This window comes from Passer montanus, unplaced genomic scaffold, assembly GCF_014805655.1.
Source record: "Passer montanus isolate IOZ18808 unplaced genomic scaffold, ASM1480565v1 scaffold15, whole genome shotgun sequence".
Taxonomy (NCBI): Eukaryota; Metazoa; Chordata; class Aves; order Passeriformes; family Passeridae; genus Passer; species Passer montanus.
Window position 1 is genome coordinate 12,204,740 of NW_024362051.1, and position 71,398 is coordinate 12,276,137.

The window sequence follows — 71,398 nt, forward strand, 5'->3', positions numbered from 1 at the left end:
AATACCAGCTCTTATGAAATGAGGAAATACCAGGCCTAAAGGGACAACTTATGATTAGAATAAATGTCCAAAGTTAAGGTGAATTTTAATAGGACCAGGCAATTCTTGTCAGGATCCTAATCACAATGGGGCCAAAGCTGGCAGTGAGTGCAGTCACTCCCCAGTCCTTGTTGGAGTGTAACTTGGAGAGAAATCTAATTATCCTCCTGCTTACCTTATCCCTCCTCCATCAGATCTGCTACAAGCTCCAGTAGCAGCTTAGGAGCTGAAATGGGTGTTGAGCATTTGTTTCCCAAATTGCAGCCATGGAACTGGAATGTCCACAGCCCCCACCAGCTGTGGACTATGAACAGAACACAGCACCCCGAGCTGGGGATTGTTGTTGTTGTTTGGATTTTTTCAAGCCAGTCTTTGATTTTTGCACCACCACTGGATCCCCAGATTGCAAAACCCCGGGAGCAATTAATTGCAGAGACAAACTCTGCCCCTGCTGCTGCTGCCTAATTCCTTAATAGCATTCTTGAATCAAAGAGATGTCTAAACTTTATCACGGGCACCTATGATTAACAGCTCCCACAATCAATTACAGATGCAAACAGGCAGGAGCAGGCTTGGCCCAGGGATGGCAGGGATCATTCCTGGAACCAAGTGTTCAGTCTATTTATCACCTGCTGCTGGCATTTCATGGAGCCAAAGCTCTCAGAGTTCATCCAGAATGGAGCAGACTATGGAACAGCTTTAAAGGGAATAAACATGATCTACAGGTGATGGCAAAAATCCTGTTAATAACATTACATCCCTCCAGCTGAGGTGTGGCTGATACTCTACCTGATGTTTTAACTGGCATGAGGGCTCATGGTAATCATGGTTTACTGGAACCAAAGGAAGCCTTTTGATTTCCAGTCTATTTGTTCCTTCATTACTCCTCACGTGATTTTTTTCCATCCAGTAGTGACTGCTGGGACTTTTGATGGACTGTGGTGAAGAACAAAGTGACAAAAACCCACTGAGGCTACAAAAGATGCAGTAATTAGAGCTAAGTTGGCACTTGGAAAGCAAAATTGGGCAAAGCAGTTTAATTCTCAATGAGCAAGGAGTAACTGGGAGCTGTCTTTTATTTCTCTTCTTCCTTCCTCACCTGTGCTGTCCTTGTGGTGAACCTTCAGTGTTGTTGAGATCAAAGCTCACCAAAACCATCAGCCAGTCTCTGCAGATCACAGTGAACCTGTCAACTAACTCAGGCTTACTTAAAACTCACAACTAAACCCCAACTCCAGTTGAGTTTCCCATGACTAAATGCTCAGGTAAAGAAGTTTCTCACAACCTCAGTTACTATGAAATCTCCTCTCTCTCCTCAGTGTCCTGCCCAAATTGTTGGCCAAACTGTGGCAGGAAAGTGTCACTGAGGAACAAGACTTTGCTGTCTCTCTCTCCCTTGCCCCAGACACCCTGACCTCCCAAGATCTGCTCTTGCATCACCCAATTGTTCTCCCAAACTGCTTCATCATTTTCAGAGCTGCAGATGAACCAGAGGGGTTTTCCCTGCCATGAACCCTGTGGGTTCCTACGTGCCTCCCTAATCCTGGGTCCTGCACTGCTGATCCTATTTTCTGCAGGGCAAATGATTCCCATAAATGTCAGCTGTGGGCTCTGCCCTGCTCTCCACTGCTGCTGTCTGAGCAGAGCTGGACTCGTGGGGGATTGTGGCCAGACTAAATGCAACCCAAATGTGATGTAGCATCTTTCCTCTAGATCTGCACCTCCTTAAACGTTCAAAACTCAGGCAGAAAAAGTGAGATGGATACAGACAATGTCTGCACAGGGAATAATTCATTCCTGGTAGGAAAATCCACACAGAACTGGTGTCTGTGGAGGTTCTCTAGGTTGTTCTGCAGACAGCATTAATAATTGAACAGCAGAAATTAAGGGCTTTCTTCTCAGCAAGTTTTCTTTTCACTGATTCACTGCTATTAAAAAAAATAAGTGAATCAGAGACTCAGTGTGGACCTTCACCTTGTGTGAGACACCTGAGACAGACCTGTCTCCCCCACCCTGCAGCCTCCCAGGAACCCTGGGCTGTGCAGAGCCTGGGCTCTTGTTTTGGAAGCTGCACAAAACACAGGGCAGCTGTGAGCCCACGCCAAAGTCTGCCTGATGAAAACCTCATTCAGAGCAGTCTGCAGCGTTTTGGGCTGGAGCCATCTCTACCCAGAGCTGGCACCCAACGCCTCTTAAAGGTTCCATAAGAATTTGGTTGATTTTTTAATTTTTGTTTTGGTTGTCTCTTGCTGACTTCCCATATTTATTCTGTCTCTGCATATTCTGTCTTGCACAAGAAGTAGGAAATGCTGCAGTGTCCTCAGAAAGGTGTTGTTTTGCTTTGATTCTTAGGGTATTTCAAGGTCAAGGAACAAAAATACTGAAAATTTTAGAAGGAAGCTTATGAGGCAAGACAAACCCCACTTCTTTCTCAGAGGTATCCTTCAAATGAATATTATATGGTTTGAAATTAGTCAGGTTTAACTCCTAACACCATGGAAAACTGGGGGTTTCCAAAATAATAAATAATCTATAAAATGCCCAGGTTTGATTGAAGCTCTGAGCAAAAGCTCAAGCCTATGGGTTCTGGCATGGAATAAACCCACAGTTATCACAGGCAAATCAATATTTGCACCTCCCAGAATGTGACACCCCCTGTGCCTTGGGAAGGAGAAGGGAATGGACTGGACTACCCACAGAAACACAGATAACTGCTGTTAATGAAAGAAATAGTGAAGAAAATGTGGAGTTTCTCTTTTGGGATCCTTCCTGGCCTCTGCTTGGAGCCCACACACTCATTTTTCTCCACCTGCACAGGCACAATCCCAGTCCTGTGCTGGGGTATCCACAGCATTACTGCACCTCTCACTCAGGGGATTTTGCCATAAAATCAAGATTCTACCACGGGGCTGTGAATCCCACATCCTGAAGGGCCTGAGCAGTGTGTGCAAAGCACAGAACCTGGCTCCTCCTGTGGGACAAATTGGTCTTTGCTGTCATGAAGGACAAGATTTCAAGTTGGAATAACTTGAAAAATGTTTCCTTTCCCTCACAGCATCTCCCCAGACAGGTTACATCACCTCTGAGGACACTGACACTTGCTGGATTTTGTAAAGCAAGAGGAAGCATCTCCTTGGCATGGAGAACCTGACTGATTTGCCCCAAAAGTCCTGTCAGGAAGCTGAGCATCCCATTCAGGGCAAGACAAGGAGATTTTCCATGAGTATGAAAATGGGACTAAACCCAAAAAACGACTGCAGAATTCTGCATGTGTGAATTCCCCCTGGCACTTGCAGAGTGTGAAGAAGCTGTGGTGAGTTCTGGCTCTCTGTGTGCTCACACTTGGGTGTTTGGCCCTGACTTTAACCCTTCCTAGAAAGTTTGTAATTCTGCTACAGCACAATAACATCCCTGCAGGAGCTTTGTTCCCTCTGAAAGGGAGCTTGTGTTGTAAACACGGATCAAAAGGAACAGCAAGCAAGAGGAGCTGTGTGGAAAACACTCGCAGTGATCTCGGGGTGTTCACTTCCCCAAGCACCTCCTGCTCTGCTCTCGTGGTTGGCCTGTAATTTTCAGCCACTTCTGTAAATGATGATGAATCACAAGGACAAAAACCCCAAACACTGGGAGCCTACAGTAGCATTTCCTGGTTAAATACACGTTCCAGCACCACATGAAGTGCTGGGTTTAATGAACAGCTGCGCTTTACTTATCTTTGGAATGGATCACTTAAAATGCTGTTGGAAAGTACCTTTCACCAAACTGCCCATTAGAAGTGAACTACAAAGTTAAGGGGTTGTGTATGGGAAGCATTTCTTATCTCTGCGAAGGCAGCTCATCGCCTGCAGAGACTTTTTTCCTTTCTTTTTTTTCTTTTCTTTTAAGTAGAGGACATTTAATGACACCTTTTAAAATCCTGATAAAATTAACGTGTTTTATTTTGACTAACAATTCAAACAAGGGTCATCTGATGGCTACAGGCACAGATGTACAAATTAGATGCTTAAAGTAATGGGTGAGATTCCCAATTAGGTATCTCATCCTGCTCCACTGTTTGACTATAAGATAATTAATGCTCTGTAATGTGGGACAACTGGAATAGAGTGTGTTTGCTTATCCTTGGCATGGCAGATCAGTCCCTGGAACTTTCAGGGGAATTCACTGAGTATTTCAAGATTTGGTGGGTCTGGATCATATTTAAGCAGGTTTTCTCTCGCTGAGCACAGCCCAGGCAGTCAGTATTTAGTTAGGAGTGGATTCTGACAGTCCATTTTTTATTGGTATTTCACCATCATGATATATTCCAAAGTGTTTCCCCTTTGGCTGTGATGTCACCATGGGAGCTGCTGAAGGGGCTGAGCTGCCTTTGGGGGCTGCAGAGTTCATCCCCACTGCCCAGAGATCCCACAGCTCCCACCCTGCTGGGAGCTGGTTTGATGTAAGGCCTGGCTCAGGAGGGGATTTCTGCTCCAAAGCCTGAAGCACAGAGAATTCGTGGCCAAAGAGGCTGCAAAAATAACCCCCGGGTTTTTACTGGTCAGTAATGAGCACCCACCCAGCTCAGAGCTGCTCCCAAGGTCCTTTCTGAGCAGGGCAGGGGTGTTATCAAAGCTGCTGCACCTCTCTCATCACAGCACCGAGTGAAACAAGCCAGGTTTGTTGTTGTGCCTTCCATTGGAGCCATTCATTTCAGACTTCCCAGCTGCCACAAAGATGTGTCTGCATTTGCCACTTCGGCCACCACAAATCAAACAGATTTTTAAAAAATCAGAGTATTTACTCTGATTTCCCCAATTGCCTCTACAGGGCTGCTGCCATTAAAAGATCAGAGTGCAGCATTAGCCTGGCATTGTCTGTGCAATGGCACCAAAAGCAGACGCAGGGGCAGACAAGAACATCCTTTCCCCCCTGCACATTCTTTTCAGGCAATAACTGCAATCCCAGTGACTCATGGACACTTCAACCCCCATCACCAGCTCAAGGAACACAGCAACAATATCTGTTGTTGGACTTGGCAGGATCCATTAAGCCCAAAGTGATGTGTCCTATTTAGTGATGACAGCCAAATTCAATTAAGTTCCATTTGACATCTCTTTGGACGCTTTTCCAAACTTTATATGACCCTCTTGGCACTGTAAATCTCACAGAGCTGTGAGATCTTCATGATTCGTTTTCTTCATGAGATTTTTGTTATAATTTTAGTTCTGGATGGGACTGGCTGTGAGAGTGAGCACAACCTTCCACTCCATGCACTGGCACTGCTGCCTCAAGGAGCTTTAAAGCGAGCAAGGGGAGGAAAACCATGGGACAGCTTTGAGAAAGGGCAGGAAAACACACATTTTTCTTCATGTTTTGGGCAAAAGATCATTTGGGGGGCAAAGGGAATGGCTGTCTTATTTTATCTGAGCTGACTTCTCATCTGCTACTTGAGCCTCTCTCGTTTTCCTCCTCACTAGGAAACAGCTTGGCTATGGCCATTGCCTGCCTGGTGAAGTCAGGGTCAATTTTTTCCATCTGGACTGCATTAGGACTCTTCCATTTGCTCATCTCCCTCCCCCCAAAGCACTCCTGCTCCTCCCCAGCCTCCCCCCTGCTGCTGATGTGCTGCCAGGCGTGTTCTGTTTCACCCACAGCCAACAGGCAGCTCCAGTAGGATCTCATTAATTCACACTAATGATGGGGAATTTGGCAAATTAGTGAACTGACTTGATCCTGCCATTATTAATAGCTTTGCTGTTGACTTCAGGCAGAACCAGATTGAGCCCCTGAATTGATAGCTCTCCTCAGACACCAGAGAGGGATTATCTTTTATGCCATAGACAGATTTTTGTTTGTTTTATTAGGGTTTGGTGTTATGCTGATGCATATTACAGCAAAAGCAATGAGCTCTAATTAATATGAGGACTCACAACAGCTTTTCAGCTGTTAAATGTCTGCAGAAAGTACATGAGAGCAAAGAGATGAGGTTTCCTTCACATGCAGTAGAATGCAGGAACTTGCACACTGAGAGTCCTGCGTGGCTGCTTGGCCATCAAAAGGTTCAGCCCAGCAAGGACTGAGCTTGTGGGACTCTACCAGAGATTTTCATGGGACTGGGCTGAACTCTTTAATCTTTTTGTGCTTGAGCTGCCTTCTGGAAAAAGAAGATATTCTTTCCTTTCTGCTGCATCTATCTCTGTCACTTGGCTGATAATGCCTTAAAAATCGAGTCCAAAAGAGCTCTGAGGTGGGAGGATGCTCTCTGAGAAATAACAGAGAAATCAGTGGTCCACTGGTCATTTCTAGAATTTCTTCTGTCTTTTTCCATAGAGCACAGTCACATCAGTCTGGAGAGTTCCACATCAGGAATGTTTGATATCCTGTGCCATTTTAGCAGCTCCAGTCACTCCATGCTCTTTTGCCAGCAGGAAGAAAACTCAGCAGCACCAGCTGAAGGCCTGGATGGGTGAAAACCCCTTTGCATTTCTCAAGGTTAATGTATTTCAGTTCACAAAGAGCAAAGCAAATGTACACAAACAGAAATCTGTTCTCCTCAAAACACCAAAGGAACAACTCAAGCCTCCCTTTGGTGCTTTCCCTCCTGGAGGCAATGCTGAATTGACTTTTGGTGCTCTCCCCAGCCTGCAGCAAGGAGCCAGCCCGTGAGCTGCAGCAGCTGAGGCACAGCCACTCCTTTCCTCCTGCCAAAATTTGGGAGCTGGGCGGGGCAGAGGGCTGGAGGCTCTAACGTCTCCCAGCAGCTCCATCACACCCAGCCTGGGCACTGCCAGGGCACAGGGCAGGGCAGGGTGAGACCAAGACCACACTGAAAATGAGTCCAGTGTTTCTGCCTCTCCCTGCTAATGGATTTTATTTCCTGGCCTTGAGCAGCTCACAGGAATTTGGATCCACCTTGATGTTATTCCGAGGTGGGAAAGAATCACCTGGTTCCTCAGACGGATCAGTGAGATCCCCAGAGCTTGGAGGAACACAACACCTCATTCCTCCTGACTTGATTCCAGGGATCTGTCTTCCTACAGAGCAGAAAACATGCTTCCAGCTCCCAGAAGTAAATTACACCCCTTCCAGAGAGTGGATTGGGACTTCTAAGCAGACATTTTTTCCTCTATGACAACATCAGCACGTGGTGCCTCCCAGTAGCTGCTCTTTATGTTCTGGCTCTTCTGTACAGACCAAATCTCATTGGGAAACAGCTTTATGGATGGTTTCTTCTCTCCTAAAATGTGCAAAATCTCTCAGTCAGAGGACATGGCACATAAACCCAGCACTCTGCAGGTATTGTGCTCTCACAGTTCCCAGTTTAGGATCAAAATGAGAGGGAGGACTGGGCTTTGCCTCATCACACACAAATTTGTGTGAAGCCCAAGTTAGAATGTATCAAAACTGCTGTAATATGTTCGGGATTTTTCATCTGTGTGCCCTAGAGGACAGAAATTAGGTATAGATTGGCTAGTTCAGGAATTTAAGGGAATTCATGGGTGACTCCCCTTCACATTGTGCAATTTGACCTTTGGCCATTGTTACTCCTTCACAAACTTGTTCCCACTCCAATTTCTGCATGTCCTGGTGGGGCCAGCCCTTGGCTAACTCCATGTGGCATTTCCATCTTTCTCATCCCATACATTTGCTGCATTTGCAATGCTCTTAGATGCTTCCAGTCTTGCCTACAACAGATTTCTGTGGCATTCCCAGTTTTCACCCCTTCTCCTTCCCTTTCCCCACTCACTCCAACGAGCAGAGTCTTAAACAAAGGAAAATGGTCCAGTCTGGGAAAAAAAGGATCAGCCAAAAGGGATAACTGGAGTATATGTAGGCAGCTGGAAGGAATCCAGCCAGATTTGTTTTCCCTTGTTCTATTTTTCCTAAATTTTCCTTCTGCTTATGCCCAGTTTGGCTGTGTCTGATGCTAAAGGGAGGTGCCATTCCATGAGGTTCCTCAGCTCTTGAACACCTGTGGCTGGTGAAATCCTTCCTCAGGCTTCAGAGTTAACAGTGCAATGACGTGGAATGAAAAACCTCTCTCTCCCCAGGGCACTGTAAGACCTGAGTTTTGTCCAGCTCACAAAATCTGTTGTGTTGGGAGCCTTTTCAATGACAACAAACCCATTTATTTTAATAAATGACAGCTCAGATTCTGACACAGCCCTGAGCTGGCAACGTGGCTGATTCCAAACTGGCCCAGTTGGACTTGGCATCAGCAGGGAGGAAATGTCTCATTGCACACTGGCCTTGCCAGGGAAGGCCTCATTGCTCTTGGAGCAGGAGGATGATTCTCTCTGGATTAGGAAGTCAAAAAGTCTGTTTGCCCACCCCCCTTCCCACTGGCATCCTGTGCCTGAACGTGGAATTGTGGCAGCACACCCCAACCTCAGAAGTGAGGATGCCATGCAGCATCCAGCTGGATGTTTGTTGTGACAAATGTGAATTAACAGATCTGATTTTTGGGTTGGACTGAGCCAGGCAAAGCTATCAGCTTGAGGTTCAGAGTTTGAATAAAAGTGTTTCATTTGTTCCTTGAGCTATTTGGCTACTTTATAAAAAGTATCTAGAGCCTGCTTTGAGACTCATCAAAGAACCTGGGAGGATTTTCATTATTCTTCTCCTCGATACTTTAGAGGATTTGGATCAAACTTAAAAATACAAGGTGGCTTTCCATTCAGAGAAAAAGAACATAGACAGCAATGAGGGCAAAACTCTGTTGTACAAACTCATGGACCACTCATCCCCCAAGCTCCTGGGCCAGGACCGAGCATCAGGTTTTCTCCAAAGACCCTGAGAGCTGTTTTTGCTGTGGCTGCCACCCCACAGTATGGGAACTGCCCTAAAAAACTCTGCCAGTGCCTAAATCCACCCTGTGATGCTCTGCTACTCCCCAGTCAGAGGGCAGACTGGTCCAGAAAATGGCAAAGATGATAAAAGCAACCCATAAGAATTCCCTCAAGCACAAACCATGCTACTTTTGCCCCTTGTGTCTCAGAGCTGCTGGTCCCCGGGAGCCAAGGTGAAAGCTGCTGGGATATTTGGGATGTCCTGCTCACTCCCATTTAGCTTCTCTGGTGTTTCTTATGAGCTGAGCTCTGGTTACAGCCTTAGCAGGGATTTAACAGGATCTGTCTCCCTGCTATCCAGCAGTCTATTTTCAGGAAAATCACAGCAACCTGATTATTTCTGAGACCTCTGCCCCCTTGTCAATTTTGATTGGAGTTGGCTCAGGAGTTCAAAAGGCTGTAACAGTTTGATCATATAATCCTGGCTTCCTTAGGAAACCAAGCTAAGGAACAAACAAACACAAGGCCTTACAGAAATATTCTCCTGACAGCTGAGGAGTTTTTTTAATCAACACCTTGACTTTTATGAAGATTTTTACCTTCACTTCCCACAAAGATTGTCTTACAGAGCAGCCACCAGAGGTGGCTCTGGAGTGGCACTGTTGCTGCATTGGGGACAGGATGGATCCCAGAGGATCCCAGTGGATCCCAGTGGATCCCAGTGGCACCCAGTGTCCTGCCAGCAGCCCCCAGGGCAGGGGATGAGCACTGCTGAGCCACCAGCAGGCAGGTTCAGCTGCAGCAAAGCTCAGAGCTGAGCTCCCAGTGCATGGGACGTGCAGGGGGAGAGGAATTCCCCCGGTGGACAATTCCCCCTGAGCTGCTGGCCCAGCCCAGACCCTGCCAGAGCTGCTGTGGTGGGTGCTGCAGTGGTTCCAGCTCCACCTCCGGGCTCCTGGGACTGGGGCAATGAAACACCAACTCGCCCTGGTCCCTGCTGGGCTCCTGCAGGTTTGGGGTTGGTTCCCCCAGGAGTGCAGAGAGCTCTGAGACACGAAGGGCCCCCAAACCCCAAAATGTTTGGCACATCCCCGGGTGCAGCAGGAGCTCAGAGCAAGGGCACAGTGCCCAGATCCCTCCAGGCTGGCCAGCACCTTCTCCTCCCTCTGTGCCCTTTTCCCTTGGTGTTTCCATGAGCACTGACAGCAGATCTGCTGCAGGGGCGACTCCACAAAACAATCCCAATCAAAGGCAGCAGCTGCTGGTGAGGAAATCATGGACAGGAGCGTTCCTGGATGATCTAAAGTAACATATTTTGGTATTAATTGCGAACTGGTTTTTCATCTCCCACTTTCAGAGAAGTTCTTTAAAAAAAAAAAAACCTTTAAAAAAAAGTTGTGAATATGCCAAAACCGATTATTTATGCTCGTTCAGCGTTATTTGATCTCGGCCAATTACTACCGTGTTCCGAACAAGAAGCTGCAAAAGGAAATCTTCTTCTCCCTCTTTTTTTTTTTTTTTTTTTTTTTTTTTTTTGCAAGGAAATCGGGACTAACATTTCCCCGTTCAGAAACGATGACGCCTCACTCCTTTAGCCTGGGGATTTAAACAGCAAACACGGATTTGAGAGGCAAGCCGAGGGAAAGGAGGGGAAAAGAGGGGACCCGTCCGGGAGGGAGGGGACGCAGGGAAGGCACTGCAGATCCCAGATTTTCCTGGGCCAAAAATAAGAGAAAAACTGATCGGAATATCCTCGAGAAAGGCAGAGCCCGCATCACTCCTTTGCAAAAGGAACAAGATCTCTTTTTTTATCTTTTCTTCCTTTCTTCTTCCTTTCTTTTCTTTCCTTAAACATAGCTTTTCCCTCCGTGAGAGGTGTACGTTTAATTATAAAAGGGCCTTTTTCTGTTGTAATCTCTTTCCAGCTCAATTCCTTTGCTGGATAAATCCCTTAAACGTGTTGTCATTCCTTATTTATTGATTGCAGGTATTTGGGGTTTAATTGAGCAAGTCGGTCGTGGCCCAGGGCAGGAGTGGCGCTACATGAGCAATTAAATCTGATTAGCCCGAGCCCTTTAAGCCCCAGCTGGGTGATTGATAACCGAGACCAACATTCTTCAATTGACTCGCTACATCAAAAAGGAGAAAGGCTTAGAGGAGAAACGCATGGGTCCAACATGAAAAATAGCAAAGGAGCCGAGCAGATTAGATTTGCAAAGGAGCTGAGCTAACGGCGAAGGGAGCGGGGAGAACAGTCCTGCTCAGCCCATAAAATAAATCCCCAAGTGTCTCCTCCTCTAAACTCAGCCGAGCCTGGATTTTTTTTTTAATTTTGTTTTGTTTTCGTTTTTGTTTTTGTGTTTTAAGAGGCTGAAGTGACCCGAGCTGGAGCGAGAAGGGCTGAAGGCGGCGGAGCTCGGATTTTAGCACCGCTCAGCGCTCGGAGCGCGGCTCCATCCATAAAGCTGTCGTCTGTTTGTTAGGGTGTTTGTCCGCTCCGTCATTACGCTTTTTGCCCGGTAGTTTAAGAAAATAAACTGGCGGGGAGAACAGGAGCGCGTCACCCCCATCGATCAAGCTGATGGATGTCCGCGGCTCCCCGGGGAAGGGGACGGGACCAGCGCGGGGACAGCCCCGGCAGCGTCCTCGGGCACCGGGGGCAGCCCGGTGAGATTTGGGGGCCAGGGGTGCCCCGAGGTCCCGGCCAGCGCTGGTGCTCCGGGAAGAGCTCACGGATCAGCCGTGCGGAGTTTTCGGGAGCGGCACGGCCGGGTCACACATCCCCTGGCACACATCCCCTGGCACACCAAAAGACCCACAAATCCCCCTGGCACACATCCCCCTGTCCTCGGGGCATTTTCCTGCCCGAGCACGGAGCAGGCGAGGGGGTGCGGGGTCGTTCCAGCCTCGCCGTGCCTGTCCCAGGGGTCCCGGCCGTGCCAGTCCCGGCCGTGCCAATCCCGGGGATCTCGGCTGTGCCAGACCCGGGGATCCCTGCCGTGCCAGTCCCGAGGTCTCGGCCATGCCAGCCTCGAGAATCCGGCCGTGCCAGCCCCGAGGGTCCTGCTGTGCCAGCCCCCGAGGTCCCACCGTGCCGGCCCCGACCGTGCCAATCCCGGGGGTCCCGGCCGTGCCGGTCCCAGCCATGCCAGCCCCGGGGGTCCCACCGTGCCAGCCCCGGGGGTCCCGCGGTTCTCCCGGAGCCACCGCTCCGGCAGCGCCCGCCTCAGCCTGGATGGCAGCGAAAGGGGAAAGAAATCAAAGCCAGGGCAGGGGGAAGCCCGGGGGAGGCCCGGGGGAGGCGGCCCGGGCCAGGCTCGGGGCAGGGGGTGCCACCCCCGCCGGGCACCGCGGGGCCGGGGCGGCTCCCAGGGCGCTCCCCTCCCGCTGCCGACTTTTGCCTCGGATCAAAACAGCCTTGAAAGCCCCAGAAATCACCGGGGAGGGGAGGAGGAACGTCAGCAGGAGCTGGACTTCTAAAAACCGTTCCGCCCCATAGGCTTTAATATTAAAAACCCCCTAGGAGCCTCAGACACTGTATTAATTAGTGCAACCACCCATGAAAAGTTGGGTTTGGAACAGCATTCTTTGCCCTGTGTGAAACAGCAACCCTAATAAACAATTGTTAACTTGGCCTATTGCCTCTGGTAAATTACACAGCATTAAAAAATAATGCTTTTCATATTAGGCAGTAATTAAAGGTTGGGACAGCTTTAAAACAAGAGGGGGAGGGGGAGAATCAAAGAAAATATAAAAATGTTCTTTCAAGAGTTATGGGAGGCTAATAAAGTATGTCTGTTATAGTGCACCACTTTGCCCCCAGCTACAGCCAAACTGGAGCCACTGCAATTGCCTCTCAATAAGATAATGATATTCCTTTCTCTGCTATTAAAAGGCTCCCAGTGCAAACTTAAAATGATTTATTTAATTTAAGAAATTATGAGGTGTAACTTCAAAGCGTAAGCCGTTAGTAATGGAAAACACCAGGTTGTTTAAAATTATAATAATAATTGTTTGGAATACAGTGACATCAAAGTGCTTTCATCACCAAATAAAATATAGCACAGACCCCCAAATCCAGTGGAGTTTATTGAGTAGACATTTTTTGGTGTGTTTTTATTATTTCCTTATCAAGAGACATTATTTTAGCAGCTCCTTTTCTCAGCTTTGATGTTTTGACAGTCTTAAATTAATTTTATTGCATTTTTTTGGCTCGGAGATGGGAGATTATTCTGACTGCTTATTTTTCATTATGACTTTTTTGTTTTCAAGAACCGGTTTGTTATTTAACACAGCACCTTGATAAGCGCAGTCGAAATGAATTGGCCATTACAGGTCATTAAAAAGCAAAGAATTCTGTTTTCAAGCAATCCATTACACGTCTGGGAAAATATTCCTACTTAAAACAAACTTTTGAGTTGAACGCTGGCATAATCAGTTTAATAAAACGGGTAGCGCATACTTTTAAGGAACGTGGGGTTTTTTCTCTTTACGAGATTCTTGCTTATTCAAAACACAGCAATCTAAGAAATACATATACAAAACATTTTGCCAAAAAAAAGAGAGACCTGCCTTTGCAGCAAGAACATCACAGAATGTTTTTAATTTCCTTGAACAGTGTTATAAAACCTTAATCGCGCATACATTGCTCGAGACTTTTTCTTCCCAAGCAAAGCAGAATTATTCCAACCCCCTTTAAAAATGGTAGCATTTTAAAATATACTGCAGTTGCAGCTTTATAGACCGGTCTTTCCACTAAAACAGCAGGGACAGAATTGCTCGGGTGTTAAAAGACTGAAATATAATGGATGGAAAGATTTTTATTCCTTGCGTGCAACCAGTTGGGAGCTGCGGGTAGCACCCGCCAAAAGCCTCGTGGATTACGGTGGGAAACGCACAGCGAGGGGCGAGGGGAGCCAAACACGAACCAAAATAAAAAAGCTCAACAACAACAACAACAACAAAAGACCCCAGATTTCCCCTGTTCCTTCCCCCGCGGCGGCGAAAAGGAGCGTGAAGCGTGGAGCGGCTCCTCGTGGGGCTCGCAGCGCTGGGATGAGCCGGGCAGTTTCCCTGAGATCCCTCATGCTTTTCGCTGGAAAAATATGCCCCCTCTGCTCTGGAATGGAGAAAGGGAAAAGAAAAAAAATATATTGGAATAACCTCTTTGTTTTTATTTTGTTAGACAGGCTTCCTACGCCAAGAATGTGGGCGCTGCCGAAAGTAGGTTAACTTCCAAAAGTGACCCCCGGAAAAAGCATTTTGGAGTCTCCGTGGCTGGCAGCGAGCGTAGGAACGAGAGGAACAGTCACACTGCCGGAATGCTGGGCGTTATTTGTTAGGGAAGATTTTTTTGTTGTTGTTCTTTTAATGATTTTATTTTTTTTTTAAAGCCATCTACATTAGTCTTTGAGGATACTAAAGTAAAATAGAGAGGGGAAAATATACTTTAGAGAAAGCAAAATGCTCACTTGTCTCCGAGAGCAGCCCCGGAGGGGTGGCAGTGGCTCCCCCGCGGACCCTCTGGCTCCTTGCGCGCAGCCAGGGCACAGTGCGCGCCTTGCAGCCCCCTCCGAAGCCGCAGGGCCCCGGAGTTTGGCGCTTTCTGGTCCTTCTTCCTCATCCCTCCCCTCCGTGGGCTCTCCTCCTCCCGCACTGCCTGTCCAGCACTCCCCCCAAAATCCTGCAGAGCCCCCGGTGCGCGAGGGGAGAGGCACGGACAGCGCGGGGGTGTGCGGTGTCCAGCCCAGGCTGGATTTGGGGGTGCGGGGGGACCCCGGGAGCGATGGAAGGAAGGGCTCGAGACAGGGCTGGGAGCCGGGATGGGAGCCGGGATGGGAGCTGGGATGGGAGCTGGGATGGGAGCCGGGATGGGAGCCAGGATGGGAGCTGGGATGGGAGCTGGGATGGGAGCTGGGATGGGAGCCGGGATGGGAACAGGGATGGGAGCCGGGATGGGAGCTGGGGTGAGAGCTGGGATGGGAGCTGGGATGGAGCCAGGATGGGAACAGGGATGGGAGCCGGGATGGGAGCTGGGGTGAGAGCTGGGATGGGAGCTGGGATGGAGCCAGGATGGGAACAGGGATGGGAGCCGGGATGGGAGCTGGGGTGAGAGCTGGGATGGGAGCTGGGATGGAGCCAGGATGGGAACAGGGATGGGAGCTGGGATGGGAGCCGGGATGGGAGCCAGGATGGGAGCTGGGATGGGAGCTGGGATGGGAGCTGGGATGGAGCCGGGATGGAGCTGGGATGGAGCCGGGATGGAGCCGGGATGGGAGCCAGGATGCTGCTGCTGCGTCTACGGGGGACTCTGCCCGGCCTGGAGGGAACCTGAGTCACCCGGGTGGGCTCCACGGGGCAGGTGCGGGGAGCATCCCCTGCCCCGTCCTCATCCTCACCCCCATCTTCATTCTCATCCTCATCCTCATCCCCATTCCCATCCTCACCCCCATTCCCATTCCCAGCCCCATCCCCGTGGCTCGGGGGTCTCTGGGTGCCCGCAGCCCCCGGCCCGCAGCGGAGAGAATTCCCCGCTGTCCCGGGCAAGCCAGCCGAGTTTTCCTCTTTCGCCATAAAACGCAGGAATTCCGGGCTGTGACAAGGCAACGTGACAACATGAAATGCAGGCTCGGAGCGCCCGTGGCTTTGGGTAATGAACGGCTGGCCGGAGCGAGGCAGAAAAGCCCAATCCCAAATGTTTATGTCAACAAATCCACCGCCGGTGACTGAAGGAGTGCCCGGCTGGCCTGAGCCGCCGCTCAGCAAGTCCGGATTTTAAGGATCGGGATAATTTATCGCGTTGTTTTTAATGTTTATTATTTATTGCTCTAATTATTTTTCACTTTCTATTGGGAATTTAAAATATATAGATGTACCTGGAACATGTGCCAACTCCTTTCAGTCTCACTCAACTTCTAATCATCGCATCTGCTTTGTGTCAGAAAATACTTTGGGAACAATTTAACTTTGCATTAAAGTAACTAATTAAAGCCACACCTCCCCAGCCTCTTGCGAAAGTGGGGGAGGAATTTCAGTAAGTGCATCGCTTTTAATGATAGCATTCTGATTTCCCTGCCTCGCTGTAATTTATTCAGTTACAGATCTGCCTGCGGGGCAGCTCCCATTAGGACGATGATGAAGTCTCATGAGTAAAGCTTGACACCTCCCTCCTAATAAAATATAATACTCAATTAACTCGGCCTTTCTGAAGGCTTTAATTGGAACAAGTTAATAATGGGCGCAGGGTGAATTGTCATGCCATCCGCAGGCTCCGAGGAGGTGTCACGGATCCCTCCTGCCTTTCCCATAGCCGAGGTTGTAACCGAGATTTGGAAGCTTTTCCTTCAACACTCTTGTGTGCCGCAATAAATCTGTATCCATTTAGGGATCTATCATAACACACGCAAAGCTCCCGCGCTCAAAGAATTTCCAGCAAAAAGATTTAGCTGTAATCCCTGACACAGCTGATTTATACCGAAGGTTCAAAAACGCCGCTGGTTTATTTATAGCCCAGCCCGGCTAAGGGAGCACTCGGGACAAGCGGCCGGGCAAGGGCAGGGCCGGGGGGATTCGCCTTGCCCTGGATTTCGGGGGGTGATGCTTCGGGAAAAGGCAATCGCGGAAAGAAAGGGGTTTTTCTCGTTTTTACACCGCGGTAAATTCTAATTTCAAGAGCCTGCGTGGAGACTGGGCTCTGCTCCGGCTTCTCTCCCTGCATTTACGAAAGGAGGGGGTTCCCAGGGGTTTTTCTGGGAGTCGGGAGAGGGGTGCACCCCCTCCCCGCAGCCCGCCTGGCCCAACGCAGCATTCCCCGAGCCTTCCACCCGATCCGGAGGGATGCTGAGGCAGCCGGGACGCGGACGGGACAATTCCCGGTGTTCCAGCGGCGGTGCCGGGAGCCGCACGCCCGGGGAGCCGGGAGAGAGCAGCCGGGGGAAGCCCCGGAGGGACAAACACAGCCGGGCAGGGGGCAAAGACATCTGGGCAGGGGGAAAAGGCACCTGGGAAGGGGGCAAAGATACCTGGTTAGGGGGCAAAAACACCTGGTTAGGGGCAAAAGGCATCTGGTTAGGGGGTAAAGACATCTGGGCAGTGGGAAAAAAACATCTGGTTTGTCCCCGGGCCCCGTTCTAACCCTAATAGTCCTCCTGCGACATTTCCATGCGATGGCACTCGGGTGTTCCAAGGTCCCCTCGGCTCCCCTGCTCCCAGCCCCTGCTCCAGCAGTTCCAGTTCCAGCACCTGCTCTCCCAGCCTTTCCCCAAAGCTGTGGCACAGCACAGCACCCTGGTGCCCTGAAATGCAGCTGGAGCACTGCAGGGCCCCGCCAGGTTTTGTCTGTCCCAAATTCCCCCCAAATCCTTCGGGAGTGGAGACCCGTGTCCCTCTAAAGCACAGAGCTGAGGGGAGAGCCCCCAAGGAAAGGGAAAGGCACACGAGCTGAAAGGGATGGAAACATCAGCGGAGCACGGCGTTGTAAAGAACAGAGGCGCCTAAAAGAGGTTGTTAAAAACAAGGAAACCTCATAAAAGCCTTGGCTTTTGACTCCGAAATGTTGACTTGCAATTCACCTTCATGCGCTGCAAATTTGGCTTTAAATCAGATTGAGAAAGGGGAAATAATCATAAAGGCAACCCAAACATTCCTTTGAACTTGACCCAGCGGTGCAAAACACACACGGAGAGAAGGCACCTTTCAAAGGACTCCAAACACTAACAGACCCACACGCGATTAAACATGTTTTTTCTTTTTTAATTTAATTCGAAATAAGAGATAAGAAATAATAAATCTTCAATAAAATATATAAAATTGTACAAGGCATCCCTTTCAAAGGGATTCTCCTATAATGGGAGATCGGGGGTGAGGGGAAGGGAGAGAGGAAGTTCATCTATAGTGGGTCCCAGGCAGCATCAATGCCTGGATCAAAACAAACCAAAACCAGCAAAACCTCGTGGCTTTTTTTTTTCTTTTTCTTTCCATTTTTTTTTTCTGATTTTTTTTTTTTTGTTTCATTTCTTTCCTCCACAACAGCATGCTAAGAAAATAAATCCAGGAGAAGCTCTGACTTCAGTGCTCCACAGCCTTGGGAGTAACTTCCTCATAAAGTTTAGCAAGAGTAATACAAATAATACAAGAGTTACAAGGAGAAGCCTGGGGAAGCTGCTGCCAGAGCTCCCACGGGGACAGGCAGGTCACACAGTCTCTATCACCTCACTGTCCTGCTCGTGGGGCTGATTGTGACACCCGGATCTCTCTTTAGAAGGGCTTAAAGCACGAGTCACTTCTATTGGCATCCTCAGAATGGAGGAAAACTCAGGGGGTTCTTCTCTTTAACACAGGCTGTGGCAAATACAAATAATAAAAACCCCACAACATCCCCTAGAAGGGAACAATCCTTTATGGGAACAACCCACGTCTTTCTCCCCTCTCTCCTGCTTTTCCAAGAGCACTGCAGAGCCAAGATCACCTGGCTGCAGCCAAAAATTTCTAAGCATGCCAATAGGAAGAGATAAAAACCAGCCTGCTAAGAACCCTCCCTTGCTCTTCACCTCCCCTGCCAGTGCTTTACAAAGGCTGAAGCTATTTATACACAGAAAGGCATTACAGGAGCCACGCTGGGGAAAGCTGGGCTCTGCATTTAGGGGCCCTGCTGCTCATCTCGCCGAGGTTCGGGATGCAAAACTTTGCCCTCCCCCGAGAAATGCAGGAATTTGCTGGCTCTGAACTTCACTGAGACTCTACCGGCTCTAGTTTCTATTTACACGTCTCTAGCTACGGGCTCTGCTGTCTTCAAAAAAAACAACCAAACAACAAAACTTCCATTAGACCTTTTTATTTCCCTCCCCCCTGCCCCCAGGTGAAGTGATGGTAACTTGGAGCGTGGCTCCAGGGCACTCACCCCTCTCATTCTAAACCCGTGTTGGGCCCCTCCAGGAAGGTGTCAGGGAATTTCTGCCTCCGTATGATAAATTTGCTTTTTCACCCACTCTTTTTAAACCTAGTTTTACTTGCACTGGATAAAACCCCTACGTTTACTCACAAATAATTTTTTTGTTGGTTTTTATGCCTTTTTTTTTTTTTTTTGTGCTCAGAGGAGCAGACTCTGAGTGCTCAGAGCACCCTCAGGAGACGCCCAACCCGTAGCAAACTCCCAGCCAACTCAGGATGCCAGATAGAAGCGTGCAGAAAGAATGGCCAGCACTGGTTGGGGGTTCTGCCTTCTCAGGGCTGGACAGGATCCACCAGGAAGTCTGTCTGTCTGTCTGTCTGTCTGTCGGATGATAGGATAAGTGGTACATGCTGTATCCAACGGGAGTGGCGTAGAGTCCGACGGGCGGGATGGGGAGCACAGGTCTGTGAAAAGGGTAGGATGTGCCGTACAGGGAGGCAGCCTGGATGGGGGAGTTGATGGGGAAGGGGAGGCTGAACCCCGACGGCAACATGGGCTTGGCTGCCATTTTGAGCTTCTCCAGCTCGGCCTCCTGCAGTCTCTTGGCCTTGGCCCTCCGATTCTGGAACCAGATTTTGACCTGGGTCTCTGTGAGGTTGAGGGAGCTGGAGAACTCGGCCCTCTCGGCAATGGACAGGTACTGCTTCTGGCGGAACTTGCGCTCCAGAGCCAGCAGCTGCGAGGTGGTGAACGGCGTCCGGGGCTTCCTGTTCGTCTTGTGCTTCCTCAGGGTGCAGGCGGTGGGGCTCAGGTGTCCTGCAAGGAAGGGAGAGGGGTTAGCACAGCAGCAGGGACACCCCGGAGCTCTGCTGGGTGTCCCAAGGGTCCCCCTCCAAACGCGGCATCCTTTGCCAAGGGGCTCTGGAAATCTTTTCCTGCCCAAACTTAAATTCGCAGCACTTCAGCGGATGGAAGGGAAATTTTGCAGTTTCAAAGGGAGAAATTCACAGGTCGCTTTGGGAGTCACTTCACAGGGGTCTAGAGCACACAAACCTGCCTGGGCTGCTGCACAGCGCCAGGAAAGCACAAACGCCACAAAAACAGGAGATTCCCAAAATGACAGGGGCAAGAGGAGAGCCCAGCCCTGCTCCAGGATTCCCCCACTAAGCACAACAAGTGACAGCTGAAGAAGGTCTGACAGTTTTTGTGGTTTCACTCACTGGACATTTTTTCTTGCTATTTTTTTCCTTCCAAATCAAGTTTTTTCCTCTGATTATTAATTTTGATTTTCAGTGGGCATTTTCTGATTATGAACCAGTATAAAAACTCAACAAGCTCAAAAAGGAAAGCAGCACCCTTTTAATTCAACATTCAGCTTTTATAACATTTGCCAATTAAAAAAATTAATCAAAACCCAGACAAACCTTCAGCATTTTGTAGCCAATAAAAGCCAGAAAATCCACCACCTTTTGTGCCTGCCTTAAACCCCAGCCAGGTTAGGCAATATTCCCGGCATGGCAGAGAGCTGACTTGCCTTTAGATGAATTTAGCACTTCACTAATAATTTTGCAATCTAAAGAATAACTAAAAAGCAGGCGGCCGGCTTCAAAAGCTCGGTAATTTGGCTGTGATTTGCTCACTCCGGGGCACAGGACAAGTCACCCTGGCTGGACACAGCAGTGTCACCCAGGCTGCTGAACTTGGTTCACATTGTGGTGGTGTCTGCTTCAAGCTCTTGTCAGTATTTGCACTTTGGGTTTTCTGCACTCGTTTCACTTTTCTCTTTTATTTTTTTCAAATAAGCCAGACTAAGAAGCTGTTTAAGCGTGTATCATGTAATTAAAAAAATTAAAGGGAATTTGTTCTAAAGTTCAGAAAGGAGAGGGAGAAAACACAGCAGAAAAAGTTAAACTTGTCTTATTGCTCTTCCTCTAGAATACAAAACACTGAAATACTGAAAACAAAACCAAAAAAAATAAAGCCCTTCTAGGAAACAACTTTTCCAGTACTGGCCTGTGACCCCACCAGGGCATTTTAATAATTCAGGTGCTCACCGTGACAGCTGATTCACTTCTCAACCTGCACTAAATTCAAACTACAGCAAACCGACCCTGACTCTGCCGCTCCCCGCGTTGTTCCACGCTGGTTTTAAACCCAGCTCCTTTCCCTTCCCACAGCGGAGCCCTCCCAGCACTGGGACAGGGTTTGGGGTGCCCGTGGCTCCCTGTCCCAGCGGCTCTGGGGTGAGCCCGGCTCCGGCCGCGCAGGAGCAGAAACAGAACCGCGCTTCTCCCGGGAAATATTCCATGAATTCCAGGGAAATATTCCATGAATTCCCGGGAAATATTCCATGAATTCCCGGGAAATATTCCACGAATTCCCGGGAAATATTCCACGAATTCCCGGGAAATATTCCCTCCAGGAGACAGCCCGGCGTTCCCAGGCTGCTCCCCAGAGACTGCCAGGCTCCGGGGAACAGCAGGGACCCGGAATTGCGTTTATCCCGTGCCAGTCCCCAAACTGATTTGTTTCCCCTCACTGATTTGTTTCATTGTTGTTTTTTCTCTCTTTATCCTCCTTTTCCTGCCCAATATCGGACAAAAAAACCCCCATAATTTGGAGAGGGTTCCCTCTCCGTGTTCCTCAAAATTCGAACTTTTCCAGCTTTTCCCCCAGCTCATCCTACCCGTAATATTAATATTGATAATAATAAATCGAGGGGTTGTTTTTAATGTCAAAACTCTCCACGGACAGACGGTTTTCCTGTGGGAAAATCGCTCATTGCCTCCTGCCGAGGTGGGAAATGAGGAAAAGGGTCGAGGCCGAAGGACTTTCCCCTCCCTGATCCTCAGTTTTCTCCCCAAATCCCTCTGGAGCCACGGGAACTCCCAGCTACCGAAATCCTACACAAAACTCTTTTGCCGATCCCGAGAAGAAACAATTTTCAAAGAGAAAGAGGAGGAATTTCGAAGGGGAAAAAATATAGAAGGAGATGATTAGGCCGTGTCTAAGTCTGGGGGTTTGGGCAGATTTAGAGAAGGGGTCCAAGTAGGGGCACACACTTTTTTCCAAGTTTTTTCCAGCACATTTGAAGGCACATGAAAATTAAAAACTGTAGCTTCACAGGGACTGCCTTCCTCCTGCCCTCTCCCAGCACGATAGAAATCGAATTAATTCGGGGTTATCATAAAACAAAGGAAGTGGATGAAAGCCAAATCGAAATTATTGTTAAAAAAAAAAAAAGAATAAGGAAAGCTGTAACAACACTAAACTTTCCTCTCGCAGTATTAGACTGAGGAGTAAATTCCGTGAGGCAGCTCACGCCTGTTAAGTCTCTAACTTTAATAAAGCAGAGTATTTAATTTCCACCAGGGAAGTTTGGGATGCGCGGACAAACCCTGGCACAGGTGTGCGGCCACCGCGGGGCAGGGATGCTCCTTCCCCTTCTCTGAACGATCTTTGGGGGCTTTAAATTCCTAAAAAACAATTTTTTCCTCCGTTTATTTTACAAGGGATGGCCCCGAAGGCGAAAGGCGGCTCGGGCTGCCGGGGGGGTTTCAGAGGTGATCTGTCACCTCCGCACCGAGGGACAGCGGGGAGGGGACAAAGGGGTCAGGAGCAGCTCGGGGAACTCTGCCGGGCTCCGGAGCCGGGGATGGAGGGACAGACCCCGCGCCGGAGCCAGCTCAGGGCTAGAAAGGAGAATTCCCGAGTGAAAGAGATTGCAGCGCACCGCGGACGGGAGAAAGGCACGGGGAGAAACTGCAGTTGTTGTCGCAAGGGGATAACATAAATGGACCAAGTGGCTGCCAGGGGGCCTCGAGTCGGGCCAGGAGCTGGTCCCTGGTGATTTCTGATCTTTCCAAGGCTTTGAAAGCGGTTTGTATTCATATACATGCGTGTAGTCATGTATAGGAACATTTAACTCTATACATACATAATATCAATGCATTATAATAATTTTATAACATATAGGTAACATATGGGAATATATCACACATATGAACGCCTATAAAAGTACAGCGGGATATTTTAGGTTGGAAAGGACCTCAAAATCATCTCCTTCCATCGGCAGCGACACCTTCCCCTAGACCAGCTCAGGGCCCCATCCAACCGGGCCCTGGGACGGGCACACGGGCTGTAAAACATAGGATGTACGTGCTCGTATCTCGGCGCGGAGCGCATCCCGCCCGCCCCCGGCGCACTCACTTGGCGGCGGGGAATATCTGCCGGCCTCCGCCGGGATCCAGGACGAGCCGTCCTCCGAGTTCTCCGACTTGACCGAGGCGGTGTCGAAGGTTTTTGTAAGCGGCCCGGGCGGGCTGTGCGCCTCGCGGGAGCCGTGGCCCGCCAGCAGCAGGTTCCTGGAGGTGCCCGCGGCCGCCCCGTCCGCGCTGCCGCCGGCCGCGGGCAGCGGCGGCTCCTTGGGGGGCGGCTTCTTGTCGGACATGAGCGCTTCCACGCTGAACGGCAGGCTGGACACCTTCACTTTGCGGTGCTCCTCGGCCGCCGCGCCCTCCTCGTCGGAGGAGAAGGCGTCCTTGGCCTTGTGAGGGGAAGCCATGGCGGTGCGGCGGAGCTGGCGCTGCCCGGCGAGTGCGGCGAGCGGGCCCGGCCGCCCCCCTTTTCCCCCTCTGCGCCTCGCCGCCGCTGTCCTCCCTGGCCGAGCGGGGGAGCCGCCCCGCCGCCCAATCAGCGCCCGCCGTGCCGCGTGACGTCGCCAGAGAACGCCTGCCATTGGCTGAGCGCGCGGGGAGGGGGCGGGCCCGGCCGGCGCCGCTCGCGGGGAGTTCCCCCGGCCGCCCCCCCCCCCGTCCCGGTGGCAATTAATGACACGGGGTTAATGACACGAGGAGCCGCGCAAGGCTGTAATCACAGCAAAAAATAAAAAACCCGCCGCGGTAATTAAGGCTGATGATGATGAGGCGAAGAGGGAGCTTCAGAGGAACGCGGCTCTGTCCCCCCCCGCCCCTCCGGCTCCGCTCCTCCCGGGGCACCCCGAGCTCATCCCGGCACCCCCGGGCTCATCCCGGCTCATCGCCGTCCCCCGACCCTCCCGGAGCGGGGTCTGTCCTCTTTTCCTTCCATCTCCCCAAAAACCGCGTCCCTTTCCCGAAGGAGCGGGGTCTGGGATGCGGGATGCGGGATTCGGGATTCGGGATTCGCCAGCCAGGATTTGGGATTCGGGATTCGGAATGTGGGATTCAGTATGTGGCATTCGGGATGTGGGATTCGCCATTCGGGATGAAGGAGACGGGATGCAGACCCCCGGAGAAACGCGGCCGCTGTTTTTTTTAATCCAATTTTTTTTTTTTCTTGTTTGCGTTTCCACGGCAGCAGGATCCAAGTCGGGCAAAATCACTCTGCAGAGGTTAGATCTGTAATTATTTTTTTTTTCCAGCGTCAATTATACACGTGATGAAAAGATGAGCTTTAATAAATTAGGGGCACGCAGCCCTTAATTAAAAGTCATATCAAACCAGTAGTATGAAAGCGATTCTCTCACTTTTTGACTTCCTACCAGTGGTATGAATAAAGAGTGTCCTTTAAAAAGCTTTTATAATTACAGCGCGGATAAAAGCGAATACATATTGTTCTTTTCATAATTATTTTAATATTGCGCCGGGCGTTATTTCATGCTGTGCCCGCAACTTTCTCAGGTGCTTAGTTTGTTTGGTTTTGTTGGTTTTGTTTTCTTTTGTTTTTAACGTCCAGGGTGCGCAGGGCTTGGGAGCTGTTTTGGTGTTACAATTTACGAGTGAGGGCCATTTTTAGAGCCACTAAAAACCACTGAGAAGACGACAGGCACAGCTCCTCTCCCCAAGCCCCGAATTCAGGGGCAGCTCGAAGCTGCTCGGTCCTGCCGGGCTCTGACCACGAGCGTTCGGATATTTCCCTTCCATAACACACGGAGGGTTTAACCAGCTCATCTTTGCTCGATTCGAACTCCTGATTTCCCTGCCAGCTCATGGAACAGTCTTGGAAGTCCCCAGCCCTGCAAATTGCGAATTTCCAGCTCAGGGATGAGGTGTAGGGAGCGCTCTGTGCTGGGGACACTGCTCTGTCCCAAAGCCAAGAGGATTCCAAGGATGCAAAATGACTTATCCCCATTATTTTCTGTACAAATTAGACAAACCTCTCTTTTTCAGAACCCAGCATGCTCCCGACCCCTTTACGGCCCTGCTCATCCCTCCCCACTGCACAGCACCGAACACCGAGCGGCCCCAGCCCTGATAAGATCGCGCCCGGTGCCGGGGAGAGCAAATTGGGAGCGGGGCACGGGATTGCGGCGTGGGCAGCAGCGTGGGAGGACCTGTGCGAGAAGCCCTGTTACAAAACCCCACTCATCGGCGGCACTAATAGCAGGGTTTGCACGCTCACTGCCGATCGCTGGCGGTGTTACTGCACACCTCGATGGGTTAAGGATTAAAGATCTGCCAAGAGAGAGATGCTTTCCTCTGCCTCGGTCCAGCCGGCCTGGCTGCAGCATTTCAGCCGGCAGAGCCCCGATCAGGGCTTTTCTCCGAGGATGAAAACAATGCCACAAGCTGATGCCTCTCCAGCTGCTCTTGCTACCCCAGTTTGTCACTTCTCCGTCCCCACAAAAGCCATCTCTGCTAGGAAACACTCACAGAGGCAGCAGCCCGGCAGCCCCGGCCTTGCAAAGCTCAGCTGCTGCAGTGGCGTTGGGTTTGTCCCTCTTCTCCCCCCTTCTTTCCCTTCCTTTCCCTTCTCCATGCTTCCTGCACCGTGACAAGTAAATGAGAATTGATGGACACGCAGGAACAATGCCGGTGTGCCGGGGACAATGCAGAGCCCGTGGAAAGCCATTGTGGGGCTGCTGAAAATGCCGCCGATAATTGCACCGCGCCCCCACGGGCAATGCCCGCTGGAAGGGCGCCTGGGGAGCCGCAGCTCGGGGTCGGGGTGACACCGAGCACGTCCCTTGCGTGCTGGTTCTCTGCCCAGGTGCCCGCTGGTGGCACGGGTGTGCCAGAGAGGGCTTGGAGAGGCTCCTGCACGCTGCCATCCCCTGGGAGGCCGGAGGGGAAAAGGGACCAAAGGACGAGCTGCTGTCGGTGCTGTGAGCACAGGCTGGCTCATCCAGCCGGGTCTGGATGAATTTTGGGTGCCACAGAGGCGCCTGGGATAGCAAAGCATGGCAGGGTTTGCTCGTGGTGTTTTCCCTCTTCAGCCTCAGTCCATGGCGAAATTGGAGCATTTTCTGTCTAAAGGCTGAATTTAGAGATTTCTCTTCCCTCTCATCCCTCCCTTCCTTCATCCTCCTGCTGTCAGTCGAGCATCAGAGGCTGAAGCCCCACGCGGTACCAAAGGTCCGCACGGAAACCTCGCCGAGACGGGGTTCGGAGAGAGAAATTTCAAGGAATTAAAGCTTTGCCCCCTACCCAGGATCCCAGAGCGCCAGCCTCAGACTAGCAGGGAATTCTCCCAGCCCGGGGAGTCCGGGGGCTTTCCTCCGCCATGGGCTCCCCTTTGTGTCCCCGTGGGACCCCAGGCCCGGGGCTTGGCCGGCTGGGCTCGGCGGAACCGGGCCAGTTCTGGGGCTGGCCGTGTCCCAGGGATGCCCAGAAAGCCCCCAGCCCCCCGTGGCCCTGTGCTTCTCCCCCGCCCTCCCGCAGCATCAGCCCCGTGAGCCGGGGCCGGTCCTGGGGCTCTCAGCTGGAGCGGGGCGGGGAGGGAGGGAGCGCAGGGGGAAGAGAGACGCTGCAGACAAACTGAGGCTGTTTTACAGGCGCCAGGAGCGGGGAGATGAAAGGGAAGCTCCTGGGGGAAGTGGCTGTGCAGTTTGACCGGCTCCAGCAGCAGAAGCAGCAACAGCAGCAGCAGCGGCAGCGACGGCCCGTCCCGGCCAGCTCCGCCTCCCCCTCCGCCTCCCCCTCTGCCTCCCCCGGGCTCCAGGCTGCCCCTGAGCCCACCCCCGCCTCGCTTTTCCCAGCCTGGAGGTGGAGGGAGGTGCCGGGCGGGCATCCTGCCGCAGCATCCTCGCTCCTGCATCCATCGAGCCGGGAGCGGCATCCCCGAATTCCGCAGCATCGCTGGGCTGGGGCAGCCGGGGATGCTGGATTTGGGGCACGGGGCTGTCCGACACCCCCTGCCTGCCCTGAGCGGTGTAAATCAGGAGGGAATTCACTGGGACCATTACACCAACCATGTCCCCTGTCCCCAGTCCCGCAAAGCACCGGTCCCTGTCCCTCACAGACACCTCGGGAGGACAAAACGCCCGTGGGCAGTGGGGAGAGAGTTTATTCTCCGGGAGGGAAAACCTCACGAGCATTTCCCCTCTTTTTATGATCGATTTGGTTAATAATCCGTTTTCTAGAGACAGGAAGGAGGGTTTTTTTTAACGACCGGCCGGGAGGCTGGAGTGTGAACATCCTTCACAGAAGGAAGATAAGTCTCCCGATTTGACCGGAAAAATAAAGGCAGGAAAATGAAATCAGAGTGTGCAACAAGTGTAGGTTTTTCCCCGAAACGAGGTGTACACCGAGGGAATGTTTGATGTGTCAGAGGCTGGGAGATTATGGTTTCATCGCCTTGCCCCAGATGAGACCCGGAGCCAAGAGCAAGGCGTTGCATTAACAGTAATACGCGTTTATCTCCAGACGCTAGCAAGGAATTAAAGCGAGCTGAACATCAGAGCTTCCGAGGGATCAGGGCTGGTTAGCGACGCCTCGATCTCGATCCACCTCTGACTCCCGCAGCCGTTTTGGCCGGCAGCTCTCGGCTGTGCGAGGGGATCCTGCCCCGAGCATCCTCCGGGGGACGCGCCCGGGGGCTCCTGATGGAGCCGAGCTGCACCGAGTGCAACCACGCGTTGTAATTGTCCCCTGTGTCACCCGACAAGGGTCCCCGGTGCCATCCGCTCGTTGGGACAGCGAGAGCCGAGCTGGTTGCACAACGCCGGCGTCTCCCGTCGCACCCGCCCAGGGTTGCGCTCTCCCTCTCTCTGCGCAGGTATTTGATTTAGCAGCAGATATTTGTTCTGCTTGGCAAGAGGCAGGGGATAGCTGGGAGAGATCAGATGTCTTCCTGCTCAAAGCAATTAACAGTTTTGCCCTTAAGGATTGAAAACAATTTTTTGTTTTTTCCCCTCAAGGTAATGACTTTTTAAATAAACACGAGGGGAAGGTTCGAGGGAGGAAAGCGCTGGTAGAGAGGTTAAATTGACACGCAGAGAACTCTCGATCGAGAGGACCCTTGGAGACGGGGATTTCGGAGGTGATGCACGGCCCCCGGCTGATAAGAAGTGCGAGATTTTGGGGCTGTCCTGAGAGCCCGGACCCCGGAGGGTCCCGCTGTGTCCTGGAGACCAGGGCCGGACCCTGCTCCCCCCAAAGCGCAGGATGGGGCCCAGCCGAGAGAACCCCCAGGCACCTGCTGGAGCCGCCGCAGGACCCCCAAAATCCACCAGTGGAAAAGATGTGGGCAAAACACTTTAGGGTTTGGCCTCGGTGCCACCGTCCCGCCCCGTCCCCCACACCCCGAGGGCAGAGGGACGAACCGCCGAGACTCCCCAGAGAGGGAGAACGTCAAGGATTAAATTTATTTATTTATTTATTTATTTATTTATTTATTTATTTATTTTTACGAGACAGAGAAAGGGGAAAAGTAAGATCCATCTCCTTAAAACTTTTTTTTTTTTTCCCCTCCTCTCCCCCGTCTCTCTTTCTGTCTGCAAACAGTTTCCATCGAACTTGTTGCAGGGATTCCCAATAATCACCCACACCTCCCTGCCTGTCTGGGCGATGAGTAAACCGACGTGATTCACCTCGGCCAGGAAAATGATATGTGCAGAGTGAGAGACTCAAAGCTCCTGCTTTGGCTTAGATTGGAGCACCCGATTATTCCCAGTGTCCCCACCTTCCCGCACAAACATGTGGAGATATTTGTTTTCACGGGCGCGTTTTATTTTTATTTATCCATTTTCAGATATATTCGTTTTCGGTGTTTCGCTCGCTGCCTTCCATCGGTCTTGGAAATGCGGAGGGAATGAGGGAGACACGAAACACGGAATTCTCCCGTGCCCAAAGGCAGCTCCTATAAGAATCCTGTTATTTATGCAGCACATTCGGGGTGTGGAGATATAAGGTGTCCAACGCTGGATGCAACTCCACAATTACAATTCTCTTCTGTCAGTTATTTTTTCATATTCAACTTGTTATTTTCCAAATCTATCCCGAGTCCCCGAATGACCGCGACTGCCGTTTGTCTCCCGTAATTTCCCATCTCTTTTTTATTATCCCGGGCGCTGTAATAAACCGATCAATAAACAGCTTTTGAGTTACAGCCACAGACTTGGTACAAATTGATTGTGAGGGTGCCAGACTCCATGAGATCAGCCGGCTGATTTCTTTACTTCTCAAACCCAATTTCTTCAAAGAAAATTGAATTTTTCTAATTGTTTCCCCGAAAAAAAATTTTGTTGAAGTGAGATTGAGGACTTTTATTATTTTTAGGCGGTGGAACGAATACGGGGAGAGACTGTGCGGCCGTTTGGGGCTCGGCTGGGCTCTGCCCGCTGGGAGATGCTCCGGCCGGGATGCGGGGCTCGGAGCTCCGGGCAGGGACACCCCGCGCTGCCTCCCGCATCCCTGGCCGGCCGTGCTGGCCGTGAGCTCAGCGCTGCCTGCTGCCAAAGCCGCGGGGATCCCCGCAGGAATCTGGAGAGAGCGAAACAATCCTCAGCCCAAACGTGATTTTTCCATCCCTCCATCCATCCCCGCGCTCTCACCCACGGCGTGGAGCGTGAGTGGGAAGCACATTCCACCCCGGATTCCAGCCAGCCCTCCAAGGTTACAGGGATTCCCCCCCCTTTTATTTAATTACATTCAGGGTTCTTTCAGGGCGTTCGCAATTCCTCTGATTGCATTTGGAGCTGATGTTAGCCCAGGAGTGAATGCCATCGGCGTCCCCGGCACGGTCCGCAGGGGTGGGGAATTTATTTGGATGCTCCTAATTCCTCTGTCGATTGTGTCAGAGGGCTCCAAGTCGTTTTAAGCAGGGCAACAATTTTTATTTGTGTGTATGAATGTATTTGCACGGAGAGCTGAAACAAGAAGAATAAATCTTACTTTAGAACGTAACAGATGGTGGAAAGATGCTCGTTTAGAAAATGATGAAATTAAATCCATGTGGCTTCTTTTACAGATTTATTTAGCACAGACTCTCAGAAATCAGAGAGGAGAAGAATCTCCAACTCCTCTGTCCCTGTTAATATAACTTTCCATCTTTCTGCACATATAAGGTCGTTAGAAATATCCAACACTGCCTTGTTTCCTTAATTTCCCCTGGATAATAACCCTCATTCTAATATAAGAATTATCTTTGTCTGCGCACTTACAAAATACATTTCAAGCTACTTCATTTGTACTCTCTAAGATACAAAAAATTTTAAAAGTCTGCAACTCTGAGGTGGCTGCTTGCAGAGATTTTTGGGGAAGAACCACTTCAGGGAAGTTTTTTCTGTTGTCTGTTATAATGGATTTTTGTGCCACGTAAAAGATTGACTTTTATTAAAAATCCGCATTTTCCTCTGACTGCACAACCCGAATTAATTCCACTAAAACGCTCCTGGGACAGTAGCTCCCCACTGCTCCTCATCTGCAAAAATCTCGGTTACTGTATAGACAAATCAAATTGGTTTTTTCACTGATTGCTTTCGGTTTTTTTTTTGAAAGTGCTGCTACCAAGACCACGATGCTCAGTGATGCTTTTGGGATTTAAGGGTTTTCTTTGCAGCCAGACCCTGATCCTGCCAATGTGTCTGAGCTTTGGTCAACTTCCCCGGTTGTGCTGCATCAAAACGTGCTGCGGAATATTTCAGGATGGAATCAGCTCGGTGTCCCTTCCCGAGGGCAGTGACAACGCTGAGGAAAAGCGGGACACAGAGATTTGTACCCAGCAAAGAGGTTTTTGCAATGTCAGGGTGTTTGGCCGTGATAATGGCGAGCTCGGGATATTTAAGGTTCAGTTAATAGAGGTTTTATTTCATTTGATTTACTCCAGATGGTTCTCAGCCACAACACAGGGGCTGAGACAGCAACCAGAGCTCCGGCTTGCAGGAGGCTCCGAGCAATGAATTTTCATTTGGCCCACAGCAGATAAGAGCCCGGGCAAGGCTTGGATCTGCAGCACTTTGGATTCCAGAGCCCCGCTCTGCTCAGGGGGAGCAGGAGAGGGCTCGGGAGGCGGCTGCTGCTCCTTAGAGCGCAACGAGAGCCAAGAAAATCATCTTAAAATTACGTTAACAGTTTTCTGTGGAGGGATAAATCTGCAGCTGGAGCAATCAGGGAAGTTGGGTCAGCCCCGGTCTGCAGTGCCAACACCGGCTCTGCTGCTCCATCCCTGCTGGGGCAGGGCCAACCTCGCACTGACCTAACTCCAATTACACCCGGCCTAATCAGCCCAAGCTCTAATATGGTAACAAAGGCTTTGCACGATCCAAAATTCCCACCAGACCCACTGCAGCACGACCAGTGTCACCTGAACCCACAAACACAGTGCAGACAGCGGCAGAGAGATAAAGCACCCTTTGTTTCTTCTGCACTTCCATTTGGGCTTTAAATAATTCACTTTTTTCCCTATGTGTTAATCCGTAATTCACAAGTAGAAATTCTTAGTTTATTCAGCCAGATTTTGATTTTTATTTTTTTTTTGGGTAATGTTTCAAATAGGTAAAATTAAGTATATCTATGATTATGGGAAAAGAGGGAAAATTCTTTGCCATGAACCTGTTAATAATAAAGGAGAAAGTGGCAGGAGCCCTTGGCAGGAGTTCCTAATGGCACGATTAGAGGAGTTATTGGTGTGGTAGAATGCAAAGAGGATCATGCAAAAGGCAGATTATACTCAATAAATATGAAAGTTGCCGAAGCCTTCTGGGAAACACAAGCAGCTTTTCTCCCTAGCAACTGTTTCTTGCAAGTGCAACATTATTGTTAGTGATTATCCATTTACTTTTCTTTCCTGGCAGAAAAGCCGGCACGCAAAATCCCATTTCTCCGCGTGTGTATTTGCGTTCTGCAGCTCGCTTCGCAGCGAAATGCAAAGTGTTCTGTGTTTCAAGCCGATGAATGCCAAGGAAAGCAGCAGAATGCAAACAGCAGCGAGCAAATCACGGGGCATCGCTGTCCTCGAGTCACCTCCGCACCCCGCCGGGCTCGGATCCAGCGCAGGACATCCCTGCAGGTGCAGCTGGGGCCGCAGGGTCCCGAGGGAGCCAAAGGCTCCTTCTCAGCTTTGCATTTGGGGGGGAAAAGCAGTTCGGGGTGAGCTCTGGGCGCCCTCGTGGGTGGTGATTGTCTCAAGCATCCTCCGCTGCCCTTCGCTCCGTGCTGGAGGCGCTGGGACGCTCCGGGGCTGTCGGGCTCCTTCTCAGCTTTGCATCTGGGGGGAAAAGCAGTTCGGGGTGAGCTCCGGGCGCCCTCGTGGGTGATGATTGTCTCAAGCATCCTCTGCTGCCCTTCGCTCCGTGCTGGAGGCGCTGGGACGCTCCGGGGCTGTCGCACAGCCTGGTCCTGGGGCAGAGCTGCTCCCGCAGCCTGGCACCTGCCCCAAAGCCGGGCTGGGCAGCAGAGGGGTGGCACAGGGCCAGGAGCAGCTCCTCCAGCACCCCAGGGCAGCAGAGGGGTGGGCACGGGGTGAAGAGCAGCTCCTCCAGCACCCCAGGGCAGCAGAGGGGTGCCATGGGGCCAGGAGCTGCTCCTTCATCTCCCCCAGCATCCCATGGCAGCGGAGGGGTGGCACAGGGCCAGGAGCAGCTCCTTTAGCACCCCCAGTACTCACAACCAGGGCAGTAGAGGGGTGGCAGGGGGTGAGGAGCAGCTCCTCCAGCACCCCAGGACAGCAGAGGGGTGGCACAGGGCCAGGAGCAGCTCGTCCAGCACCCCATGGCAGCAGAGGGGTGGCACAGGGAGAGGAGCAGCTCCTCCAGCTCCTCCAGCACTCCCTGGGAGCAGAAGGGTGGCACAGGGCCAGGAGAAGCTCCTCCAGCTCCCCCAGCACCCCATGGCAGCAGGGGGGTGGCACGGGGTGAGGAGCAGCTCCTGAAGCCCCCCCAGCACCCAGGGCCAGGCCGGCTCCCCACTCACCTCCGGTGCCCCCACAGCGGCTTTAAACCCAGCCTGCAGCCCTGGGCTGGGCTCAGCAGACGCTGGAGCCGTGCCCAGGTGAGGGGGGAGAGGTTGGCAGCTTCCAGCCCACCCCAGTGCCCGCTCCCGGGGAAGCAGCTCCTGCCTGTGTGCTCCGTGCTGCGTCTGGAGCTCGGGCTGAGCTGCGACCTTCACTCAAGGAATAGTCTGAGCATGGGGAGCAAAAAGTTCTTTCCAAGAGCCAATCCACCTCTTCCCCCTGCAAAAGTTTCCCTTCATCCTTTCCCTGGCTCTGTGAGCGGTGCAGGATGTCCTCTCTGGGGCAGAGGGGTGGCACTGGCACAGACCCCACAGATGTGAGGGAACAGCAGCATTTTCCAATGTGTCCCTGTCAGAAAGGCAAATCAATTCTCGTCTCCTCTTTTATTTAGTTATGATTTTTTAGGCAAAGCTTTCCAATGGGAGAACATGGGATCATCCAGTGCTGGATTTGAGAGAGTCAGACACTCCTTTACCTGTGTATTCTCCTGTCTGCTCTGTGCAGACTTTAGGGAGAAGCATAAATACTGAGTAATTTTATTAACTGTCTCTTCTAGGGGCTTGTTCAGGCCAAATTTTATAAAACAAACAAACAGCACTTAAAAAAAAAGTCAAAATGAACAAAACTATAAACAGAGGGATATTAAGTTTTCCAATTAAAAGAATGATATAATTAAAATCCCAACCACCACCTCCCAGATTTTGTGGTGCCAGGAATGAAAAAAGTATAGATGCAAGCGACAGTGAGTTTTTCACTTCCACAGTTCAAGTCAAATGAATGTCTTGGTACAAGGAAAAAAAAATATAGAAAAAGAAAAAAAAAGAGTGATGATTGAAATTCTGTTTTATTGAGTGCAGGTGTTCATAATGGTGCAAGAGAAAATGTTTTTAGTTTTTAGGTTGTTGTTTTCCACTGAAGTTTCTGGACTGTTAAAACTGAGATCTGAAAACAATCCAACCTGCTATTAAATGGGAAAAACATACCTGCGTTTAAAGAGGAACACTGGAAGCTGATAACAACTTTTTCAGCCCTAGAATTCACTCTGGGTATCCAGAGTTTTGTTTGTTGGGAGCGATGTCTTCAAAACAATTTGCTGCACTCTGAAAATATGTGTTACAATGTGTTTTATTGCCCATGTTCAAGGTAGCTGATGATTTAAAAGACGGGTAATGCCAGGGTTTCTTTGGTTACCTCCAAACAATCTCTCTTTATATTCTCCCAATTAAATCTTCATCAAACAGCAGCAGAGGAAGCCCTGAGATCTGATTCCAGGCACATTTTCAAGAGTGTGTGTACATCTCTCCGTGCTCAGGTATTTACAGCAGCTCCAATCACTCCTGACATGACACAGCCTTAAATTAAAAGCTGCTTAACACAATGACAAGAGAATGAAAAGATTATTTTCTCCCCTTAGCGCCACAACCAGCGGCTGAAACAGAAACTGAGCTGCGGATCCCTGACTCCCTTTTGATGGAATGACTTTGGAATCGCACATCCAAAGCTGGGTCTGCCCAAGCCGCCTGCAATTTGCATTTTAAGTCCGAGGAAATGCAATATCCAGCCGAATCTCCATTTCAGCTGGAGCTGGGTTCATCCAGCGCTCGGAGCCTGCAGGATGCTCCGCGGGGCTCGCAGCAGCTGCGGCAGATGTGGCAAATTCCTCGCTGCAATTGCAGCAAAATTCCCCCAAAGGGGAGAGAAAGGGCCGGCCCCGAAATGCAGCAATCGGGAACTCCGCTTTCATCCCCTCGCGTTTGTTCTGCCGCGTTTGACAAGGCACGCATTTGAAAATAAATGGGTTAATCACCTGCCTAATGGCTTTGGAGGCAACGCCAAGAGGATCTTCCTGGCGAGCTGGAATAAACATCTTCATCTGCAGCGCTGCGAGAGCCCAGCGGAGCAGGCTGGCAGCGAGCGAGAGCTGCTCCTTTCCATTCTGCAAAAGCTGCAAACAAATCTTCTTTTTGGATTTTGCATTTTGTTTAAAAAGAATCAATCAGTACCCCTACATCCGTTCACTTTACTGACTCTGTTTTGCTTAAAAGTTAGGATTTTTCATCATTTCATATTTATTTTTTATTTTATATTTATTTTTATAATGTTATATTTATTTTTCTCACTTTCTATTTCTATTTATTATAGTCATAGACATGGATTCAAACGCACAGTTCAACAAGCACTGAACTTCTTTAAAACTTTTTATTTTTAAAACGTCAGACTTTCAATCACATTTCCAAACATATTTTTATTCAAAACTGAGACTAAAATATATTAAAAAAAGGAAAAAAATTAAAAGAAGAAAAATATATTAAAAAAGAAAAAATTTGAAAATACCCATGAAAAACCAAACCCAACCCCTGATATTTTGATGCTGGGAAAAAAAAAGAAAATAAAAAAGGGATTTTTTAAAACAAATATTTCATTTTTTGGAAACTTCCCAATATCTCAGCACAGCGTTTTCACAAAAATCTGTTGCACCTTGTGCTGACTGACAGGGCACAACTTCTGGAAACATCTTAATTGCAGCTCTGCAGGTTTGGTAGCTTATCACAACCATTTAAATAGTCACTGTAAGACAAATACAGAGTAATACGATCCCCAGCCTTACACCCTCAAACCATAAAGTAAACTTGTTTTTCCATGAAGCAATTAGAAGGCTACATTTAGGCATAGCCTTAAAATAAACAACAGAAGGATATCTGAAAACATGATTGGATGTTGTAACTTGTGGGCTCAGGGAATGACAGTTCACAGTTACTGGAACAGCAGGGAAATATTGATCAAGATGTGCAGGGAGCACACAAGGGGATTCAGGCTAGATGGAGGGGGAATTTTCATTCCAACCCTGATTTTGCACAGTGATTCCCCTTCTGTGGTTTGCAAAGAAAGGGGTAAATGTCAGGAAAATTCCCTGATATCTCCCATGTTTCGAGGATTTATTTGCTTTTTTTCCTAGATGATCTTGAAGTTTTATTTCTGTTAATTAATTCATCAATTTAAAAAAAACCCTCCTGATGTCATATGTATGTTCTAAAGCAAACAGTTCTAGATGGTTTTCTGTTTAATGCTGGGTTTCGCCTGATTTACACCAGGGTAAATTTGACAGCCACACAAACTCCCTGCTCAAAACATCCCTGAGACCTGGCATTTGTGGCTGGGTCATTCCTGCTTTGCCAAAAGTCCTGTCCCAGCTGCTGCTGGGTAAGGAAACCCATCCCAGAGCCCCCTGGAATCAAGGAAGCACAAGCCCCTTATTTTCCCTGGATGGATTTGGGGTCCTGCCCTCTTACTGCAGCTGTGGGAGTGGGGTGTGGATCCCAACCCCAGCACAGGAGCAGGAATAAACCCCTGCCTTATTCAGAGCTGCTACCCAGAGTCTGCAAAAACCCCCAAACCTCAAACTTTCTGCCTCTCTCACATGTCCTGCTCTCACTCCTTCCATCCCCTCATTCCTGTTCAAAGAAACAAACACAAAGGGGGGAAAATCTGCCTCAAAATTCAAAGATAAGCTTCAAACAGGCCAAGAATCTCAGCCCATTTATTATCCCTCTGCAGCCAGTGATGCAGCATTTCCACCCCCTGAAACCACTGCTTTTTTCTCTCTTATTTGTCTTTTTTCAGGAATTTTCAGATGCCAGCATAACCACAGTTTTCCTGTCAGAACGGCTGCACTGAAACATCTTTCAGTGGATCCAGTGTGCTCTTACTTTCTGCAGTTCAGAACACAGCCATAAAAAATTGCTCAAGGCTGAATCTTGGCATATTAAGTGTCATCACAGAGGTAATTGCTTTTCTTTAAACACCTAGAAAAACAAAAACCCAACATCTGAAGCTGCCAAAAGGCTCTCATGTCCAAACACCTACACTTCCACAGAAGGGTTTCTTGGCTTTTCCTCCAGTCTTTCTTTGCAGTTTTTTTTTTCCTCTCAGCTGCTTTTGCAATTGAGTGTAAGCATCAGAAAACAAGCGAGATTATTAACCCACAAAAATGTGTCCAGTTAACAAAATGTTAGGAAACACAATGTCTAGGACGACGTGTCCTTATTACACCCTTTTCTAACACAACAGTCTGTGCACTATTAGAGGAATGAGTAACACATGGCACTGGGGTTTGAAAATGGCTCTTTTAATAATCCATTTTCAGTTCTGACAGCACAAATGCTCCAATTCAGTTTATTTCTTGGTCCTTCAAACTTACTGCATGGCAGTAAATTCGGATTTATACATATTAAATGGATTTTCAGGAGAAGATTGCTGCCTCTCAGAAATCTGCAAAAATTGGGGTACGATTCAGTTCAGAAAACTGCTCTGGGTTCCTAATTCTGACAAAATTTTCTCTGGTACAATCAGCTTATTCTGAGAGATCTTAGTATTTGATTTGGAAATGGTAAACCATCTTCAATTCAGGGAGCTGCCTTGCCTATTTGGATCTTTACAAGCTGGAATCAGAGGACTGTGAATGAATAAAACCCTCTGACAAACAAAACAGTAAATAAACACTAACCACACCAAATATTTTCCTAGTCTGCATTCCCAGTGTGAATTCCACCATTTTTCACAGCCTTTTGGTTCTGGTTTTAGCCTTTTCAATTCCTTACCCCAGAAGCCAGCCAGCCATTTCCCAAACTGTTGTTGTGGCGAGCTCTGAGCAGCTGAATGACTCCAGTGTACTCCCCAGCCTGCATGAATCCATCATGTTCTGCTTAATTTTGCGTGGCTGTCACTTTTCCAGGCTGTCTGGGGAGTGCTACTGTGCAGCTGATCTTTCATTTCAGACCATCCCAGGCTGGCCCTGCTGCTCCTGTCCAGGCTGCAGCTCTGGCTGTCCCACTCCTGCCATGGCTCTGCAGTTGCTGAGAGGGTTTTGTCATTATTTCATCCCATCCTACTGACAGATATACGGCCAGTTTTAATTAATTTTTCTTTTTGGTACGTAAGAGTCACTGAGCTGAGTGATGTGATGGTAGGAAATAACGTGGGGCTCTGTCCAGAGCTTTTAGCTCTGATTTTGAGTGTGAAATTTGGGTGCTTTATGCAAAGAACAGGACAGCTGTCAGCTCCTTCTGCTGAGGGATTCAGAGCTCATTGCCCCAGCTCCTGGCTGCTCCTTCTTCCCCCTGTTTTTTCCTAAGATCTCCTCCAAGTGTCAGGGATCCCTTCAGACCCCTCCTAATCCAGCCTGGGCCTCTCCAGCTTTGCTCTTGCCACACTCCCCGTGGCTGTTTGTCTTTTGCAGTGTTGGGGAGCCGGAGTCGTGGCTCAGGAATGAACACCACATCAAAAAGGTGCACATGAAACCAATACAGCTCTTTCCAAGAACGCTGCACGCTTGAATCCAGCCCCAAACAGTCATCCCAATTAACATGCATATTCCAGCATTTCCCATAACTAAGTCAGAACGTCTTGGGCTGTCAGCACTTCAGGAAATTTCATCACCTCACTGTCCACTTCTTTCTGCAACTCATTAAAAACCCCAACACATTAAATCTTGCTGCTCTGCAGCTCTGACATGAGAACAATCCCCGGGTTTGTCTTTCCTTCCCTCTGGGGGCTGCAGGGTTCCGCCTGCTCCTTGGCAGCTTTAAGGCAAGAAGATACTTTCTCCTCATCCCAAATTGGTGATTTGTTTTCTGTGGAGCGGCCTCATATAAAATCATGTGAAAAAAATCCCACTAAAAGCCTCTCTGCCCCCAAAGGAATAATCCCCATCCAAATACATTTGTTTACCATGACCTACATTGGATTTTGTGAAGAAATAGCCACAGTTAATGCACCCATCCGGCCTGGTCCCAAGATCACCCCACAGCCAAGTTCTGCCCGTGGCACAGAGAAATCAATGCACAGATCTCTCTGCTGGGGCATTTCCTGCACTGGCAGAGGATGGGTGAGCTCTGCACAGGGCTCTGCACTGCAAGGAGAAGCCGCTGAGGAGGGGTTTGGAGGGACAGGGACAAGGACAAACCCTGCTGGCCTTTGAGGAAACCATCAGGGATTTCAGCACTGGGTGCTCTCAAGCACATAGGAAGGTGGGAAGGAAATTTCCTTTTTGTGGCTAATGCTCTGAACTCTCCCACAGGAAATATGGGTGAATTTTTAAGCCCTGGACATTGTCCTTTGCTGTAAGAAAGTTCTGTGACCTCTCTGGGGCTGGGGTTGCTGTATGAAATGGGAGCAATTTTATTTTCTTCCTTCTCCTCTTTGTCTCTGCTCTCCTGCCTGTTTATTTTAGCCATTATATGTTTGTACAGTACTTAGCACAATGAGATCCTGTTCTTGTCCAAGACCTCGGAGAACTCCATAACACAAAGGTTGTGCTAATGAGAGAGATAATAAACCTCACCAGGGAGAAAAAAGGAAAAGAATTCTTGTCATTTTTGTTGGAATTCCAATAATGACCAGCTCGGAGCAACTAAACCCCAGGTGACTCATGGAGCAAGGAAAACACACAGCAACTTTTTCACAGCAGGCCTCCAAACACGTTGTGTTTTGGGTTTTATTTTTAAACAGCAGCAGCCCCCTCTCCAAAGATCACAAGTGCTTTGCTTTTTGAGGTGGGAGGAAGAAAAAGACACTTTTTAAGTGAAATCTGACACTCGTAATTCTTGGCTTTCAGCTTTTCTTCTTCTCAGGGTTATTTGACTTTCTCTGGTGCTCCTGGGCTGGAAAAGGCAGGATCAGTGTTCTCAGCTCACGACACAGCACCCGGGTAGAACAGGAGGTTTCTTGCAGGGACGAGTCTCCCACCTCCTGCGAGTTTTGGGATCGGGATCCCCCCGGGCAGCTTTTCTCATCCTTTGTCGGGAGCAAGTTTTGACAACAGCAATGCTAATTGATTAAACGTTCTAATCAGAGATTACAGCTAAAAGGGAGATAACATGTTTATTCCATTGTGTCTCTGGGAACATCAGCCTGGAAGGAGCTTTGTTCCCCTTTGGCCGTGCCTCAACCCAAATCAATCTGCTCCCCCTTCCCCTCCTTTATTTGTGCCGAATCTCTGAGGTCAGGTGTTTGAAAAGCTCATTCAGTACTCACAAAACATCTTTCATCAGGATTCAGGTGGGGGGAAGACGCTTCAAAAACGATTTTGCAACTTTTATGTTCCTTCTTCTTGGGTAGTTTTTCTACCTAGAGCCAGCTGGCACTCACAGTCTGGAAGCATAAACACTCTCACTGCAGAAAATATCTCAGGTTAAACTGTGGCTTAAAATTGGTGCTGAAAAGGGGCTATGTGTGGAACGAGCTTTTTCACAATTATTTAACTTAGATATGGACAGATTGGCAGAATGCAAAAGTGGAATTAAAAAAAAAATCATCCCGTGCTGAGGCAGAACAGAATATTCTTAAACAAGGGATGGAAGCTAATTTGTCTTTTTCTTTTCCTCTAAAGCCTTTCCAAGAACTATAAAAATCAGGTGTGTTAAAGGCTTCCAGTAACATTTAGATCCTGAATAAGTGTTTCTGCAGATGGAATGAAGTGGTGCAATGGGTGAGTGAGTGGATGAGTGCCCAGGCTCTGGGAACCCTTGGAATCTCAACTTGTCCCTGGAACCAGTCCCCTGAGGCCCTTGGGGATGTCCCATCTATGGCTTGGATATCAAGAGAATTCTATTTTCCAACAGGAATGTCTAAAATCTTGATTTTGGTTCCTATTCTCCTTTAGGGACCATGAGTTTTGCTTGATATCTTTCAGATTTTGTGGAAAAATTATTGCAGAAAGCTCCCAAATCATGTTTGTTAACAGGGACTTGGAGAATCAACAAGCTGATCCCTGCATCACCTGCAATGAAAACAAAGATAAAACACCCCAAAGCCCAAAAAACCAAACCAAACCAAAACCCCCAGTATGATGTGTTTTTTAATGCATTAAGAACCGACCATTAGGATTTTTGGGTTTTATTCATGGTTTGAAGGATAAAGCCAAGTTCATCTCTCACACACAGAGAAGAGAAGGATGTTGCTGCTGGAAGTGCAGTTCCAGACAGAACTGGTTTCCTCCCTAACTCTGAATAATTTACCTTTTTAGTTTCTCAGTGAAATATTTGAGTGAAGTGGAACTTCTGCAGGATTTCACGAATATAATGAGATGCTCAGCAGTGGCTGAGAATGAGATTGGGGTTTTTAGATAGCAGCAGTCATAAAACGCTGTCATTTTTGTAATGGAACCCAGCTATCAGCTCTCCCTCCTCTTAAAAAAGGGCCAAGATTAGGTGATTAGAGCAAATCTTGTAGTCCAAGTATGTTAGGAGGAAAACTCTTCAGGAATGTAGGAAGGCAGGAGATAACAGAAACATAAAAATACTCTGGTGAATAGGAAGGGTAATACCCAGGGCCAGATTTTGATCTTTATTAGACTCACGTAAATCTGGAGCAGCTCCACAGACCTCAGCTCCGTTGCTTTGACCTTGCAGAGATTCCAGATCCACGGCATAAATCAGCAGAGATAGCTTTGTGTCTTTGGGAGAGGTGGGTTATAAATACAGGCAGATATTTATGCAAACACATGTGGCATGAAAACACCCCCATGGTTGTTTTTATATGAACGTGTCCAACGTTGTGGGGTGCAACCACCAGCTCTGCTGCCTCTGCACTGAGCTCTTCCCCCTCCGACCTCAGAGTTTGTACAATATTACTACTACCTTACTACTACCTTGACATTCGAGTAAGAGCAAAGAGATTTTGGCCAGATATTTTTATTTTTGATTTTTCTGTAGCTGTTTTAGGAGAGAACGGCTGCAAAACATCAAGCAAAGCATCAGATGGATAAACTGAGTGTGAAACCAGGATGCTGCTGTAATTCTTACCGATTAATTATTTGATTTTCCCCTTCTTTTGTTTTCCTTCTTTTTTTGTTCTTTTCTCCCTTTGTCTTCTTTTCCTTCTTTTTATTTCCTGCCACGTGGGCACAAGTCCCTGAGGGCTGATGTTTGCACCCTGTGCTCCCATGTGTTGAGTCTGGTGATAATTCACAGTAGATTTTCAGTTTGAATTGTTGCCCATCCAGTGTTCTGAGCATGCAGCTCCACAAGGAATTCCAGGAATAAAGGTTTTCTCTCCTGGCTGCAGGGATTCCCTCTTTCCCTGCAGGAATTTCAGGTGGCACAGGCCAGGGGCTGCTGAACACCTGAGACTCAAAGCAGCAGGTGAGTGATGGAAAAACAATTTGCAAAGAGACATTGGATATGTGACTATGATGGATTTAAAAGAAATTTTATTGGCCCAGGTTTGAGATATTGGCATTCCTGAAAGCTCTGCTATGTCTCGAGCTGCTGCTGCCTGTAAGGAATCATGAAATCATGGAATCATGGCAAGGTTTGGGTTGGCAGGGATTTTAAACCTCATCCAGTTCCCCCCCTGCCATGGAACCATGAACCTTCCACTATCCCACACTGCTCCAAGCCCTGTCCCACCTGGCCTGGAAGAATTTTAGGGAGGTCTCTGCTTTGGTAACACAGGAAGCAGAAATTCAAACGGGCAGAAGATTGGATAATGCTGGGGGAGGCCAGCTGGGAATTTTGAGGGAGAAACTGCTTCATTCTCAAGTGATATCTCTTGTCTAAAGACAAGAGGTTGCTTCAGCAAACCACACCAGTTAAAAAGAAATTACATAGACATGAGTAAAGCCTTTGACTTACCCCTGATCTGAAGTTCACACAGAAAATCCATGAGTATCCTCTATTCCTGGGCTGGGAGAATATGGACACACAGCTCAGGTGCTCTGCATTATTAGTAAAAAGCAGTAATAATGAGAATAGAGATGAAAAGGAAGCAATGGGGACTTTTTAGTCTCTAGCAGAGGCAAATTGTGTGGAGGCAGCACAAGTCTGGTTGCAGCCTGTAGGCAAATCCTGGTAGGGCTTCTCTGTCTTCCTCCGAGTTATTTTTTTCATTTTTGCATTTTTTTTTCCCAGACAAGGGAAATCTTGCATTTTATTTTCTTTTTTAACCAATTCTGATTAATGCCCTTCTCAATCCCCTCCCACCCTCTTTGAATTTTTCATCTTAATGACACACAGCTCAAATGTTCCTTTTCCTGGGGGAAATAAGCCTGTTCTGGGAAGGCACCTCCACACCATTCGTGCAGAGCATTTCCTAGGGTGAGCTAAGGGCAAAATCCCCACAACATTATTGCATCAGGTTTGTCATCTCACATTTCATAAATCCTTGAAAATAAGCTCCTGAAAAGCAGGGATAAAGTGACATTTGGGAATGGAGTGAAATCCCAACCTGAACGTGAACCCCAGCCATGGAGGGGAGTTGGGTTTCCAGCTCCTCCGTGTGTTTGGAATGGCTTAGGCTGGGCTGGAGCTGTTTGCTTAGCCCTGTTATGAACACAAGGCTTGAACTCCTGCCCCACTCCCTCATAAATAAACTGATGTCCAGGCTAAAGTCAGATGCCCATCTTTCCTTGAAGTGACATCCACGGCTCACATCCCAAAAAATCTCTGGGGTGATGAGGGTTACGAAACATAAATCTCAGAAAATAGTTTATTAATTCTGTGCTAGGAGCTCATGCCTAGGAAAGTCAGCAGGATGGATTAGGCTGCCTGTGTGTACAGTAAGGAGGGTTTTTTTCCCTTCCTCCCCTCCCACCCCTTTTTAATTAGAAGCAGATTTAGAAAGTGGGACTTTCCTGAATAATCATCCCCAGTAAACCTTTAATCTCGGTCACCTCCGTGAGAAAAGAATAGGAAATGGGTGTGCAGAAAGCAGGGAGACACAAAGGAAGGGACTGGCAGGGCAAGGACACTGAATTCACCTTTTTAAAACTGCCATCATTTTGCACATATGGATGTTCTGTTACCTTGCACAGTTCCAAAAGCTTTTCCCTGAAATAATTTCCACTGTAAGGTCCCAGGAATCAGAGCACGGAGACAGAGTCACAGATACGGAGGTGGTTGAAACCCTTTTCTGTAAAAATCATCCATGTGTGGTTTGTTTTTATTTGTTTCCCAGGCTATGAGCACTTTTCGAGGCACACAATTGGTGCTATCTCTCAACCTTTGTACTCAATATAAGGATATTTTTAGAAAAAAGGGTTTTATAGGGAAAAGAAGAACAAGCAGCTCAGTGCTGGTCTGGGCCCAGAGCAGCAGTTCTGGATCCTGCTGCTGTTGTGGGGGAAATCCAGGCTGGGAAACATCCCTGCATGGGAGAAAATTCTCTGCAGAGCACTTGGAGATCGAACAGCAAAAAAACATTACAGAAAAGCTTGGTAGGAACATCCCTGAATGTGTCTGGTGTGTGCAAAGGGACGCCTGGACGGCCTTGTTTGTTTTTCCCACCCTCAGCAGAGCTCCAGCGAGAGATCTGTGCCCTTAACTCTGCCTCTGAATTGCACCTCCAGTGCTTCCCTCTGATTAAAGCTGTGCTTGCTGCAAGTCCTGACTTGCATCCCTGAGCCCAGGGGCTTTTAGGAGTTTTGCTCCATCCCAAAGCAGGGCCTGGGTAAGCCCGGCCTGCTGGGCCCTGCTGCTCCAGAAACAAACCTGGGAAAGCTCAGAAGAGTCCAAATGTGGCTTTCAAATGGCTGGAAAGGGCTGGAGCAGCAGAATAAATGATGTATTTGTCACAGTAACTTCTGCTTTTTTTTTCTTTTGCAAGCCCTCTGTCCATTTAGCTTTAGCAATTGGGCAGAGCTGGAGTTCAGCCCTTGAAGGAGCAACATTTCCCTTTGCAGATGTTGATGAAGCTGATGTTTGTGGGATGGACTCCTTCAGCCTCTCATGCCATCTCTTCTTCCCCTGGGATCGGCTGAATTTGCTGCTTCACTGCACAGCACTTCCTATATATTTCCTGTATATTTCCTATGTATTTCCTGTATATTTCCAATATATTTCATATGTATTTCCTGTTTATTTCCCATACATTTCCTATATATTTCCTGTATATTTCCAATATATTTCCTATATATTTCCTGTTTGTTTCCAATACATTTCCTATATATTTACTATATATTTCTTGTTTATTTTCTGTAAATGTCCTATATATTTACTATACATTTCCTATATATTTCCTGTTTATTTCCTATCTATTTCTGTGTATAACTTGCTTTTTATCCTGCATGGATCCCCCAAAATCCCCTGATTGATGAACACCACTTTTTTTTCAGACTCAAGGCCACATTTTGCTTTCCTTTCACATTTCAATAATTGAATTATTAAGCGTAACATTTTCCAGAAATAAATGGATGATGAGCTGCCACTTAAAGCTCCTGATGTGGAAGTTCAGGCCCATTGACAGGGACAGGAGAAGCCCAGTGGGACCCACATTAGCACCAGAACTGGCACTGAAACAAAGCTGGTTTTGGACCCCACTTCAATCACTTCCACTTGGAACCCCCCCAAAACCAATAAAGTAAATACATTAATATGATTAACGTGAACCAATCCAAGCAGATGGTTTGTGTATCCACCTTGGAACAGCTTTTGACAAGTGTAGGAGGTAAATCAGAAAAAATTTACTTTAGTGAACCAATGTGAAGTGTGCAATTTTCTTAGTGCTGGGTTTGCATCTGACTAAAGTGGGGGAAATGCACAAAATAATTGTAAACTGGGAGAAGGTCACGGCGGTAAGGAGGGGAAAAGGTAATTTTTGCTCACTTTATCTACAAGAAATACTCTCCATTTATTCACTTAGCACCATTTGACCTTATAAGTGCCTCGTAAAACAAATCCATAAAGAGACAAAAATTGCTCGCATGAAATTAAATTACTTATCATTAGTAGCCACTGATTCTTCCAGATTAGGACTAAACTGTGATTTCTTACCTCAAAACTGCTTTTCATCTCCAGACATCAAAGTCTGCAGTACTTTTGAATAAGTGCTGGTGGGGCTTTTGAAAAGAGGAGGCAGACACAGCGCAGGAAAGAGGAGCTGCTCCTTTCTCTCAGGGTTATCTCCTAAGATACACAAAGAGCCACCACTTGAACTCATCTGACTCGACTCCAGCCCTGCACTTCATTCCTTACAACTGTTTTCCTCCTTTCCATGTAGAGGGGAGACTGAGAAGAGGAAAAATTAAGTTATTTCCTACTCACCCCCCTTATTTTTCCTCATGTCTCCCTCCCTCCCCACTTTTATGGGGCAAACCTCCCAATATGTTGCATGACTCTGGCTGCTCAATTTGCTCCTTTTCTCATTTCTTTCAGTTTTCACCTGAAAACCCAACACGATTTGCCATCTGAGAAGTCCCAGAAATTTTCTAGACAAAACTGTTTGTCTGAGATTTCACAGTTAACTTTGGAAGGTCTGAAGTGGATAAGCTTCTCAACTCGCAGAAATTTGACTCCACTATTTGTAATACCAAATTTTTTGAAGTCTCTCAGCCTGTAAGTAGCTTTGAAATGGATAAGGGCTTGCACTGCAGCTCTGTAAGGTGTCTTTTATTCAATTAGAGTAGATACCATGTTAACATTCTTCAGTGTTGTCATAATTCCTCTTTTTTTTTCTTTTTTTTTTCCCCAGTGAGAATTAACTTGTCAACTGTGAAGAAGCTCCAAATTTGTCCATAAATCATTTTGCTGCAGGCTAAAATTTGACAGGCTGTAGGTAAACACTTTTTCTCTGGTTAAAAAAAAAAAAAAAAAAAAAAGACCAATATATTACTATTATTTTTCCCTTTAGAACAGAGTCTCTGATGTCTCCAGTTTATGACTACAGCCAATTTTCTCCAAATTACACTGTACTGTGTTGTTACATTGTCAAGGTAAGTGATCACCACGAGGCTGAGAACCTCAGCCAGACCTGTGGTGGGACCATCTGAAATTTAGCAAGAGAATTATTTTCAGCCCAGATATCTGCTTGTGTTGAGCTGTGTCTCCTTCTCACCTCGGTGTGGGTGAGCTTTTCAGGATTCTGAGCAGATCCTGAAACCTCTCCCCACATGGGTGAGCTCTGTCCTTGCTGGATCCTCCCTGGAGAAGCTGCCTGACAATTCCAGGCTGGATTTCGAGGAGCCTCGCTGTGCCAGCGCTGCTGATTTGCTGTTGAGGCTGGAAATTTTTGACAAGTGACTCATCCCTGTTCCAGCAACGTGTCCCATTTGATCCTGCAGTCCTAGAGGGTTTTTAGCAAGCAATTAGGAGGTGGATGTGAAAATAATTTGTACGTTTGTCTGTTTGTTGTTTGTCTCCAGCTCTTCTGTAATCAGCTGCCTCCCTCCCTTCTGCTGGAGCAGTGGGGCTGGGACCCCTCTGGGCTGGAGCTGGGGATCTCTGAGCTAGGATCTCTGTTCTGGTGTACAAAATGTGCCCTGGGAAGATGGGAGAGGGTTTGTTCTGAGCTGTCGTGCTGCTACTTGTCCTCTCCCCCAACGAGAAGGCTTCTCCAGCAGCAATTACAGCATGGCTGCAAACAGGCTGGAAAGAGACATGATGTAAAAATTCAATTACTTCAAGCATTTCTGGGCTAACACTTGGCTTTATATAAACTCAGAGACAATCCTATAAGGCACTCAGGGCAGATTATAGGTTTGGGCAAAGCTAGAAAATTGCTGCCATTATATTGTTATTATTAACACCTTGTAATTAGCCCTAAGGAATCCTGAAGTTCTCTCTCCTGATTTGCCTTTAATGAAGGAAAATTGCTACCTTTGCAAGTTGGATGGCGCCCGCTCTGATTAGCCTTAAGTATATAGGACTATTATTTTGAAAATGTTTGTTGTCATGTGAATATTAGTGTTGCGTGGAAAGGGGGGAGGACAGGGGAGACCTTTTGGTTTTTTGGCTCTGGGGACTCCCATGGTCACTTTAGGGACGGTTGTCCCCTCCAAAATGAAGGCTGGGAGCCTTGTCAGGGTGTCAGGAGCACAAGGAATGAATTCAGGAGGCTCCTGTGGCAAGGGCTGCCAGCTGCCCTACCTGCTGATTGCATGGGCTGATGGAGTAATTGTTGCATGGAGATAGTTTTATGATTGCTTTGAGAGGCTGAATGAGATCATGCATGAGTTAGCACACTAAGTGCAATAAAAATGATTTTATTTGCATGTCCCAGAGCCTTTCCTGATTCCTTTACTGCTTTCACAGGCAACGTCTTCCCAGTGAAATCAAGCCAACATTAATAAAACATCCCTTCCATGCATCTCCACTCCTCTCCTCCCACGTACTCTATGCTTTCATTACCATCTCTGGGAAAAAACTAACATTAAAGAAAATTCATCTGATCTTATCTGTAATTAATTTGTATTTTGATAATATAGAAGAAGAATTTTTGCATGTAATGACTTACCTGTTCATTATTTCTCTCCTTTGAACTCCTGTGACCGCTTAATAACTCATGCCAAAGCAGAACTGATTATGACATTTTCCCCACCCACCATCCAGGAAGGTTGAAGGTGTTGCCTCTCATACTTAGACAAATTGCTCCAAATAATGACTTTGTGCAAAATTAGTCATACATAATTGAGAAATTCTATAGATGAATAGGAAAGTAACTTGAGATGAAGTTATCATTTTAATGTTTTTTAAGTTAACGTGGGATTCGCCGCGCTGTTCAGGCCAGCAGTCCACCCAGAAGATCCTTTTGTGGGAATGGGATCACAGCCCCCTCCTGCTGGGAGCAAGGCCAGCTCCTTGTGGCACCAGGGAGGGTGCAGGAAGGCTTGGGGGATCCCCTGGGTGGCACCAAGGACCTTGGTGCAACAGCAGGAGCATCCAAGGGGTTCTCCCCTGGCTCAGATGCTGTCCCTGCTCTGCCTGTGACAGTCTGGCTGTCCCAACCTGGTGGCACTGGGGGACCCCACAGCCTGTGGTCATTTCTAACATAATTTGTGTTCATGCAAAATGGCACAAAATGTCCACCCAACACATTGAGACACTCTGAGCACCAATCAAAATTCATTACTTGGCTTAAAAACAATCCCTGAGCTCCCTGGATACATAGAAATTATGGTTTCAAACTGCCTTTTGCCTTTTTTTTTTTTTTTAATTTTAGAAATTCCTGTCCTTCTTTCTCATCCCTGGGAGAAATTCAGCCTCCTTTGTGCAAGTGTCAGATCCAATCAGCAGGTCTGTTATGAAAGATAGATCACATTTCCTGATAAAAGTATCATGGGCAGCACCAGAGAAATCAAATCTAAGAGAAATAAGAATCAGCTCCCAATCCTCCCATAAGAAGTGCAAACAAAACCTACAATATTCCATCAAAGGGGAGACACAGCTTCCTCTTTCCCCAGGGAAATCCCACATTACACCACGAAAGCTCTGCCTTTCCAACTGCCCAGGCCTGAACAGCAAGACAAGTGCTCAGTGATCATCAAATTATCCAGTGCCTCTCTTGAAGAGCTGCAGGAGAAAGGAGGAAAATGAAATCAAAGTCCCGGCAATGTAAATGGGATTATTTATAGCTGTTCACTGCTAAAGGAGGAGAACTTTAAAGTCTAGGAGGAGGTTTGGGTTCCTCACACAGGGGTGAAGCTCAGGGTCTTGGAAAGCTGTGGGTCAGTGGAACAGGTCAACATCTGGAGGTGTTCAGGTTTCAGGAGTCTGGTTCTGGCTCTCCCCTTCACCTTCCACTGCTGGATTATCAGAATGTGGCCTGGAGTTTGCCACACTTCAAACCCAAACACGCTCGCTCCTTTTTCATTACATTTATGACTCACTCCGTGCCTCGGCTTCATTCATCAAAGGCCAATATATTAAACAAAGCAGTTCTTTTAGCCTAATTTACATCTATTTTGTGTGATCAGGGTTGCTGCCTCTCTGCTCTCTCTTGCTCAGGTTATTGAACATTGCCTGTCCCACAGCATGACCCATCTTTGGTGCATTGAGGCAGGAAAACTGGGAAAGGGCAACACATTCAAGAAAAATCACGTTTAAAACTGAAAAAGTTGTGTGCTCAACGTGCCTCAAAGCTGCCAAGAGTGGTTTGTGGGATATTAGCCCAAGCCCTACTGCGAATGGAAAGCATCAGAGAGATTTTATTGAACTATCTGTGTTTATCGCAGTGTAACATTTAAAAGGTGCCTGCTTGCTGCCCGCACTGCCTTTGGTTTTATTTAATTAGAAGGAGATAACGAAGATCAAACTATCATCTCCCCACCTGCCAATCTCTAATCCCAGCAGGGCTGCCCTCAGCAGTTTTTTAAACAAATGCTTCACCATCAGGTATTATCCTCACACCTCCTTAGGGTGATTTAACAGGTTGCACACAGAGAGTGGAACCAAAGTGCACCATAAATCAAACCAGGACAAAACACAGGACATACGAGCTTTTAATTCTTTGCCTCCATAGGATACTTTTTAACACGGGATGAGGGAAGCCATGAGCAAGGCCAAGTCTGTGGTTAAAACCTTTAATAAACAACCCAGGCCTACTAATGATATTCAGATTTCTGGCTGGCCTTTATCAGTAATGGCCTGCACTGCCCATATGCAGGTGGAGGGAAGAGAAGGGAATGGTGCAGGGCATTTGAGGAGAAAATCCCTCAAATCTTCTTCACTGAAGCACCCTCTCACCATATTTTCCCACTTTATTCCCCCTGTGGCTGCCAGGAGGGAATGGATTCATCCTGCTGAGGGGGTGGGTGGCCAGGCCTGGAGAGGAATCAGAGATTCATTGCTCTGCTGTTCAATCAGGAATGTTCTCTGAGAAAACCAGTGTCTCTCATGCAATTTGTTGTACAAGTTCTGCTTCCCCAAGCAGAAATTCTCCTTTTCCCCAGTTTGAGCTGACTGAGGGAGAGGTGATGCTGTGGTGAAGCAACACTTCCAGGGGTGTCAGTGCTGGTGTTCCAGGGGGAATCCAGAGCTCTTTAAAACCTCTTGGAACTCATTCTGGGGAGCTTGGAACCATCCCTGGGATTTGTAAAAAGCTCTTTCTTCTCCACAGCTCACTGATGTGCAGCAATTTGGGTGCCTGGAATTAACAGAGTCCAGTCATGAATGCTTGTCCCACCTGCCTACAAAGCCACAGAGGATTTTAGGCCTCAGTTTTCACCATCAGCATGGGGAAAAATGAGATTAAATATTCTGTTAGAAGGGCAGAAAAGTCCTATCCTGCTGCACAGCAGCACTGAATCACCTGATAAAATAAATTTCATTACATCAATGGCATCAGTGACACATCTCTCTCCCCAAAAAAGCAAAGGATCACCTGCAAATCTGTCACAATGAGACTTCTGCAGCCTGAAATCCTCTCAGTGCACAGGCAGCCAGGACATCTCAGGTGATTTTTCTGCCATTTAGGCACCAACTCCATCTGCAAGAGCCACATCAGCTCTTGCTGAAGGAGTAAAATCTGTGTGCTGCTGTTCTGTGGGGTGGGACAGGGAGAACGGAGCAGAGAAGGCCACACAATTATGTAAATTCTTCTTTCTCTGTGGCTGGGGAAAGTACATGAGGTCCAAATTGATGCAATTGTGTTAATATTTGGCCCCTTGTCTTCTCTGAAGACGCAGCCCTGCAGTGAATTATTTCTTTGGGATCATTTCTGGGACTTGAAAGAAGCATGGCATGGATGGCAACTGTTCTTCAGTGTTGGCAGCTATAAAATTTGATTGAAATGATCAAAGCCAAGCCAATAAAAGGCCAGCAAAGACTAACTGGCTGCTTTTAGAGAAAGCTCTAAGACATTTTGTAAATTTAAAAAGGCCGCCTGTAGAACACAAAGGGCCTCTGTGTTGGTTTTCTCTCCCAATTGCTGCTGCAATTTGCTCGTTTCCAGTCCCAGGGACAGCCATGCAGCCCCAGTGACAGAACAGTGGTTTCTGTGTGGTGGTTTCAGTGACACAAAAGCAGCTCTGGGTGCTCAGTGTGAGCCCTCAGTGACGAGAGCTCCCTCAGCCCCTTCCAGCTCTGTGTGTGACTCAGCTGCACAGATCAAGAAGGAGTGGAAAAAAGCCCTATCAAAAAAAAAAAAAAATCCCACAAAAGGCTTCTGTAAAAATTTACAACAATTATTTTGCAATGATTAGAAGCTCCTGGAGGGGCTCTAATTGTCACCCCCTGGTGCAGGGTGTGGAGTGGGGTGAACTTTATTCGAGGTGCTGTGATCTCTGCAAGCACAGGGGGGAAACTTTGAACAAAGGAACTGCTCAGGCTTCTGAGGCTTCTTCCTTTCTAACTGACAATGACCTCATCTATTTACACGAGGTGAGGAGACACTTTGTGTGCTCTAAGTACAGGTGCTGCTCAGTTCTTTGGCATCACCTTTTTAGCTTCTGAGTCCTTTAATCCTGGCTGAGCTCAGTCCCTGCCTCTCCTGCTGCAGGGCACTGCTTCCCTCCATCCATCCTGCACGGAAAACATCTCTTTGGAGGGACTCCCTTCATTTCCATCGGCAGCTGGAGGATGGCCACGGTGTCCTGATGAGTATCTGTGCTCCAAGGTTCCTCCCAATGACAGCTGTTAAGGACTGAGCTTTGTACTTCCTCAGAGCACAGCAGTCATTAAAAGCACTCCTAATGAGCTGCATCCCAAATTAGACCATGCTCCTAATTGGAGATTTGGAGAAATATGGCCAAAGTACCTTGTAAAATAATTATCTTTGAATGCTGTATTCTCTAGAGTGGAAGTTCTTCCAGCCATCCCCATCACCATCACTCCAGACTCCAAGGCATCCATGATGTTTTTGATGCCATCTGAAAAAACCCAAGCTAAGCAGAAAAAGAGAAAGGGCCAAGTTCTTTCTTTATGCAGACAGGAAGGCAATGCAGAGCATCAGAACTAAGGAAGGGAATCCTGCTGGGCAAATTATTTGTGGCTATTTATTGGGAAAAGTTTTCTTTTCTTATTTGCTTGTTGTCTTTTTTCCTCCCTAAATTATCCAGGACCTTTTTCTTCACTACTTTTTAAAACAAATTTGTGCATTGTTTGATGATTAGAAACACATGCTCCCAGCAAATGTCATCCTGGATCAATCAGAAGCCCAGCAGACCCAGGGGGTGGGATTTCAGAAGTGCCTATGTGAGCTAAAACACAAATCCCAGAGAATTTCCACTGTACAAAACTCACTCCAAACCCTTATTAGTCACAAGTTCACATAAACCCTGAAGAATGTTAGGTTTATAGCTCTCTAAAAAGTTTTATTTATTTTTTTTAACCTTGATTATTATACCTGGCTATTCTTGTTCCTGATACAAATATCTGATACATTTTGGAATCCTCCAAAGTTTCTGGCCTCAGGAAGACCTTGAGGCAATGAGTTCCCTTGGGCTAAAGGTGCATTTGCTTTATGGATCCTGGTGGGATTTCACTTCTGGGGCCAGATGAATGTGATGGACAAGAAGATGTCAAGGGAATGGGTGCAGCTGGGCAGTCTGGGCTAGCCAGGGACAGAAAAAGAGGATTAAATAGATGAATGGCACAATGTCAATGTTTAAATTCCCTCTGGAGGCATCTTTGTCTCCCTCTTGGCTATAAAGGGAAGCCAGGAGCAGCTGGGCTCCTAATTTAAGAGTCTAAATTTAGGTAAGAGAATTCCAGTCAAGAATTCTCTTCTACCTTCAGAGCCCCTGAAGTGTCAGGACAGCGTTCTCCGCCTTCAGGTAGAGGAATTAATAAATAAGAGAGGAATGAATAAATAAGAAGCAGCTCTACAAAGCTTTGCAAGCCTGGTGGGATTCCTCAAAAAACAAACCAAGGTTCCCTCCCTGGCTCCTGCTGTCCCTTCAGAGGTTCTCCAGGAAAAACCTCTTCCCCTCATCTTTTGCCACATTTCTGCCATAGCCCAGTGTTCACCTTTAGAGATTTCATTCCTCTTAAAATAACCCCAAACTGCAACTTTCCCTTGCTGAGCTTAAAGCTGAACCTGACTGGCACAAGGATTAGGAGCAGAGGTTAAACTCATGTCAGACTGAAGATAAAGATGCAAAAGGAACAAATGACTTGACCAAACTTCCTTCTTTCAAGTGTTCCTCAGCAGCAGCAATTAAACTGAACTGTTCATTTAGCATGAGCTGAGGAGCTCCTGCAGTTCAAATGAGATGTAAAGAAGAGGTTTTCCCCTGCTGGCAACTAAAAACCAGGAAAATGATTATTCTTTTTCTGACCATTTAACTGTGCTTTGCCTTGCACCAGGCTCTTTTTTTGTTTTGTTTTGGCACTGGGAGTCCTTGTGATTTAAGCAACTGGCCTCAAGGTAAAAAAACTAATTTATAAGAGAGAGAAAGAAAACTTTTGAATACACAAACCCTCTTTCATTCCTCGTTTTCTCTAATGTTCCTCAACCAAATAATTATACATTTTATATTTGAAGTTCCCCTTTAACCCAATGGCCAAAAAGGAAAAACAAAACCAAAATACTTGACTAAGAAAATAAGATATGTAAAACAATTTAGGCTGAAAACAGAAAGAAATAGAATGTCTGACTTGGGAACAATGGATCAAAGATAAGTAAATAACAGAACTCCCCTAAGCTCCAGCAGCAGTGAAAATAACCTTGAAAACAAATGAAACTGGAATCTGCAAGGTGAAAGTTTCCTCTAGGGTTGGGGAGGGTTGAGTTTTGACTCCAGTTGGCAGGAGAAGAACCTTGCCTGGTGAGGTGTTTTTTGAGGTCAGGGCTCTCAGATTTGGTGTTTGGAGAAAGAAGATCCAGTAAAGGGAAGGATGGGAGACCTCAAGGAATATGGCAATTTTTCCTATGTTTGAAGTCTCTGACTGCTGGCAGGATGCTTTTAAGCCGAGCTGACACTGAAAACATGTTGAGATTTGACCATCATTAGCCCTAAAAAAGGATCCCTTTGGCTGTGTGTTAAAGCTTTGATATGGTATCTGATTGGAAAAGAGAGGGGATTTCTCCTGAGCTGCCCTTCCTTGCCCTGCACCCCAGAAAGCTCAGGGCAAGGATGAAATTGTGCCCCTGGATTCATCCCTGCCTCATCCCAGCTCAGTCTGGAGGCTCCCATTCCTCTTCCCAGGCAGAGAGGGGCAGCTGCTCCAGGTTGTTGTGTTTGGCTTCGTGTGAGTCAGAGCCACAGCCAAGGGCTAATTTTCTTCACAAGAAAGAACCTTTTGCTTTGAGGAGCCACCCCCGGCCCTGCTGTCCTGACCAAACAAAATCTCAGCTCTGCAAACAACTTAATGAAGCCTGAAAGCATCCCTGCCCTCTACTGATGTGAATTCCCCTCTTCTTTTTCATCTCTCTCCTCTTTTTGCATGCTGTAAAATCCACATTTTCCAAAAAACGGAGAATTCTGCTCCCGCACCTCCCTTCCCACTCGTTCTGTGCAGTGATTCTGTCTTCATCCATGAGTCCATCCATCCATCCATCCATCCATCCCTTCAGAGTGCTGAAATGATGCCTCATTCTGCTTTAGAAGATTCCTCTGTTTTGCCACAAATATCTGAGCATTTTACACCCTTTCCATGATACTCTGCAGATCAAAGATTATTTTCTGCTTCTGTAGAATCTCCCTTTGATTTGAAATAGTTGTAGACAGAGTTCATTTATGTGTGCAGGAAGTACAGAGGGATCAGTTCACTTTTTTTCTGGAATTACGTAATTTTTGGGGTGCAACGTTGGAGCACCTTTCAGCAATGGAAGAGAATCACACCCAGGGGGCCAGGACAGGCAGAATGCAATTCAATTCTGATGAAAATATCAAACTCTCCTCCTCTTCCTCCTCCAGTGCTCCTATTATTAATCCTGAGGAAACTGTCATGGAACTTTTAAGAACTTTAATGGACCAAAGCTTTGGTTTTCATCCCATTCAGACAAAAATGCCTTCAGTTCTGCCATGCTTTTAAAACACAAACACAGCTGATCAGACCTGAATTGCTCCCAGGAGAAGTCCACTAGGGAAAAGCAATCCAAACTCTAAACTTAGATCTAATAAAATTTTTAAAAAATTAAGAATTGCAGTGGACTTTGTGTCCAACTGGGAGAATTTTACTCCTGGAAAGGAGCAATGACAGCAGCTGGGCCTTTGTTGCTGGATTTGCCAACCTGGCTTTGCCCATCTTCCTCTTTTCTTCCTCAGCTGAAGAACTGACAAGGAAAGAAATTCCCTCATCTAGGCTGTGCACTTTGGAGAGGGCACCATAAAGGTATTTTTAGACTGTTTTATTGTGTGAGGAAGCACAATCCCTTCACCACACCCCTGCCCACCCCAGGGTGATGCATCTCCTCGGAGAGGCATCGTGTCAGAAGGGAGATGTGACATTCACCAGATAATGTATCTGCCTGGGAAATCAAAAAACTGCACTGACAGGAAAAAAAGAGAGAGATGGAAACCTTATTACAGGGAGAGGGGGAAAGAGAGAATATTTGCAACAGGAGTTTTGTTTCCAGAGACCTGACTGGCTGAGAAAACAACTCCACCAAGTGCTGTTTAATGTACAAAATGATTTGTAGCTGCCACGGAGGGCAAAACAAGCCTTGTTTACCACCATTTATCAGCATTTATGACTTCTAGCAATTTCAGCACTTAAAAAGCAAGTCTGGAAAATGAACTTCATGGCACACCTGTCTTGGATAAAGCCCTGCCTGGCTATAAATAGACACAGTCCCAATGGAATGGATGAGTTTAGACTCTTCTTGATTCACAGAGAGACAGGAGCTGGTCCAGCATGTTTGACCAAGCAGCAGGGACCAGCCCTGGCAAAACAAACCTGCTCCAAAGCAAACATATTCCAGGATTCCCCATTCCACCTACTTTCTCCTCTCCTGTGTCACTGCCATGTCCCCTTTGCTTTCCCTGTTTTTCCCACAAAGGAAATAGGGTAATTACATATTTCATCACTCTTCATTCAGACTCGTGACCCTCAGCAAAAGATAAATTCTTCCTCCAGTGCGTTTTTAAATGATTTTGACTTTCACAGGATAGACAGAGGTCTAAATGACATAATCTGACCCTTTAGATAATTTGGGTTCTTTAAGAAGCCTTAATGTCTTTTTATTTGTTTTTAAACAGTTGATTCTAACAATAGCCAAACTTTAAAAAAAAGATTTTATTGACACAGGATAGACAGAGGTCTAAACGACATAATCTGACCCAATTAGATAATTTGGGTTCTTTAAGAAGCCTTAATGTCTTTTTATTTGTTTTTAAACAGTTGATTCTAACAATAGCCAAACTTTAAAAAAAAGATTTTATTGGAAGGAATGGGAACTGAAACACATCATGCTGCCAATCTGAAGGGCAAATAGAAACATCTTGAGTAACCCTAATTTAGGGTTGTCACTTGCTTTTTTCCTTCCTCTTTCCCTTCAAACAAAATGCTACCCTTTGAAAACCTATTAGAGAGACGAAGATGCCACCTTCCCATAACACAAACAAATTCAGAAGTACATCTCCAGGCCAGAGATCAATGGGAGAGCACAGGCAGAGCTGCTCCAAGCAGCCCAGCTGGCCTGGGATCCTCAGCTCCATGGGCCAAACAGGCTTGAGCATCTTCAGAAAATTGTCCCAGCCCCAAGGGACACCCCTGGGCACTGCCCTGCCCTCGGTGTGATGTGGAGATCCACTGTGGGCACAAATCAGCCTGGGCTGCCTTCCCAAGGGCATCAGGACCCACCTCCTCTGGAAACAGAGATGGGAGGACAAAAGAACTGGGATTCAAAGTGAGTATTTGCCTCATAATTGGTACAGGATTGCTCTGCTTCCTGCAGGGCTCTCAGCCCCCAGCTGAGGGAAGCAGGAGCTGGGGAGGATTCCTCCCTGGCCTCTCCACACAAACAAGTCATTAATGCCTCTGCTTTCCCTGCTTTGACTTGATTTTTGTATAAACTGCATTCGGTCTCACAGGTATAAATCTGGAGCTGCCAATTAAAGGATTACAGAATTTATTACTCAGGAAAGTTCTTGCAGTGCCTCAGTGCCTGCAGCAAAAAGCTGTGGCCTGCCTGCCCCCTGCCCCAGTTCATCAGAGCCTTCCTATTTTGTTGATTTTTGACTCCGTCTCAAGCAAATCTTAGAGCTTCACTTCTGATATTTCATATTTTCAGTTTTTCATGTGAGATTTCTCACAGCTCTGCTCACCCAGACAAGACACTGATTTTGCTGTCAAATAGAAAGAAGTCGAATTTTTCACCACAAATACATGAAGTTTTCATTCTGTTTTTTTGGCTGTAACACAGGAGCTGTGTCCAGGGCCCCAGTGACTGCCTTAACCCCGTGGTGGGTCACAGAGAATAGTTTCTATTGGGATGTGTTGAGATGGGAAGATTTTCTCCAGATGCATTTTTTTAGTGGTTGGAGCTCTGTCTCAGAGCCATGGGGAGCCCTGTTCTGCTGGAGGAAGTTTGACCATGAACGTGAGGATCTCCTGTCAGCATCCTTTGAGTCTCAGAACCTCTTTGTGCAGTGTAGAACTGGACAGATACAACCAGAAGAATTGCTAAGCAAAATATTCCAGTATTTCACTCCCAGCTCCAAAGGCCATTTTCCATTTATCTTTTTGCAGTTGCAGAATTACTTGGCTTGGTTGTTTCCATTTGAAAGACACAAAGTTCATGGAAAAAGGGGGGAAAAAGGAACTTTCCAAAGCAGTAATGGATCCATCCCTTACAAAAATAGAGCACACCTTCACATTTCTAACTGCAGCTGTTCCACTGAGGACCAGGGTGATTTTACCTCCCAGAATTTTTGGAAAACAACCTTTTGGGACCAAATCTTTGCTGGAAGAGCTGCTGTTTGCAGCCAGCCAGGATCACTCCAGCAGAGAAAATCTGGAAATGGTGGGAACGAGCCAAATTTGCCCCTGGAACACCGGAATTATTGCAGCCCTTGCACCAACAGGTGATGGTTCCACAGCACAACCAGCACCACTGCACTCGTTATTTCCCCATTAATGGCATTTTGGGGCTCAGCAGAGCACTCCCAGCCCCTTGAAATGCTAATGGAAACATTTGAATATGTTGTTCTCCTGACAGCACACTCGAGGAGGGTTTAAAGCTGCCCAGCCGTCTGACTGCTGCCCATAAATCACTCTCCTTGCCCTAGCGGTCCATTTTTCTTCTCTTTCGTGTCTATTTGCTGTTTGACACAGGAGCCTGTGCTGGAAGTGCTCATTTCATGCCAGACACTGTAATACCCCCGCAGCCTGCCGTGATTGTCAGGTTGATTTCATTAGCACGATAAGATGCATAGGCTCCTTTTTATCTCTTGTATTCTCCTTCTCTCTCTCCCTTTCTCTGTAATTTGGGTCTTTAAAGTCCCTGCTGTCTCCTGATCTACAGATAATTGTTTACTGTAATACTAGCCAGGAAAAGAGCTGATAAACTCCAGATGTAGCAAGGTCTTCGAATTCACTTTCCTTGCTCCATGCCCATGGCTATGGACCTCAGATAATATTTTGCTGCTGTCTGGGGTCCTTTAAACCTGCTAATAAAAAGAGGTTATTTAAGATGGACAATGATTGTATCATGTAAGATCTCATTAAGGTTTCTTTTCTGGTTGGGGGGTTGTTTTGTGAGGTTTTTTTGTTGTTTTGGTTTTTTTTTACAAGCTTCTTATTAGCCCCAGTTCTTGTTGCCTGCCTGTATCTGCTCTGCACTGTACTCTTTGAAGTCTTATCGTGCTTCTTAGTGACAGGAGCCAGGATGCTGCATGTTAACCCCCATAGAGCAAAGAGATGAGACTTCTTTTCCCTTTTTTAAAAAAAATTCCAAGAAAAATACAACCCCTCTTTTCTGCTGTGCAGTGGTTTGTGGTTCATTTTGATTCTTTGCACAGCAAAATTTAGATTTCAATGGTCAGGGGCTCACAAAGAGCCAAATTACTGCCTCCAGCTTCAACAGCTCATGAAACAATTCCTCTCAGAGGTTTGATAGCAGTTCCCCAGTTGATTTTTTAATTACTGCTCCTGAGTTTTTACACAGCTCTGAACTTCTCCCTTCTCTCCAGCACTGGGAGGCAAGGAGCTGCCAAAGAGGCTCCTATCTCCAGCCTCATTGTAAGGCCCAAAAATAGCCCCAAAGGCCCTGCCTACATTTCCCTGTGAACCCAGTTTACAGCCAGTTCATGAAAAGGTTGCCTATAAATATTTGCTGTGCCCACACAGAGCGTGGTGGTTGTGACATCCCAGCCTGGCACAGGAGATCTTCCCCTGAACTGGTTTGGCACTTGAATTTCTGCTGTGAATTGAGACCACCTCACCCTGCCAGTGGAACCAGTTTGGCTGGCTGCTCCGTGCTGGGCGTGGCAGGACATCCCTGGGTGCCGGGGCAGCCCAGGGTGGAAGTTTTGGAGGGTTCTGGTTTGTGTTCAAGGGCTGTGGGGTGTGAGCCTCAGGAAATATCCCTGTGGACACAGCACTGTGCAGCCCACACACCCTACAAATGCCTCGTGGTCCCTCCCTGGACGAGCTGCCATGAAAGGGTGAGGAAATCTGAGCTTGTGGCACAGGAGAGGATCAAATCCTCAAGAAACATTAAAAAAAACCCCAAACCCACCACAAATAGCCCAAATGAAAAAGCCCAATGTGATCAGACTCGCCCTCTAGTCAGACCCTGGGCAGGTCTGACCTGAGATTTGTGTCTTAATTTTGAAAATATCAAAACTGGATTTGGAGCTGCCCAAATTCCCAATTCTTAGGAGAAGGCTGAAACCCTAAAGCTGGATATAAATTTTATGAAGGTGTCTTAATAGAATTTATTTACCAATTTACACCCATCAGACCAAATTCCTTGTGTCTGACCCCACTGCAGCCCCAAGTTTTAGAAGGCTCCAATATCTGAGGGCAGAGAAGGAGGCTGAGCATCCTCCAGAGGATGCCCCTTGCTCCTCTGCCCCAGAGGGAGGGAGATCAGCATCCAGCTGCCCTCCCCTGACAGGGCAGAGCCATGGCAAGGGGATTTTTCAGGAATAGGGAAGGACAATTCATCTGCAGATCTAATCTGGGAGGTACTGACTCTATTCCTCCCTGCTCTTCATGTTTTGGATTCCCCCAAACTCCTCCTTGTTGCAGGCAGCATTATCAGACTCCACATCCCCATTACATTCCCGGGATTCTTACAGAAATATTTTCTTTTCACTTGGTCACAAAGGTGATCAGACTTCATTATCTGAATGAAGCTTTTACTTTCTCTGGGAAAACACCTTTTCCTCTGGTTTTTTATTTTTTTATTTTTTTTTTGAGGGCTGTTTAATTTCTCTTTAGTCTTTCTCAAGGCAAGGAAGTCCTGCTGGGGGGAAGGTCCTACCTGGACATTTCCAAGAGGAAAGACCTCTTCTCAAAAAGCCAGACTTTGTTGCCTCCATGGACGTCAGCAGAAATTTTCCAGACCCACCTTCCCTACCCCAATATCTGAACCCCCTGGATTAGCCATCAAATTAAAAAGAAATGGATTGGTGTAACTCTTCCCTCATAACAATGCTGTTTCATTGCCTTGTAATCCACTTTTAATTGGGATTTGCTTCCTGGCAACTGCGTGTAAACAAGGAGATGGTCAAAGGCAGCAGGGGGAGGGCAGGGAATCGGGCAGGGGTGACTCCCCCCTCAGCCCAGCTTCCCCTCTATAAAATTCCACAGTCTGGGTCGCTTCCACCGTCATTTTGGAAAACACCTTTCCTTTCCCTCCTCTTCCCCAGGTTTAAAAAGGGTCTGTTCTCCTCCCCTCTTCGTGTAAACATCACTTATCTTGTTCTATAGGCAGCATGACTAGCAAGAGCAAGTACTCACAAAGTGCAAATTAGCCGGTGACAATAAATTGTCAGATTGCCTCTGAGGCAGAAACAAATGAATAGCTCCGTTTATTAATCACATGGCACCTTCACCTTTGATGTCTTGATGTTCCAGTTTTGGTGCTCCATTAAGCAACCCTGAGTGACTGCTGCAGCAGCTTCCACTAAACCAGAAATTTTGTTGGCAGCACATTTCAGGACTTCAAAGGCGGTAAATTACCTCGAGATTGTTTCATTAAAGAGCCCTTCCCAGTGTGAACAGCAATAACAGGAGAATCGAGATCAAAGAGCATCCATCTTTCTAGATTTGTTACATAGAAAATTACATGCTGAGGGTGTCTTTTTCACAAATCATGTCGCCTCCCATTTCAGCAAGAATGGTTCTAATTAGAGCAGAAGCCTCCCTGGCTGTGCAGAGAGTTATGATTGTCATTAATACACCACTGCAAAGTTTTTCCTCTCTGCACTCCCCAGACCCCATCCTCTGTTTGTGAGGTGCCTCTGGAACCTAATTAGAAACAATTATGCTGATTAACTGATTGCAGGCAGTTCTGTACACATTCTTGGGAAGAGCTTTTCCTGGGATGTATATTTGTTTATTTGAAATATTCTTTCATTTCCCTTCCCCCTCCACCCCCACGGGCTGCCTGGCTTTGCACAAGTGCTGGGCTTTGCTTTCTCCTGTGCAGCCACCAGGGATGCAGCCACAAGGGGCTGCTGGAGCTGGGACATCTCCTGTTTGGTGGGATGGACCAAGCACAAGCCAAAAAGGACCAGGATCTATAACCCTGGTGCCTGGTTTGGTTTAATTTCCAGACACTCCAAGTTTGCTTCAGCCTCAAAGTCATGGGAAGGTTCTGTACCAGTAAAAGCCCAGCAGTTCCAGCTGTAAAGGATAAAATACCAGAGACATCGCCTGTGGATGAGGATCCACCTCAGAGCATGGGTGGAGAGGCACAGGATGGAGGAGGCAGAGGCACCAACCCCATGCTGGAAGTGCCCCTTCCCCTCTCCCTGGCTGGGCACGGTGTGGAGGGAGCACCTGGGCGGGCACCACTCCACAATCAGGGCAATCCTTGTGCATCCCGAATCATCACCTCGCCAGAAATCCCTTTATCAGCAGGCTGAGCAACTTGTCCTCCCAACTCCCCTTCCTTTTGTGTGTCTTCTCCAGCACCAAGGTGGTGTCTCACACGGCAGGAGCTCCATGATTCCATGGAAACAACACCAGCACATGGAAAATCCAGCCCCTCATTACCACAGCAACTCGGGCTGCTCCAGAGGAAAGCAGGAGAAACTCAGGAGTAGAGGCAGTCACAGAGAAATCTCTCACAAAAAGGTTGTTCCACAGAATTATTCATGTATCCTCCCCAGACATTTGGAGGCTGATGCCTGCGCCCAGACACAGCATTTTACATCTGCCCACTCTCTGATTTTATTCCCAGGTCTACCTTATTAAATCTGATGTTCTTGCCACCTAAGAGACACGCATCACAACACAGGGCTGGGAAAAGAAAACTTCAAACTGCCCAAGTGGAGCTCTCCTGGAAAAGGTTTCTTTTTTTAATGGTGTTGCACTTCTCTACTGCCTGGTTTTTAAGGTGTCCTTTAAGGAATGGAGACATCAGGCTGGTCAGAGTGTTTCACTAAAGTCTTCTTTCAGTAAACAACTAAGAAACTTAGGAAATTCATATTAGTTCTGCAAAAAAACCCAAGGGAAATGCATCCATTTTCCCACAGATTAAGAGTTTCTAGAAAGTGAAAGATGGTTTCAAAATGTAGAGTTTGAGAGATAAGTTAATTTCATTTCACTCTTGTGTTTTATGGGACCTTATTGTCAAACGGGAAGCACAACATGAGGAGCAGAGAGCCGTGGGAAAAAGAGCCATGAAGATTTTGGTGTGAAATCTGGTGGAATCTCTGTCCCCAGCCCTGCTGCACTCTGAACCCAATCTGCTGGATACTGTTCCTCAGAGATTGAGAAGAATAAGCAGCATGCAATGATTTGTTGGGCTCTGGTGAAGACACACCACGCCTAATTTCATTGTAAAAGGAACCTACCCTGCCATTGATCAAAATATCTTTGTCAGTGCTGGCACTGAGCCAGGACTATCCTGGTATTTCCAGAAGGATTCGTGTTGCTTTCTGTGATATGAGGTCAGAATAAATTAAGCAGGGCCTCTGACAGCTGATTTTCCATGATAATCTTTATGTTAGGATTGACCTGTTTATTCAACCCAGTCAATCTCTCATCAAAATGACAGCTCGGGAGCACCATAGATCATTATCCCCAAGGATGCATAAAGATCCTGTCACTTGAGACAATAAAAGCTGATTAGTACAAAATTAGAAAACAAGACTGATGGAGAAGAAAGCCAAAAAAGATCAGACTCTCTACCTCTGCCACAATAGGACACGATGAAACCCAAACTGCAGATGTTTTGTGCTGTAAAAGGCTTTTTTATTGCTCTGTGGGTTTGGGATATGGGACAACCCTGACAATGGGATGGGGTTTGTCCCTTGTAGGGCTCTGGCTGTGCTGGGTGCATGAGCAGTGGCTCCACCTGAAGATGATAGAATTGCACTCTAATGAAGAATTTCTATGTAAAAGCAACACAAAAGGCTCAGAGCTGATGCTTGGGAGATGGAGCTGTGGGACAAGGCTGCAAGGCAGAGCACGAGCTCTGTGTGTAGGGTTAGAACAGCTGGCAGCTGCTGTCCTGTGGTTGGGGAAGTATTTCAGCACAGCTGTCGGTAGTAAAGTCTGAAGGGTGCTTGTCTGAACAGCTCCTGTAGAGATTGATTTTTGTTTATCACTCCTCTGAGTACAAATTTACACATGAAACTCAAAGGAAAAAGGGTAGTCTTTCTAATTGTGGTTGAATAGACATACTGCTAATAAGTGCACAATATAACTGTAAACAGATCACAAATCTGGAAACATATTCATTTATGTTACCTTTGTTCTCCTTCCAGGAAATACAAGGATTTGATAAGTTGACATTGATTTAATAGTCTGAAAACTGGAATCAATCTTTCTTTTCAGCCTTTTATTTTCCCTCCTGTTGCAAATTACAAACACATTTCTGCTTCCTGCAAGCTGTGCATGTATTTCTTGAAGACCTCTTCCCCTCCTGCCCCCTCTCCTGCCTAAGCAAGAAATATCTTGCTAATTGAGGCTGGGATTGAATGTTTAGTGAAGGAAAGGAACACAATGCACTTCAGGAAATTCAACTTCACTCTGAGCTCCTTCTGCAGTGGCTGATTACTGGTGTGATGATGATGATGATGGTGATGATGATGATGATGAGATGTTGTTTGAGAGCTGAGAGACAGTGATTGGTTTTGATAACCTGAAATTAACAGCTGGATTTATAGCTTGTAAATATTCCTCGTGGTGGATTCTCACATTGCCAGCATAATCCCCTCTTCCTGTGCAGACCCCGTTTATGAATCCCAAACCAGTGACATTATCCCCAGGATGTAAGACAAGAGCCTCTCCTGGAGTGCACACTGCCTTTACTGAGGTCTCAATAAAGCGGCATTCCCAGACTTTTTGTTGAATTTCAATTGTACCTGAGTGACAGTTAAATTTACACCCCCTGACCCACTGCTCCCTTATAAAACCATGGGTTCCTACTTTGCACAGGTTTTCTCCTGCAGTGTTCCTCCTTCATTCCCTCTCTGTGGCAAGCAAAGAGCTTTTATTTGGGGCTTTGTGATGTGGTACAGACCTCCAGTGCCAGCCTGGTGCCACTTGCCCAGAATGCAGAGGTGGGATCACCTCTTTTTCAGGGTGTCCTCCATCAGCACTGAGTCAGACTGCAGAGAGACATCCCTGACCTCTGATGGCTTGGAAAAGTCAAGGATCCCTCAGGCTGCTTCATGCCAGCCGTGTGGGAATGGCTCTGCTGGGCTGCAGGCAGAAAAGGGCATGGAAGGATCAGAACACCTCACACACAGCTCCACCAGCCCCTTTGGAGCTCCTTTTCCCCTTGCCAGAAACTCTTCCTGGAGCACAAAGGGGAGAAATATCCTCTCTTCATAGAATGATTCAGGGCAGGGGGACTGGATCCAGGTGATCTCTAAGGTCCTTTCCACCCCAGACTGCTCTATGATTCGATTATTTAATGTTTCCATGATAATGCAGATTCACATTTCAATCTGTTGAAGAATATATTTAAATTCTGCTTCAGTTTTGGTGGCCACACTGAAATAAGAGTGCTAAACCGGACAGTGATGGAGCTGTCCTGGGGCTGGGCTCCCGAAATGTTGGGGGGAAATCCATGGCAGTGATTTTTGAAAACATTTAGACCAACATTTACAGCTTTATTCAGTAAAGTGCAAGTACGATTTGATTAAACAGTTCCATGGATTTTGGACCATTGTGGCTCTTAAAGACCTGATTCTGTTTCCAACATGGTCAAAGCAGATTAATGGAAGCTCTTCCTGGACAGGCAGTAAGGAGTGAAATCTTCTATCTTCCCTCTGTCCTCAAAGAGTTGGTCCTGCTTTCTAAAAAAGCAAAATGTTATTAATATTTTGCCTCATTATCTATGGCTGTTCATATACAAGTTAACTTGGCACAGTCCTCGCCAGGAAATGATGTATCAGAAGGGTATTTTTATAGGATGGAGGAGCCCACAAGTCTGATCCACTCAGTGGACCTGCAAATTAGCATGATAATAAATTTACCATCTGTGGAGGTAAACAGAAACCAAAGCCCACAGAGACATCCCCGTGCGGTGAGACCGGTTTGCCAAAACAAAGTTGGTCATATTCTTGGAGAATCTGAATATTAGAAGATGTCTAGGACACAGTGAGGGGAATTTCCAGACAAGATAAATACAGACAGAAATATGAGAGTGAAGAATAGGGCTACTGTAGGAATTTTTGCCCTCAAAAATGGAGCGAGCTGTGGGAGGCACGCCCAGTTGGGATTCTGGTTTTCACAGGCTCTTTGCTTGTCAAACTTAATATCAAGTAAAATAACCTAATTTGACTTGGCAAAGGCACAGAGTGTAGAGCCTTGATAGCTGTGACAGAGGCTTTTGAAGCTTCTTATAAACAGAGTTTCCCTTGCTTTGGAAGAGATGGTTGAATAATAAACAACTTTCCCAATCCTGACTCCGACTACTGAAAAGCACAAATTGTGAGGAGCTCCTTGGCCAAGGCAATCCCTCTGCACAGCCCATCTGCCAAAAAGGGACTTAGCAGAGTGCTCAGAGTTAGGCCTGGGTTTGGGTGTGTCCCATTTTTGGGCTTTCTGGCCCTGTTTTTTTCTGATCCTTGACCTCATGGAAGCATGCTACAAGACCAAATATTTGTTTTTACTCTCCTGGATCTTGTTCTTAATCTCTCTTGTGGGTTGGTGTGAAATCTGAATGTGAAAGGAGAAAGTATTCACCCATTATTGTTGTTGTTATTATTATTATTATTATTATTATTATTATTATTACTACTACTACTACTACTACTATAAGGAAACAGGCAGAAATAGGTTGCAGAAAGGATAACAAGTCAAATTTGGAAGAAAACTTAGATCCAAGGCAGAAAGTATGAATGTGCTTGAGATGCAGGATGGAATTCTTGGAAATTGAGCAGATTTAGCCATTGGTAAAAAACCGCCATTAACTGGAGAGAGGGGATGGGGAAAAAGCCCCACAAGAGCAGGGTTCTGTCTTCTTCCACGTTGTCCCAGTTTCTTCCCTGGGTCAGATTCAGCACTGAATATAGAGATACTATTCTCACTGGAACTAATCTTCCAGTGAAAATTACTTTTGAATTTTCATTTATTGGCAATCAGAGCAAAATTGGAGTGGCACTAAAACAATGATGCAAACAAATGGTTCAAGAAAATCCCCCCAAAAGCTGTTTATTTTCCCTCATATCTTATGAAAAGTGGCACATCTTCACCTCTCCCAACCAGGAATAAATCATCCCCTTCTCCTTTCTTCCCAAAACGTGCTGTCTCCTGCCATTACTCTCCCTATCTCTGGGCTTATTTTTCTCTTCTTCTGCCAGTTTCTAAATGGAATTTTGCTCAAAGTGAGAGGGAGCTCCTAGTCCCCTTTTGAATCCCAACTTCCAGCTGCTTGGTTTGCACACTTTAATTCGCTGGATTCCTGCAACTTCTCTCCTATTGATAATTGATAGACTGTTCCTTCCTCCCCAATTTCCTTTATTAGCTCCACCAGGAAGTTTATTGGTGCTCCTTGCGTGTAACCCAAGCCGACGGCCAGTGCCACGCTTGTTTCCAGCCCTATGTAAATTAATCCTGGCCAGAAGTCTGAAGGCAAAGATCAGGGAGCCCTAAAGCAGGGCAGAGATCTGGTTACACGCCAGAGGCCTCCTCTGCAGATGAAATGACAGGAATTTGGGGCTGCAGCACTTCCGTTGGCTCCTAATGAACTGGGGAGGCTCCTGCACTGATCCACACACAAACAGCTCCTCACACAGCAGCCAGGCCTGCAGCTCGCTCTTCATTCATAGTTTTATTCTTAATTTTAGTATTTTCAGCGTCTCCTGGTTGCCCTGCAAGCCTAAAAGGCCAGGCATGGGAAGCTGGGATTATAAACTGCCCGTGGGTGCTGCTGCTGGTGTCAGAAGTGTTTTTTTGGCAGAAATTGTGATCCCCTAAACCTGGTGTGTGTCTGTGGGCAGCTTCAGCTGATTTACTTTTATGAACAGAGCTCAGGAGGACTCCTGGGCTGGCACAGCAGGATTTGAGAGGTTTCCCTTGATCACCAAATCCAAACATTTTCTCTTGACATTCCTGCTTTGCTGGAGCCAAGATGCTGATAAATGTGTGTGTGCCTTTGTACGGATAACAAATAACCACAAGATTTTGGGATCATTTATCCACTGTCCCTGTCCTCTACTGATAGCCACGTGAATGGAAATATTTATTGAGGAATACTACAGGGAATTTAAAGCCAGGTTGTGAAAAGCAGCATGAGGAGAGGTTCCCCTCTCCAAATGTGGGGGTGTGGAAGTCTGTCAGGTGTGACAATTAAATGCTAACATGGTGTAACACCATAATATGGGCACAGAGTGTTTCATTCCAGTGGCAATCCTAATTATAACACTATTTAGGGCAGGAAATTGCCTGTTGGACTGCTCTGCCTGAAAACCTTAACAGAAAACTCTGCCTGTATTTGCTTGCACAGTGAAATATAATGCACTGACCCCAAAGAGCAAACCCTGAGCTCCCCTTCTTTCCTTGAAACCTCCAAAACCCCTCCAAAGCTGCACATGGCAAAGGGAAATTCTGATTTATTCGCAGCATGAGAGTGAGGCAAGAGAGGTTACAAAAGCCATATGATAAAATGATGGCTCAATCAGGTGGCCAGAACATGCTCAAAAGCAGGCTGGAAGGGCAGAAGCAGCCAGGAAAAGAGATTTCCTGGGAATAAGCATGTCTGGGAGCTGCTCTACCTGGGTTTGCCAGCATGGTTTTAAACTTGGTGCTCCCTGTCCTCTCTGGATTCTCAGGCAGCTTCCAGAAAAGAAATAACCCAGATATTTATGAATGAAAATGCTTTCAATTCCATCTCTCCCAAGAGGGAGATAAATATAATTTTGGTGTTCTTCCATGCTAAAAAAAAATAAAATTTTGTCTTTTTTTTTCTTTTTCTTTTTTTTTTTTTTTTTGTTCTCTGAGAATGGACTAAAGTAAAATTGTTTTAATTTCTAATGTAACACATTATTTACTCTTCAAATTGTGCAGTTTTCCAGTTCTGGAGGCTTCCAGCTTGGACTTGGGGCAATAGGATGCACTTTTCTGGACTCTTTCTTAATTCCTTCCCCTTCATGACTCTTGATAACAGACCAGAGAAAATCCTGATAACCACCAAAAACTCAGCTGCATAATAACAAACTGAGGCAGCAGCTCAGGAAAATCCTAAACCGTGTGTTAAACCTGTTTAATCACAGCAGAAAGAGCAGACAAAGCACACAAACAGAATAATCATGGACTTGAGAAAGTCTCTGCTGGGGGCTTTGGTTGCTCGGCTGTGAGTGTGCTCCTGCCATGGGCTGACCTTCAGCACCCACAGCAATGCAGTTTGATTTATCAGAGCTGCTTTACGAGGCTCTGCTGGGACTGGGAGTTCTTCCCCACAAAAAGCCCAGAGCTGAGCCAGCAGCTGGGCTGTGCTGCAGGAGGGGAGAGCGAGGCTGTGCCACTGACAGCTTTACACCCCAAAGCATCCCGGCCAAAAAAATCCAACTTTTAAACACTACTTAGAAACACTGTGCTGAATAGGGCTGGAGACACCATCTCCTTGTTCTGTGGCACCACTCTCAGGGTTTCATTGTCCTTTCCTACCACTCTGGTTATTAAACCCTCCAGCAGCCATTTACTGACATTTGATTGTAATTTAAGCACGCCAATCCACTCAAGCACTTTGTTGTAGGGAGAAAAGCTACTGGTCTAGGACATCAAACCTTGAGGTTTGCTTTCATTTTACAGCTCTGTTCTTTCTGTTGATCTGATTGTGCCAAAGGTTAACAGTGCCCAGTAATGAACCATATCCATTTAATTGGGCAGATTAGCCCTGGGGAAAACTCTCACTTGTGGTGCCACAGGAGCAGGATCATCCTCCAGCGTGGCCACGCCAGGCTTTGTCCTTCCCAGAGGTGATGGAAGCTGAGGAATCTGGGGCACTGTGAAATACTGCAACAGACAAACTTCAACTCACCCAAAAGCAGCTAAAAAATCATCAAGTGTTAAAGAATGTCGTCAACAGGTGCAGAAGGCTTAAAAGAAATACTGTGTTTTCTTTGCTTTCAGTGTTGTCAGAGCAGATCTTGTTTAGAGCAATTAGAATTTCACTCCTAGCTCAGAATCTTCAGGACACATCATCCTGTTGGTGCTCTGAGCACAACTGAGGTGCTAAAAAGGGATGGGAGATTTTCCTGTTGTTTCTTAGGGCAGTTTTATGCCTTTGTGACCTCCTTGTGAAAGAGATAGAAGTTTAAGGACATGGTTACAGGAATGGCTGTGTGTAAATCCCATTTCTAGTGGTAACAGATGAAAAGAAACACCCTTGCCAGGATGGAGCAGTCTGGATATGCACATTCTGTCTTATGCCTAATTACATTTTTTATGTACACAACTATTTCTCTTTAATCATCTCTGTCTCCTCCTTGCCTCTGCTCCCAGTTGTCACAATTCTGTTTCTTTAGCCTGCATCAGCCCTGCTAAATATGAGCCACGGCTTTGTTTATGGATATATTTTACTAATTCTTATTTATTAAAATAATTGCCTTAATTAATCCTAATTGTCCATTGTTAATCACTCAGTAATACGCTTCCATTTGCTTGTACATATATTTTGGTATTAGTCATTAGAAAAGCAAGACATAAAGCAAATGGTATAATTACTCACAGAGCACTGGGAGCTCAACCAATAAAAATCAAAGGGGAGAAAATAAAATGCTTTCAACATTCCTATATAGTAACTGGGACATCCTGTGTCACAAATGACTTTATGAGCTGTCTGGAGGTGGGATTCCCTCCTAGAGCCTCAGGAGGCTGAGAAATGAAATGAGAAACCCTCTTAGAGCTGGGATGATGTGTCCAAATTTACCTCTCGTTTGTCAGCAAGAGCAGGACAGAAGGTGAAGTACCCCACTGAACTGTGACAGACTGCCCAGGGGAGCCTGGGAGGGAGAGAAACTGGAATAAAAATGTCAAGAAACCTCAGAGCTTGGTATTTTCTATTTTTTGATTTTTCTCTTGGATGGAAAAACTAAAATCCCAACCAGCTCCTATTCTCAGGCAGAAGCTCAGGCAGGTTTTCAGGTGGGTGGTGACCCAAAATCACGACATGTCTGGTTCTGTTTGCACTGCCAGCCAGCCAGGGATGGGACAGGAGCGTGGGGGTGAGCGAGGAGGGAGCCTTGGGAGGAGGGAATTCTCTGGAGCAGGGCAGTGCCTGGCCCTGGTGGGGTTTGAGTCTCCTGCAGCCCTCCCAGGCCTTC

The 71,398-nt window shown here is 47.2% G+C and overlaps 1 protein-coding gene across 1 annotated transcript; it reads right to left on the bottom strand.

Annotated features, from left to right (window-relative positions):
* Positions 1-17,542: 17,542 nt before the first annotated feature.
* On the bottom strand, positions 17,543-23,347 carry MSX2 (msh homeobox 2). Its single transcript, XM_039701720.1, has 2 exons — positions 22,906-23,347; positions 17,543-19,512 (listed from the first exon to the last, which is right to left on the bottom strand). The coding sequence occupies exons 1-2, from the start codon at positions 23,258-23,260 to the stop codon at positions 18,929-18,931; spliced, it is 939 nt and encodes a 312-aa protein (XP_039557654.1). The 5' UTR covers positions 23,261-23,347; the 3' UTR covers positions 17,543-18,928.
* Positions 23,348-71,398: the final 48,051 nt, after the last annotated feature.

Bases quoted from the DNA above. Each gene is read 5' to 3' on its own strand.
- MSX2 (XM_039701720.1), bottom strand. From the start codon at position 23,260: ATGGCTTCCCCTCACAAGGCCAAGGACGCCTTCTCCTCCGACGAGGAG. The intron at 19,513-22,905 runs GTGAGTGCGCCG...CCTTCCTTGCAG, and splicing joins CAGATATTCCCCGCCGCCAA to GACACCTGAGCCCCACCGCC.